Source organism: Oncorhynchus masou, unplaced genomic scaffold, assembly GCF_036934945.1.
Source record: "Oncorhynchus masou masou isolate Uvic2021 unplaced genomic scaffold, UVic_Omas_1.1 unplaced_scaffold_2575, whole genome shotgun sequence".
NCBI classification, from domain to species: domain Eukaryota; kingdom Metazoa; phylum Chordata; class Actinopteri; order Salmoniformes; family Salmonidae; genus Oncorhynchus; species Oncorhynchus masou.
In genome coordinates, this window is record NW_027009017.1 from 1 (window position 1) to 59,482 (window position 59,482).

General features: G+C 42.6%; 1 pseudogene; it reads left to right on the plus strand.

The window, feature by feature from the left end:
- Positions 1–36,220: 36,220 nt before the first annotated feature.
- Positions 36,221–57,589, plus strand: LOC135533677 (bifunctional heparan sulfate N-deacetylase/N-sulfotransferase 4-like; annotated as a pseudogene).
- Positions 57,590–59,482: the final 1,893 nt, after the last annotated feature.

Here is a 59,482-nt window from a genome sequence, read left to right on the forward strand (position 1 = left end):
TCTCACTGACCAGGTTATTATTATTATGGGGAAGGGAGACCTGTCTCACTGACCAGGTTAATATTATTATTATTATGGGGGGGGAAGGGCCCCTTTCAGACCTGCCTCTCACTGACCAGGTTAATATTATTATTATTATGGGGAAGGGAGACCTCCTCACTGACCAGGTTAATATTATTACTGATTATGGGGGAAGGGAGGTCACTGAATATTATTATTATTATGGGGAAGGGAGACCTGTCTCACTGACCAGGTTAATATTATTATTATTATGGGGAAGGGAGACCTGTCTCACTGACCAGGTTAATATTATTATTATTATGGGGAAGGGAGACCTGCCTCCTCTCACTGACCAGGTTAATATTATTATTATTATGGGGAAGGGAGACCTGTCTCACTGACCAGGTTAATATTATTATTATTATGGGGAAGGGAGACCTGCTCTCCTCACTGACCAGGTTAATATTATTATTATTATGGGGAAGGGAGACCTGTCTCACTGACCAGGTTAATATTATTATTATTATGGGGAAGGGAGACCTGTCTCACTGACCAGGTTAATATTATTATTATTATGGGGAAGGAGACCTGCCTCCTCTCACTGACCAGGTTAATATTATTATTATTATGGGGGAAGGGAGACCTGCCTCCTCTCACTGACCAGGTTAATATTATTATTATTATGGGGAAGGGAGACCTGTCTCACTGACCAGGTTAATATTATTATTATTATGGGGAAGGGAGACCTGCCTCCTCTCACTGACCAGGTTAATATTATTATTATTATGGGGAAGGGAGACCTGTCCTCTCACTGACCAGGTTAATATTATTATTATTATGGGGAAGGGAGACCTGTCTCCTCTCACTGACCAGGTTAATATTATTATTATTATTGGGGAAGGGAGACCTGTCTCACTGACCAGGTTAATATTATTATTATTATGGGGGGAAGGGAGACCTGCCTCCTCTCACTGACCAGGTTAATATTATTATTATTATGGGGAAGGGAGACCTGCCTCCTCTCACTGACCAGGTTAATATTATTATTATTATGGGGAAGGGAGACCTGCCTCACTGACCAGGTTAATATTATTATTATTATGGGGAAGGGAGACCTGTCTCCTCTCACTGACCAGGTTAATATTATTATTATTATGGGGGAAGGGAGACCTGTCTCACTGACCAGGTTAATATTATTATTATTATGGGGAAGGGAGACCTGCACTGACCTCCTCTCACTGACCAGGTTAATATTATTATTATTATGGGGAAGGGAGACCTGCCTCCTCTCACTGACCAGGTTATTATATTATTATTATGGGAAGGGAGACCTGTCTCCTCTCACTGACCAGGTTAATATTATTATTATTATGGGGAAGGGAGACCTGTCTCACTGACCAGGTTAATATTATTATTATTATGGGGAAGGGAGACCTGCCTCCTCTCACTGACCAGGTTAATATTATTATTATTATGGGGAAGGGAGACCTGTCTCCTCTCACTGACCAGGTTAATATTATTATTATTATGGGGAAGGAGACCTGACCAGGTTAATATTATTATTATTATGGGGGGAAGGGAGACCTCTCACTGACCAGGTTAATATTATTATTATTATGGGGAAGGGAGACCTGCCTCCTCTCACTGACCAGGTTAATATTATTATTATTATGGGGAAGGGAGACCTGTCTCCTCTCACTGACCAGGTTAATATTATTATTATTATGGGGAAGGGAGACCTGTCTCACTGACCAGGTTAATATTATTATTATTATGGGGAAGGGAGACCTGTCTCCTCTCACTGACCAGGTTAATATTATTATTATTATGGGGAAGGGAGACCTGCCTCCCTCTCACTGACCAGGTTAATATTATTATTATTATGGGGAAGGGAGACCTGTCTCACTGACCAGGTTAATATTATTATTATTATGGGGAAGGGAGACCTGTCTCACTGACCAGGTTAATATTATTATTATTATGGGGAAGGGAGACCTGTCTCCTCTCACTGACCAGGTTAATATTATTATTATTATGGGGAAGGGAGACCTGTCTCCTCTCACTGACCAGGTTAATATTATTATTATTATGGGGAAGGGAGACCTGTCTCCTCTCACTGACCAGGTTAATATTATTATTATTATGGGGAAGGAGACCTGCCTCACTGACCAGGTTAATATTATTATTATTATGGGGAAGGGAGACCTGCCTCACTGACCAGGTTAATATTATTATTATTATGGGGAAGGGAGACCTGTCTCACTGACCAGGTTAATATTATTATTATTATGGGGAAGGGAGACCTGTCTCCTCTCACTGACCAGGTTAATATTATTATTATTATGGGGAAGGGAGACCTGTCTCCTCTCACTGACCAGGTTATATTATTATTATTATGGGGAAGGGAGACCTGTCTCCTCACTGACCAGGTTAATATTATTATTATTATGGGAAGGGAGACCTGTCTCACTGACCAGGTTAATATTATTATTATTATGGGAAGGGAGACCTGTCTCTCACTGACCAGGTTAATATTATTATTATTATGGGGGAAGGGAGACCTGTCTCACTGACCAGGTTAATATTATTATTATTATGGGGAAGGGAGACCTGTCTCCTCTCACTGACCAGGTTAATATTATTATTATTATGGGGAAGGGAGACCTGTCTCACTGACCAGGTTAATATTATTATTATTATGGGGAAGGGAGACCTGTCTCCTCTCACTGACCAGGTTAATATTATTATTATTATGGGGAAGGGAGACCTGTCTCCTCTCACTGACCAGGTTAATATTATTATTATTATGGGGAAGGGAGACCTGTCTCACTGACCAGGTTAATATTATTATTATTATGGGGAAGGGAGACCTGCCTCCTCACTGACCAGGTTAATATTATTATTATTATGGGGGAAGGGAGACCTGTCTCACTGACCAGGTTAATATTATTATTATGGGGAAGGGAGACCTGCCTCCTCTCACTGACCAGGTTAATATTATTATTATTATGGGGAAGGGAGACCTGTCTCACTGACCAGGTTAATATTATTATTATTATGGGGAAGGGAGACCTGTCTCACTGACCAGGTTAATATTATTATTATTATGGGGAAGGGAGACCTGTCTCCTCTCACTGACCAGGTTAATATTATTATTATTATGGGGAAGGGAGACCTGTCTCACTGACCAGGTTAATATTATTATTATTATGGGGAAGGGAGACCTGTCTCCTCTCACTGACCAGGTTAATATTATTATTATTATGGGGAAGGGAGACCTGTCTCACTGACCAGGTTAATATTATTATTATTATGGGGAAGGGAGACCTGTCTCCTCTCACTGACCAGGTTAATATTATTATTATTATGGGGAAGGGAGACCTGTCTCACTGACCAGGTTAATATTATTATTATTATGGGGAAGGGAGACCTGTCTCACTGACCAGGTTAATATTATTATTATTATGGGGAAGGGAGACCTGCCTCCTCTCACTGACCAGGTTAATATTATTATTATTATGGGGAAGGGAGACCTGTCTCCTCTCACTGACCAGGTTAATATTATTATTATTATGGGGAAGGGAGACCTGTCTCCTCTCACTGACCAGGTTAATATTATTATTATTATGGGGAAGGGAGACCTGTCTCTCACTGACCAGGTTAATATTATTATTATTATGGGGAAGGGAGACCTGTCTCACTGACCAGGTTAATATTATTATTATTATGGGTTAATATTATTATTATTATGGGGAAGGGAGACCTGTCTCCTCTCACTGACCAGGTTAATATTATTATTATTATGGGGGAAGGGAGACCTGTCTCACTGACCAGGTTAATATTATTATTATTATGGGAAGGGAGACCTGTCTCCTCTCACTGACCAGGTTAATATTATTATTATTATGGGGAAGGGAGACCTGTCTCCTCTCACTGACCAGGTTAATATTATTATTATTATGGGGAAGGGAGACCTGTCTCCTCACTGACCAGGTTAATATTATTATTATTATGGGGAAGGGAGACCTGTCTCACTGACCAGGTTAATATTATTATTATTATGGGGAAGGGAGACCTGTCTCCTCTCACTGACCAGGTTAATATTATTATTATTATGGGGAAGGGAGACCTGTCTCACTGACCAGGTTAATATTATTATTATTATGGGGGGAAGGGAGACCTGTCTCACTGACCAGGTTAATATTATTATTATTATGGGGAAGGGAGACCTGTCTCCTCTCACTGACCAGGTTAATATTATTATTATTATGGGGAAGGGAGACCTGTCTCCTCTCACTGACCAGGTTAATATTATTATTATTATGGGGAAGGGAGACCTGTCTCTCTGACCAGGTTAATATTATTATTATTATGGGGAAGGGAGACCTGTCTCACTGACCAGGTTAATATTATTATTATTATGGGGAAGGGAGACCTGTCTCCTCTCACTGACCAGGTTAATATTATTATTATTATGGGGAAGGGAGACCTGTCTCCTCTCACTGACCAGGTTAATATTATTATTATTATGGGGAAGGGAGACCTGCTCCCTCACTGACCAGGTTAATATTATTATTATTATGGGGAAGGGAGACCTGCCTCCTCTCACTGACCAGGTTAATATTATTATTATTATGGGGAAGGGAGACCTGTCTCACTGACCAGGTTAATATTATTATTATTATGGGGAAGGGAGACCTGTCTCACTGACCAGGTTAATATTATTATTATTATGGGGAAGGGAGACCTGCCTCCTCTCACTGACCAGGTTAATATTATTATTATTATGGGGAAGGGAGACCTGCACTGACCCCTCTCACTGACCAGGTTAATATTATTATTATTATGGGGAAGGGAGACCTGTCTCCTCACTGACCAGGTTAATATTATTATTATTATGGGGAAGGGAGACCTGTCTCCTCTCACTGACCAGGTTAATATTATTATTATTATGGGGAAGGGAGACCTGTCTCACTGACCAGGTTAATATTATTATTATTATGGGGAAGGGAGACCTGTCTCCTCTCACTGACCAGGTTAATATTATTATTATTATGGGGAAGGGAGACCTGCCTCACTGACCAGGTTAATATTATTATTATTATGGGGAAGGAGACCTGTCTCCTCTCACTGACCAGGTTAATATTATTATTATTATGGGGAAGGGAGACCTCCTCTCACTGACCAGGTTAATATTATTATTATTATGGGGAAGGGAGACCTGTCTCACTGACCAGGTTAATATTATTATTATTATGGGGAAGGGAGACCTGTCTCCACTGACCAGGTTAATATTATTATTATTATGGGGAAGGGAGACCTGTCTCACTGACCAGGTTAATATTATTATTATTATGGGGAAGGGAGACCTGTCTCCTCTCACTGACCAGGTTAATATTATTATTATTATGGGGAAGGGAGACCTGTCTCACTGACCAGGTTAATATTATTATTATTATGGGGAAGGGAGACCTGTCTCACTGACCAGGTTAATATTATTATTATTATGGGGAAGGGAGACCTGCCTCCTCTCACTGACCAGGTTAATATTATTATTATTATGGGGAAGGGAGACCTGTCTCCTCTCACTGACCAGGTTAATATTATTATTATTATGGGGAAGGGAGACCTACCTCCTCTCACTGACCAGGTTAATATTATTATTATTATGGGGAAGGGAGACCTGTCTCACTGACCAGGTTAATATTATTATTATTATGGGGAAGGGAGACCTGCCTCACTGACCAGGTTAATATTATTATTATTATGGGGAAGGGAGACCTGCCTCCTCTCACTGACCAGGTTATATTATTATTATTATGGGGAAGGGAGACCTGTCTCTCACTGACCAGGTTAATATTATTATTATTATGGGGAAGGGAGACCTGTCTCCTCTCACTGACCAGGTTAATATTATTATTATTATGGGGAAGGGAGACCTGTCTCACTGACCAGGTTAATATTATTATTATTATGGGGAAGGGAGACCTGTCTCCTCTCACTGACCAGGTTAATATTATTATTATTATGGGGAAGGGAGACCTGTCTCACTGACCAGGTTAATATTATTATTATTATGGGGAAGGGAGACCTGTCTCTCACTGACCAGGTTAATATTATTATTATTATGGGGAAGGGAGACCTGTCTCCTCTCACTGACCAGGTTAATATTATTATTATTATGGGGAAGGGAGACCTGCCAGGTTAATATTATTATTATTATGGGGAAGGGAGACCTCTCACTGACCAGGTTAATATTATTATTATTATGGGGAAGGGAGACCTGCCTCCTCTCACTGACCAGGTTAATATTATTATTATTATGGGGAAGGGAGACCTGTCTCACTGACCAGGTTAATATTATTATTATTATGGGGAAGGAGACCTGTCTCACTGACCAGGTTAATATTATTATTATTATGGGGAAGGGAGACCTGTCTCCTCTCACTGACCAGGTTAATATTATTATTATTATGGGGAAGGGAGACCTGCCTCCTCTCACTGACCAGGTTAATATTATTATTATTATGGGGAAGGAGACCTGTCTCACTGACCAGGTTAATATTATTATTATTATGGGGAAGGGAGACCTGTCTCCTCTCACTGACCAGGTTAATATTATTATTATTATGGGGAAGGGAGACCTGTCTCACTGACCAGGTTAATATTATTATTATTATGGGGAAGGGAGACCTGTCTCACTGACCAGGTTAATATTATTATTATTATGGGGAAGGGAGACCTGTCTCCTCTCACTGACCAGGTTAATATTATTATTATTATGGGGAAGGGAGACCTGTCTCCTCTCACTGACCAGGTTAATATTATTATTATTATGGGGAAGGGAGACCTGTCTCCTCTCACTGACCAGGTTAATATTATTATTATTATGGGGAAGGGAGACCTGTCTGACCCCTCTCACTGACCAGGTTAATATTATTATTATTATGGGGGAAGGGAGACCTGTCTCCTCTCACTGACCAGGTTAATATTATTATTATTATGGGGAAGGGAGACCTGTCTCCTCTCACTGACCAGGTTAATATTATTATTATTATGGGGAAGGGAGACCTGTCTCACTGACCAGGTTAATATTATTATTATTATGGGGAAGGGAGACCTGTCTCCTCTCACTGACCAGGTTAATATTATTATTATTATGGGGAAGGGAGACCTGTCTCTCACTGACCAGGTTAATATTATTATTATTATGGGGAAGGGAGACCTGTCTCACTGACCAGGTTAATATTATTATTATTATGGGGAAGGGAGACCTGCCTCCTCTCACTGACCAGGTTAATATTATTATTATTATGGGGAAGGGAGACCTGCCTCACTGACCAGGTTAATATTATTATTATTATGGGGAAGGGAGACCTGCCTCCTCTCACTGACCAGGTTAATATTATTATTATTATGGGGAAGGGAGACCTGTCTCCTCTCACTGACCAGGTTAATATTATTATTATTATGGGGAAGGGAGACCTGTCTCACTGACCAGGTTAATATTATTATTATTATGGGGAAGGGAGACCTGTCTCCTCTCACTGACCAGGTTAATATTATTATTATTATGGGAAGGGAGACCTGCCTCCTCTCACTGACCAGGTTAATATTATTATTATTATGGGGAAGGGAGACCTGTCTCCTCTCACTGACCAGGTTAATATTATTATTATTATGGGGAAGGGAGACCTGTCTCACTGACCAGGTTAATATTATTATTATTATGGGGAAGGGAGACCTGTCTCTCTCACTGACCAGGTTAATATTATTATTATTATGGGGAAGGGAGACCTGTCTCCTCTCACTGACCAGGTTAATATTATTATTATTATCCGTCTCACTGACCAGGTTAATATTATTATTATTATGGGGAAGGGAGACCTGTCTCCTCTCACTGACCAGGTTAATATTATTATTATTATGGGGAAGGGAGACCAGGTTAATATTATTATTATTATGGGGGAGGGAGACCTCCTCTCACTGACCAGGTTAATATTATTATTATTATGGGGAAGGGAGACCTGTCTCACTGACCAGGTTAATATTATTATTATTATGGGGAAGGGAGACCTGTCTCCTCTCACTGACCAGGTTAATATTATTATTATTATGGGGAAGGGAGACCTGTCTCCTCTCACTGACCAGGTTAATATTATTATTATTATGGGGAAGGGAGACCTGTCTCACTGACCAGGTTAATATTATTATTATTATGGGGAAGGGAGACCTGTCTCCTCTCACTGACCAGGTTAATATTATTATTATTATGGGGAAGGGAGACCTGTCTCCTCTCACTGACCATATTATTATTATTATGGGGAAGGGAGACCTGTCTCACTGACCAGGTTAATATTATTATTATTATGGGGAAGGGAGACCTGTCTCCTCTCACTGACCAGGTTAATATTATTATTATTATGGGGAAGGGAGACCTGTCTCACTGACCAGGTTAATATTATTATTATTATGGGGAAGGGAGACCTGTCTCCTCTCACTGACCAGGTTAATATTATTATTATTATGGGGAAGGAGACCTGTCTCACTGACCAGGTTAATATTATTATTATTATGGGGAAGGGAGACCTGTCTCCTCTCACTGACCAGGTTAATATTATTATTATTATGGGGAAGGGAGACCTGTCTCACTGACCAGGTTAATATTATTATTATTATGGGGAAGGGAGACCTGTCTCACTGACCAGGTTAATATTATTATTATTATGGGGAAGGGAGACCTGTCTCCTCTCACTGACCAGGTTAATATTATTATTATTATGGGGAAGGGAGATCTCACTGACCAGGTTAATATTATTATTATTATGGGGAAGGGAGACCTGTCTCCTCTCACTGACCAGGTTAATATTATTATTATTATGGGGAAGGGAGACCTGTCTCCTCTCACTGACCAGGTTAATATTATTATTATTATGGGGAAGGGAGACCTGCCTCCTCTCACTGACCAGGTTAATATTATTATTATTATGGGGAAGGGAGACCTGTCTCACTGACCAGGTTAATATTATTATTATTATGGGGAAGGGAGACCTGTCTCCTCTCACTGACCAGGTTAATATTATTATTATTATGGGGAAGGGAGACCTGTCTCACTGACCAGGTTAATATTATTATTATTATGGGGAAGGAGACCTCTCACTGACCAGGTTAATATTATTATTATTATGGGGAAGGAGACCTGTCTCCTCTCACTGACCAGGTTAATATTATTATTATTATGGGGAAGGGAGACCTGTCTCCTCTCACTGACCAGGTTAATATTATTATTATTATGGGGAAGGGAGACCTGTCTCACTGACCAGGTTAATATTATTATTATTATGGGGAAGGGAGACCTGTCTCCTCTCACTGACCAGGTTAATATTATTATTATTATGGGGAAGGGAGACCTGTCTCCTCACTGACCAGGTTAATATTATTATTATTATGGGGAAGGGAGACCTGTCTCCTCTCACTGACCAGGTTAATATTATTATTATTATGGGGAAGGGAGACCTGTCTCACTGACCAGGTTAATATTATTATTATTATGGGGAAGGGAGACCTGCCCTCTCACTGACCAGGTTAATATTATTATTATTATGTTAATTATTATTATTATGGGGAAGGGAGACCTGTCTCCTCTCACTGACCAGGTTAATATTATTATTATTATGGGGAAGGGAGACCTGTCTCACTGACCAGGTTAATATTATTATTATTATGGGGAAGGGAGACCTGTCTCACTGACCAGGTTAATATTATTATTATTATGGGGAAGGGAGACCTGCCTCACTGACCAGGTTAATATTATTATTATTATGGGGAAGGAGACCTGTCTCACTGACCAGGTTAATATTATTATTATTATGGGGAAGGGAGACCTCCTCTCACTGACCAGGTTAATATTATTATTATTATGGGGAAGGGAGACCTGTCTCCTCTCACTGACCAGGTTAATATTATTATTATTATGGGGGAAGGGAGACCTGCCTCACTGACCAGGTTAATATTATTATTATTATGGGGAAGGGAGACCTGTCTCACTGACCAGGTTAATATTATTATTATTATGGGGAAGGGAGACCTGTCTCACTGACCAGGTTAATATTATTATTATTATGGGGAAGGGAGACCTGCCTCCTCTCACTGACCAGGTTAATATTATTATTATTATGGGGAAGGGAGACCTGTCTCACTGACCAGGTTAATATTATTATTATTATGGGGAAGGGAGACCTGTCTCACTGACCAGGTTAATATTATTATTATTATGGGGAAGGGAGACCTGCCTCCTCTCACTGACCAGGTTAATATTATTATTATTATGGGGAAGGGAGACCTGCCTCCTCTCACTGACCAGGTTAATATTATTATTATTATGGGGAAGGGAGACCTGTCTCCTCTCACTGACCAGGTTAATATTATTATTATTATGGGGAAGGGAGACCTGTCTCCTCTCACTGACCAGGTTAATATTATTATTATTATGGGGAAGGGAGACCTGTCTCCTCTCACTGACCAGGTTAATATTATTATTATTATGGGGAAGGGAGACCTGTCTCACTGACCAGGTTAATATTATTATTATTATGGGGAAGGGAGACCTGCCTCACTGACCAGGTTAATATTATTATTATTATGGGGAAGGGAGACCTGTCTCCTCTCACTGACCAGGTTAATATTATTATTATTATGGGGAAGGGAGACCTGTCTCTCACTGACCAGGTTAATATTATTATTATTATGGGGAAGGGAGACCTGTCTCCTCTCACTGACCAGGTTAATATTATTATTATTATGGGGAAGGGAGACCTGTCTCCTCTCACTGACCAGGTTAATATTATTATTATTATGGGGAAGGGAGACCTGTCTCACTGACCAGGTTAATATTATTATTATTATGGGAAGGGAGACCTGTCTCCTCTCACTGACCAGGTTAATATTATTATTATTATGGGGAAGGGAGACCTGTCTCCTCTCACTGACCAGGTTAATATTATTATTATTATGGGGAAGGGAGACCTGTCTCCTCTCACTGACCAGGTTAATATTATTATTATTATGGGGAAGGGAGACCTGTCTCCTCTCACTGACCAGGTTAATATTATTATTATTATGGGGAAGGGAGACCTGTCTCCTCTCACTGACCAGGTTAATATTATTATTATTATGGGGAAGGGAGACCTGTCTCCTCTCACTGACCAGGTTAATATTATTATTATTATGGGGAAGGGAGACCTGTCTCACTGACCAGGTTAATATTATTATTATTATGGGGAAGGGAGACCTGTCTCACTGACCAGGTTAATATTATTATTATTATGGGGAAGGGAGACCTGTCTCACTGACCAGGTTAATATTATTATTATTATGGGGAAGGGAGACTGTCTGTCTCACTGACCTCCTCTCACTGACCAGGTTAATATTATTATTATTATGGGGAAGGGAGACCTGTCTCACTGACCAGGTTAATATTATTATTATTATGGGGAAGGGAGACCTGTCTCCTCTCACTGACCAGGTTAATATTATTATTATTATGGGGAAGGGAGACCTGTCTCCTCTCACTGACCAGGTTAATATTATTATTATTATGGGGAAGGGAGACCTGACCTCCTCTCACTGACCAGGTTAATATTATTATTATTATTATGGGGAAGGGAGACCTCTCACTGACCAGGTTAATATTATTATTATTATGGGGAAGGGAGACCTGCCTCTCACTGACCAGGTTAATATTATTATTATTATGGGGAAGGGAGACCTGTCTCACTGACCAGGTTAATATTATTATTATTATGGGGAAGGGAGACCTCTCACTGACCAGGTTAATATTATTATTATTATGGGGAAGGGAGACCTGTCTCACTGACCAGGTTAATATTATTATTATTATGGGGAAGGGAGACCTGTCTCCTCTCACTGACCAGGTTAATATTATTATTATTATGGGGAAGGGAGACCTGTCTCCTCTCACTGACCAGGTTAATATTATTATTATTATGGGGAAGGGAGACCTGTCTCCTCTCACTGACCAGGTTAATATTATTATTATTATGGGGAAGGGAGACCTGTCTCACTGACCAGGTTAATATTATTATTATTATGGGGAAGGGAGACCTGTCTCCTCTCACTGACCAGGTTATTATTATTATTATGGGGAAGGGAGACCTATTACTGACCAGGTTAATATTATTATTATTATGGGGAAGGGAGACCTGTCTCACTGACCAGGTTAATATTATTATTATTATGGGGAAGGGAGACCTGTCTCCTCTCACTGACCAGGTTAATATTATTATTATTATGGGGAAGGGAGACCTGTCTCCTCTCACTGACCAGGTTAATATTATTATTATTATGGGGAAGGGAGACCTGTCTCACTGACCAGGTTAATATTATTATTATTATGGGGAAGGGAGACCTGTCTCACTGACCAGGTTAATATTATTATTATTATGGGGAAGGGAGACCTGTCTCCTCTCACTGACCAGGTTAATATTATTATTATTATGGGGAAGGGAGACCTGTCTCACTGACCAGGTTATATTATTATTATTATGGGGAAGGGAGACCTGCCTCCTCTCACTGACCAGGTTAATATTATTATTATTATGGGGAAGGGAGACCTGTCTCACTGACCAGGTTAATATTATTATTATTATGGGGAAGGGAGACCTGTCTCACTGACCAGGTTAATATTATTATTATTATGGGGAAGGGAGACCTGCCTCCTCTCACTGACCAGGTTAATATTATTATTATTATGGGGAAGGGAGACCTGTCTCCTCTCACTGACCAGGTTAATATTATTATTATTATGGGGAAGGGGAGACCCTCTCACTGACCAGGTTAATATTATTATTATTATGGGGAAGGAGACCTGTCTCCTCTCACTGACCAGGTTAATATTATTATTATTATGGGGAAGGGAGACCTGACCTGTCTCCTCTCACTGACCAGGTTAATATTATTATTATTATGGGGAAGGGAGACCTGACCTGCCCCTCTCACTGACCAGGTTAATATTATTATTATTATGGGGAAGGGAGACCTGTCTCACTGACCAGGTTAATATTATTATTATTATGGGGAAGGGAGACCTGCCTCCTCTCACTGACCAGGTTAATATTATTATTATTATGGGGGAAGGGAGACCTGTCTCACTGACCAGGTTAATATTATTATTATTATGGGGAAGGGAGACCTGCCTCTCTCACTGACCAGGTTAATATTATTATTATTATGGGGAAGGGAGACCTGTCTCACTGACCAGGTTAATATTATTATTATTATGGGGAAGGGAGACCTGTCTCACTGACCAGGTTAATATTATTATTATTATGGGGAAGGGAGACCTGTCTCCTCTCACTGACCAGGTTAATATTATTATTATTATGGGGAAGGGAGACCTGTCTCCTCTCACTGACCAGGTTAATATTATTATTATTATGGGGAAGGGAGACCTGTCTCCTCTCACTGACCAGGTTAATATTATTATTATTATGGGGAAGGGAGACCTGCCTCACTGACCAGGTTAATATTATTATTATTATGGGGAAGGGAGACCTGTCTCACTGACCAGGTTAATATTATTATTATTATGGGGAAGGGAGACCTGCCTCCTCTCACTGACCAGGTTAATATTATTATTATTATGGGGAAGGGAGACCTGTCTCCTCTCACTGACCAGGTTAATATTATTATTATTATGGGGAAGGGAGACCTGTCTCACTGACCTGGGGAAGGGAGACCTCTCACTGACCAGGTTAATATTATTATTATTATGGGGAAGGGAGACCTGTCTCCTCTCACTGACCAGGTTAATATTATTATTATTATGGGGAAGGGAGACCTGCCTCCTCTCACTGACCAGGTTAATATTATTATTATTACTGACCAGGGGGAAGGAGACCTGTCTCACTGACCAGGTTAATATTATTATTATTATGGGGAAGGGAGACCTGTCTCCTCTCACTGACCAGGTTAATATTATTATTATTATGGGGAAGGAGACCTGTCTCACTGACCAGGTTAATATTATTATTATTATGGGGAAGGGAGACCCTCTCACTGACCAGGTTAATATTATTATTATTATGGGGAAGGGAGACCTGTCTCACTGACCAGGTTAATATTATTATTATTATGGGGAAGGGAGACCTGTCTCACTGACCAGGTTAATATTATTATTATTATGGGGAAGGGAGACCTCCTCTCACTGACCAGGTTAATATTATTATTATTATGGGGAAGGGAGACCTGTCTCCTCTCACTGACCAGGTTAATATTATTATTATTATGGGGAAGGGAGACCTGTCTCCTCTCACTGACCAGGTTAATATTATTATTATTATGGGGAAGGGAGACCTGCCTCACTGACCAGGTTAATATTATTATTATTATGGGGAAGGGAGACCTGCCTCCCTCACTGACCAGGTTAATATTATTATTATTATGGGGAAGGGAGACCTGCCTCCTCTCACTGACCAGGTTAATATTATTATTATTATGGGGGGAAGGGAGACCTGCCTCACTGACCAGGTTAATATTATTATTATTATGGGGAAGGGAGACCTGCCTCCTCTCACTGACCAGGTTAATATTATTATTATTATGGGGAAGGGAGACCTGTCTCACTGACCAGGTTAATATTATTATTATTATGGGGAAGGGAGACCTGTCTCACTGACCAGGTTAATATTATTATTATTATGGGGAAGGGAGACCTGTCTCACTGACCAGGTTAATATTATTATTATTATGGGGAAGGAGACCTGTCTCCTCTCACTGACCAGGTTAATATTATTATTATTATGGGGAAGGGAGACCTGTCTCCTCTCACTGACCAGGTTAATATTATTATTATTATGGGGAAGGGAGACCTGCCTCCTCTCACTGACCAGGTTAATATTATTATTATTATGGGGAAGGGAGACCTGTCTCACTCACTGACCAGGTTAATATTATTATTATTATGGGGAAGGGAGACCTGCCTCCTCTCACTGACCAGGTTAATATTATTATTATTATGGGGAAGGGAGACCTGTCTCACTGACCAGGTTAATATTATTATTATTATGGGGAAGGGAGACCTCCCTCTCACTGACCAGGTTAATATTATTATTATTATGGGGAAGGGAGACCTGTCTCCTCTCACTGACCAGGTTAATATTATTATTATTATGGGGAAGGGAGACCTGTCCTCACTGACCAGGTTAATATTATTATTATTATGGGGAAGGGAGACCTGTCTCACTGACCAGGTTAATATTATTATTATTATGGGGAAGGGAGACCTGTCTCCTCTCACTGACCAGGTTAATATTATTATTATTATGGGGAAGGGAGACCTGTCTCCTCTCACTGACCAGGTTAATATTATTATTATTATGGGGAAGGGAGACCTGTCTCCTCTCACTGACCAGGTTACCAGGTTAATATTATTATTATTATGGGGAAGGGAGACCTGTCTCACTGACCAGGTTAATATTATTATTATTATGGGGAAGGGAGACCTGCCTCCTCTCACTGACCAGGTTAATATTATTATTATTATGGGGAAGGGAGACCTGCCTCCTCTCACTGACCAGGTTAATATTATTATTATTATGGGGAAGGGAGACCTGCCTCCTCTCACTGACCAGGTTAATATTATTATTATTATGGGGAAGGGGACCTGTCTCACTGACCAGGTTAATATTATTATTATTATGGGGAAGGGAGACCTGTCTCACTGACCAGGTTAATATTATTATTATTATGGGGAAGGGAGACCTGTCTCCTCTCACTGACCAGGTTAATATTATTATTATTATGGGGAAGGGAGACCTGCCTCCTCTCACTGACCAGGTTAATATTATTATTATTATGGGGAAGGAGACCTGTCTCCTCTCACTGACCAGGTTAATATTATTATTATTATGGGGAAGGGAACCTGTCTCACTGACCAGGTTAATATTATTATTATTATGGGGAAGGGAGACCTGCCTCCTCTCACTGACCAGGTTAATATTATTATTATTATGGGGAAGGGAGACCTGTCTCACTGACCAGGTTAATATTATTATTATTATGGGGAAGGGAGACCTGTCTCCTCTCACTGACCAGGTTAATATTATTATTATTATGGGGAAGGGAGACCTGTCTCCTCTCACTGACCAGGTTAATATTATTATTATTATGGGGAAGGGAGACCTGTCTCCTCTCACTGACCAGGTTAATATTATTATTATTATGGGGGAAGGGAGACCTGTCTCCTCTCACTGACCAGGTTAATATTATTATTATTATGGGGAAGGGAGACCTGCCTCCTCTCACTGACCAGGTTAATATTATTATTATTATGGGGAAGGGAGACCTGTCTCCTCTCACTGACCAGGTTAATATTATTATTATTATGGGGAAGGGAGACCTGTCTCACTGACCAGGTTAATATTATTATTATTATGGGGAAGGGAGACCTGTCTCACTGACCAGGTTATATTATTATTATTATGGGGAAGGGAGACCTGTCTCCTCTCACTGACCAGGTTAATATTATTATTATTATGGGGAAGGGAGACCTGTCTCCTCTCACTGACCAGGTTAATATTATTATTATTATGGGGAAGGGAGACCTGTCTCACTGACCAGGTTAATATTATTATTATGGGGAAGGGAGACCTGTCTCACTGACCAGGTTAATATTATTATTATTATGGGGAAGGGAGACCTGTCTCCTCTCACTGACCAGGTTAATATTATTATTATTATGGGGAAGGGAGACCTGTCTCCTCTCACTGACCAGGTTAATATTATTATTATTATGGGGAAGGGAGACCTGTCTCTCACTGACCAGGTTAATATTATTATTATTATGGGGAAGGAGACCTGTCTCCTCTCACTGACCAGGTTAATATTATTATTATTATGGGGAAGGGAGACCTGCCTCCCTCTCACTGACCAGGTTAATATTATTATTATTATGGGGAAGGGAGACCTGTCTCACTGACCAGGTTAATATTATTATTATTATGGGGGAAGGGAGACCTGTCTCACTGACCAGGTTAATATTATTATTATTTGGGGAAGGGAGACCTGCCTCACTGACCAGGTTAATATTATTATTATTATGGGGAAGGGAGACCTGTCTCACTGACCAGGTTAATATTATTATTATTATGGGGAAGGGAGACCTGTCTCCTCTCACTGACCAGGTTAATATTATTATTATTATGGGGAAGGGAGACCTGTCTCCTCTCACTGACCAGGTTAATATTATTATTATTATGGGGGGAAGGGAGACCTGCCTCACTGACCAGGTTAATATTATTATTATTATGGGGAAGGGAGACCTGTCTCACTGACCAGGTTAATATTATTATTATTATGGGGAAGGGGAGACCTGTCTCCTCTCACTGACCAGGTTAATATTATTATTATTATGGGGAAGGGAGACCTGTCTCCTCTCACTGACCAGGTTAATATTATTATTATTATGGGGAAGGGAGACCTGTCTCACTGACCAGGTTAATATTATTATTATTATGGGGAAGGAGACCTGTCTCACTGACCAGGTTAATATTATTATTATTATGGGGAAGGGAGACCTGTCTCCTCTCACTGACCAGGTTAATATTATTATTATTATGGGGAAGGGAGACCTGTCTCCTCTCACTGACCAGGTTAATATTATTATTATTATGGGGAAGGGAGACCTGTCTCCTCTCACTGACCAGGTTAATATTATTATTATTATGGGGAAGGGAGACCTGTCTCACTGACCAGGTTAATATTATTATTATTATGGGGAAGGGAGACCTGTCTCACTGACCAGGTTAATATTATTATTATTATGGGGAAGGGAGACCTGTCTCACTGACCAGGTTAATATTATTATTATTATGGGGAAGGGAGACCTGTCTCACTGACCAGGTTAATATTATTATTATTATGGGGAAGGGAGACCTGTCTCCTCTCACTGACCAGGTTAATATTATTATTATTATGGGGAAGGGAGACCTGCCTCACTGACCAGGTTAATATTATTATTATTATGGGGAAGGGAGACCTGTCTCCTCTCACTGACCAGGTTAATATTATTATTATGGGGAAGGGAGACCTGTCTCACTGACCAGGTTAATATTATTATTATTATGGGGAAGGGAGACCTGTCTCCTCTCACTGACCAGGTTAATATTATTATTATTATGGGGAAGGGAGACCTGTCTCACTGACCAGGTTAATATTATTATTATTATGGGGAAGGGAGACCTGTCTCACTGACCAGGTTAATATTATTATTATTATGGGGAAGGGAGACCTGTCTCACTGACCAGGTTAATATTATTATTATTATGGGGAAGGGAGACCTGTCTCCTCTCACTGACCAGGTTAATATTATTATTATTATGGGGAAGGAGGGAGACCTGTCTCACTGACCAGGTTAATATTATTATTATTATGGGGAAGGGAGACCTGTCTCCTCTCACTGACCAGGTTAATATTATTATTATTATGGGGAAGGGAGACCTGTCTCACTGACCAGGTTAATATTATTATTATTATGGGGAAGGAGACCTGCCTCCTCTCACTGACCAGGTTAATATTATTATTATTATGGGGAAGGGAGACCTGTCTCACTGACCAGGTTAATATTATTATTATTATGGGGAAGGAGACCTGTCTCACTGACCAGGTTAATATTATTATTATCTCACTGACCAGGTTAATATTATTATTATTTGGGGAAGGGAGACCTGCCTCCTCTCACTGACCAGGTTAATATTATTATTATTATGGGGAAGGGGAGACCTGCCTCACTGACCAGGTTAATATTATTATTATTATGGGGAAGGGAGACCTGCCTCCTCTCACTGACCAGGTTAATATTATTATTATTATGGGGAAGGGAGACCTGCCTCCTCTCACTGACCAGGTTAATATTATTATTATTATGGGGAAGGGAGACCTGTCTCACTGACCAGGTTAATATTATTATTATTATGGGGAAGGGAGACCTGTCTCACTGACCAGGTTAATATTATTATTATTATGGGGAAGGGAGACCTGTCTCACTGACCAGGTTAATATTATTATTATTATGGGGAAGGGAGACCTGTCTCCTCTCACTGACCAGGTTAATATTATTATTATTATGGGGAAGGGAGACCTGTCTCCTCTCACTGACCAGGTTAATATTATTATTATTATGGGGAAGGGAGACCTGTCTCACTGACCAGGTTGGGGAAGGGAGACCTGCCTCACTGACCAGGTTAATATTATTATTATTATGGGGAAGGGAGACCTGTCTCCTCTCACTGACCAGGTTAATATTATTATTATTATGGGGAAGGGAGACCTGTCTCACTGACCAGGTTAATATTATTATTATTATGGGGAAGGGAGACCTGTCTCACTGACCAGGTTAATATTATTATTATTATGGGGAAGGGAGACCTGCCTCACTGACCAGGTTAATATTATTATTATTATGGGGAAGGGAGACCTCTCACTGACCAGGTTAATATTATTATTATTATGGGGAAGGGAGACCTGTCTCCTCTCACTGACCAGGTTAATATTATTATTATTATGGGGAAGGGAGACCTGCCTCCTCTCACTGACCAGGTTAATATTATTATTATTATGGGGAAGGGAGACCTGCCTCACTGACCAGGTTAATATTATTATTATGGGGAAGGGAGACCTGTCTCCTCTCACTGACCAGGTTAATATTATTATTATTATGGGGAAGGGAGACCTGTCTCACTGACCAGGTTAATATTATTATTATTATGGGGAAGGGAGACCTGTCTCACTGACCAGGTTAATATTATTATTATTATGGGGAAGGGAGACCTGTCTCACTGACCAGGTTAATATTATTATTATTATGGGGAAGGGAGACCTGTCTCACTGACCAGGTTAATATTATTATTATTATGGGGAAGGGAGACCTGTCTCCTCTCACTGACCAGGTTAATATTATTATTATTATGGGGGAAGGGAGACCTGTCTCATGACCAGGTTAATATTATTATTATTATGGGGAAGGGAGACCTGCCTCCTCTCACTGACCAGGTTAATATTATTATTATTATGGGGGAAGGAGACCTGTCTCCTCTCACTGACCAGGTTAATATTATTATTATTATGGGGAAGGGAGACCTGTCCTCTCACTGACCAGGTTAATATTATTATTATTATGGGGAAGGGAGACCTGCCTCCTCTCACTGACCAGGTTAATATTATTATTATTATGGGGAAGGGAGACCTGTCTCACTGACCAGGTTAATATTATTATTATTATGGGGAAGGGAGACCTGCCTCCTCTCACTGACCAGGTTAATATTATTATTATTATGGGGAAGGAGACCTGTCTCACTGACCAGGTTAATATTATTATTATTATGGGGAAGGGAGACCTGTCTCCTCTCACTGACCAGGTTAATATTATTATTATTATGGGGAAGGGAGACCTGCCTCCTCTCACTGACCAGGTTAATATTATTATTATTATGGGGAAGGGAGACCTGTCTCACTGACCAGGTTAATATTATTATTATTATGGGGAAGGGAGACCTGTCTCCTCTCACTGACCAGGTTAATATTATTATTATTATGGGGAAGGGAGACCTGTCTCCTCTCACTGACCAGGTTAATATTATTATTATTATGGGGAAGGGAGACCTGCCTCCTCTCACTGACCAGGTTAATATTATTATTATTATGGGGAAGGGAGACCTGCCTCACTGACCAGGTTAATATTATTATTATTATGGGGAAGGGAGACCTGCCTCACTGACCAGGTTAATATTATTATTATTATGGGGAAGGGAGACCTGTCTCCTCTCACTGACCAGGTTAATATTATTATTATTATGGGGAAGGGAGACCTGTCTCCTCTCACTGACCAGGTTAATATTATTATTATTATGGGGAAGGGAGACCTGTCTCACTGACCAGGTTAATATTATTATTATTATGGGGAAGGGAGACCTGTCTCCTCTCACTGACCAGGTTAATATTATTATTATTATGGGGAAGGGAGACCTGTCTCTCACTGACCAGGTTAATATTATTATTATTATGGGGAAGGGAGACCTGTCTCACTGACCAGGTTAATATTATTATTATTATGGGGAAGGGAGACCTGTCTCACTGACCAGGTTAATATTATTATTATTATGGGGAAGGGAGACCTGTCTCACTGACCAGGTTAATATTATTATTATTATGGGGAAGGGAGACCTGTCTCACTGACCAGGTTAATATTATTATTATTATGGGGAAGGGAGACCTGTCTCACTGACCAGGTTAATATTATTATTATTATCTCTCCTCTCACTGACCAGGTTAATATTATTATTATTATGGGGGAAGGGAGACCTGTCTCCCTCACTGACCAGGTTAATATTATTATTATTATGGGGAAGGGAGACCTGTCTCACTGACCAGGTTAATATTATTATTATTATGGGGAAGGGAGGAGACCTGACCTCCTCTCACTGACCAGGTTAATATTATTATTATTATGGGGAAGGGAGACCTGTCTCCTCTCACTGACCAGGTTAATATTATTATTATTATGGGGAAGGGAGACCTGTCTCCTCTCACTGACCAGGTTAATATTATTATTATTATGGGGAAGGGAGACCTGCCTCCTCTCACTGACCAGGTTAATATTATTATTATTATGGGGAAGGGAGACCTGTCTCACTGACCAGGTTAATATTATTATTATTATGGGGAAGGGAGACCTGTCTCACTGACCAGGTTAATATTATTATTATTATGGGGAAGGGAGACCTGTCTCCTCTCACTGACCAGGTTAATATTATTATTATTATGGGGAAGGGAGACCTGTCTCCTCTCACTGACCAGGTTAATATTATTATTATTATGGGGAAGGGAGACCTGTCTCACTGACCAGGTTAATATTATTATTATTATGGGGAAGGGAGACCTGTCTCACTGACCAGGTTAATATTATTATTATTATGGGGAAGGGAGACCTGTCTCCTCTCACTGACCAGGTTAATATTATTATTATTATGGGGAAGGGAGACCTGTCTCACTGACCAGGTTAATATTATTATTATTATGGGGAAGGGAGACCTGCCTCCTCTCACTGACCAGGTTAATATTATTATTATTATGGGGAAGGGAGACCTGTCTCACTGACCAGGTTAATATTATTATTATTATGGGGAAGGGAGACCTGCCTCACTGACCATGTTAATATTATTATTATTATGGGGAAGGGAGACCTGTCTCACTGACCAGGTTAATATTATTATTATTATGGGGAAGGGAGACCTGTCTCCTCTCACTGACCAGGTTAATATTATTATTATTATGGGGAAGGGAGACCTGTCTCACTGACCAGGTTAATATTATTATTATTATGGGGAAGGGAGACCTGTCTCACTGACCAGGTTAATATTATTATTATTATGGGGAAGGGAGACCTGTCTCCTCTCACTGACCAGGTTAATATTATTATTATTATGGGGAAGGGAGACCTGTCTCCTCTCACTGACCAGGTTAATATTATTATTATTATGGGGAAGGGAGACCTGCCTCCTCTCACTGACCAGGTTAATATTATTATTATTATGGGGAAGGGAGACCTGTCTCACTGACCAGGTTAATATTATTATTATTATGGGGAAGGGAGACCTGCCTGGGGAAGGAGACCTCTCACTGACCAGGTTAATATTATTATTATTATGGGGAAGGGAGACCTGTCTCACTGACCAGGTTAATATTATTATTATTATGGGGAAGGGAGACCTGTCTCCTCTCACTGACCAGGTTAATATTATTATTATTATGGGGAAGGGAGACCTGTCTCCTCTCACTGACCAGGTTAATATTATTATTATTATGGGGAAGGGAGACCTGTCTCCTCTCACTGACCAGGTTAATATTATTATTATTATGGGGAAGGGAGACCTGTCTCCTCTCACTGACCAGGTTAATATTATTATTATTATGGGGAAGGGAGACCTGTCTCCTCTCACTGACCAGGTTAATATTATTATTATTATGGGGAAGGGAGACCTGTCTCCTCTCACTGACCAGGTTAATATTATTATTATTATGGGGAAGGGAGACCTGTCTCACTGACCAGGTTAATATTATTATTATTATGGGGAAGGAGACCTGTCTCACTGACCAGGTTAATATTATTATTATTATGGGGAAGGAGACCTGTCTCCTCTCACTGACCAGGTTAATATTATTATTATTATGGGGAAGGGAGACCTGTCTCCTCTCACTGACCAGGTTAATATTATTATTATTATGGGAAGGGAGACCTGTCTCACTGACCAGGTTATATATTATTATTATGGGGAAGGGAGATCTCACTGACCAGGTTAATATTATTATTATTATGGGGAAGGGAGACCTGTCTCCTCTCACTGACCAGGTTAATATTATTATTATTATGGGGAAGGGAGACCTGTCTCCTCTCACTGACCAGGTTAATAATATTATTATGGGGAAGGGAGACCTGTCTCACTGACCAGGTTAATATTATTATTATTATGGGGAAGGGAGACCTGCCTCCTCTCCTGCCTCCTCTCACTGACCAGGTTAATATTATTATTATTATGGGGAAGGGAGACCTGTCTCACTGACCAGGTTAATATTATTATTATTATGGGAAGGGAGACCTCCTCTCACTGACCAGGTTAATATTATTATTATTATGGGGAAGGGAGACCTGTCTCCTCTCACTGACCAGGTTAATATTATTATTATTATGGGGAAGGGAGACCTGTCTCACTGACCAGGTTAATATTATTATTATTATGGGGAAGGGGACCTGTCTCCTCTCACTGACCAGGTTAATATTATTATTATTATGGGGAAGGGAGACCTGTCTCCTCTCACTGACCAGGTTAATATTATTATTATTATGGGGAAGGGAGACCTGCCTCCTCTCACTGACCAGGTTAATATTATTATTATTATGGGGAAGGGAGACCTGTCTCCTCTCACTGACCAGGTTAATATTATTATTATTATGGGGAAGGGAGACCTGTCTCCTCTCACTGACCAGGTTAATATTATTATTATTATGGGGAAGGGAGACCTGCCTCCTCTCACTGACCAGGTTAATATTATTATTATTATGGGGAAGGGAGACCTGTCTCACTGACCAGGTTAATATTATTATTATTATGGGGAAGGGAGACCTGCCTCCTCTCACTGACCAGGTTAATATTATTATTATTATGGGGAAGGGAGACCTGTCTCCTCTCACTGACCAGGTTGGGGAAGGGAGACCTGTCTCACTGACCAGGTTAATATTATTATTATGGGGAAGGGAGACCTGTCTCACTGACCAGGTTAATATTATTATTATTATGGGGAAGGGAGACCTGTCTCACTGACCAGGTTAATATTATTATTATTATGGGGAAGGAGACCTGTCTCACTGACCAGGTTAATATTATTATTATTATGGGGGAAGGGAGACCTGTCTCCTCTCACTGACCAGGTTAATTATTATTATTATGGGGAAGGGAGACCTGTCTCCTCTCACTGACCAGGTTAATATTATTATTATTATGGGGAAGGAGACCTGTCTCACTGACCAGGTTAATATTATTATTATTATGGGGAAGGGAGACCTGTCTCACTGACCAGGTTAATATTATTATTATTATGGGGAAGGGAGACCTGTCTCCTGACCAGGTTAATATTATTATTATTATGGGGAAGGGAGACCTGTCTGCTCACTGACCAGGTTAATTATTATTATTATGGGGAAGGGAGACCTGTCTCACTGACCAGGTTAATATTATTATTATTATGGGGGAGACCTGTCTCCTCTCACTGACCAGGTTAATATTATTATTATTATGGGGAAGGGAGACCTGTCTCCTCTCACTGACCAGGTTAATATTATTATTATTATGGGGAAGGGAGACCTGCCTCCTCTCACTGACCAGGTTAATATTATTATTATTATGGGGAAGGGAGACCTGTCTCACTGACCAGGTTAATATTATTATTATTATGGGGAAGGGAGACCTGTCTCACTGACCAGGTTAATATTATTATTGTTATGGGGAAGGGAGACCTGTCTCCTCTCACTGACCAGGTTAATATTATTATTATTATGGGGAAGGGAGACCTGTCTCCTCTCACTGACCAGGTTAATATTATTATTATTATGGGGAAGGGAGACCTGTCTCACTGACCAGGTTAATATTATTATTATTATGGGAAGGGAGACCTGCCTCACTGACCAGGTTAATATTATTATTATTATGGGGAAGGGAGACCTGTCTCACTGACCAGGTTAATATTATTATTATTATGGGGAAGGGAGTGCCTCCTCTCACTGACCAGGTTAATATTATTATTATTATGGGGAAGGGAGACCTGTCTCACTGACCAGGTTAATATTATTATTATTATGGGGAAGGGAGACCTGTCTCTCACTGACCAGGTTAATATTATTATTATTATGGGGAAGGGAGACCTGTCTCACTGACCAGGTTAATATTATTATTATTATGGGGAAGGGAGACCTGTCCTCTCACTGACCAGGTTAATATTATTATTATTATGGGGGAAGGGAGATCTCACTGACCAGGTTAATATTATTATTATTATGGGGAAGGGAGACCTGTCTCACTGACCAGGTTAATATTATTATTATTATGGGGAAGGGAGACCTGTCTCCTCTCACTGACCAGGTTAATATTATTATTATTATGGGGAAGGGAGACCTGTCTCACTGACCAGGTTAATATTATTATTATTATGGGGAAGGGAGACCTGTCTCCTCTCACTGACCAGGTTAATATTATTATTATTATGGGGAAGGGAGACCTGTCTCACTGACCAGGTTATATTATTATTATTATTATGGGGAAGGGAGATCACTGACCAGGTTAATATTATTATTATTATGGGGAAGGGAGACCTGTCTCCTCTCACTGACCAGGTTAATATTATTATTATTATGGGGAAGGGAGACCTGTCTCACTGACCAGGTTAATATTATTATTATTATGGGGAAGGAGACCTGCCTCCTCTCACTGACCAGGTTAATATTATTATTATTATGGGGAAGGGAGACCTGTCTCACTGACCAGGTTAATATTATTATTATTATGGGGAAGGGAGACCTGTCTCACTGACCAGGTTAATATTATTATTATTATGGGGAAGGGAGACCTGTCTCACTGACCAGGTTAATATTATTATTATTATGGGGAAGGGAGACCTGTCTCCTCTCACTGACCAGGTTAATATTATTATTATTATGGGGAAGGGAGACCTGTCTCACTGACCAGGTTAATATTATTATTATTATGGGGAAGGGAGACCTGTCTCACTGACCAGGTTAATATTATTATTATTATGGGGAAGGGAGACCTGTCTCCTCTCACTGACCAGGTTAATATTATTATTATTATGGGGAAGGGAGACCTGTCTCACTGACCAGGTTAATATTATTATTATTATGGGGAAGGGAGACCTGTCTCACTGACCAGGTTAATATTATTATTATTATGGGGAAGGGAGACCTGTCTCCCTCTCACTGACCAGGTTAATATTATTATTATTATGGGGAAGGGAGACCTGTCTCCTCTCACTGACCAGGTTAATATTATTATTATTATGGGGAAGGGAGACCTGTCTCCTCTCACTGACCAGGTTAATATTATTATTATTATGGGGAAGGGAGACCTGTCTCACTGACCAGGTTAATATTATTATTATTATGGGGAAGGGAGACCTGCCTCCTCTCACTGACCAGGTTAATATTATTATTATTATGGGGAAGGGAGACCTGTCTCACTGACCAGGTTAATATTATTATTATTATGGGGAAGGGAGACCTGTCTCACTGACCAGGTTAATATTATTATTATTATGGGGAAGGGAGACCTGTCTCCTCTCACTGACCAGGTTAATATTATTATTATTATGGGGAAGGGAGACCTGTCTCACTGACCAGGTTAATATTATTATTATTATGGGGAAGGGAGACCTGTCTCACTGACCAGGTTAATATTATTATTATTATGGGGAAGGGAGACCTGCCTCCTCTCACTGACCAGGTTAATATTATTATTATTATGGGGAAGGGAGACCTGTCTCCTCTCACTGACCAGGTTAATATTATTATTATTATGGGGAAGGGAGACCTGTCTCACTGACCAGGTTAATATTATTATTATTATGGGGAAGGGAGACCTGTCTCTCACTGACCAGGTTAATATTATTATTATTATGGGGAAGGGAGACCTGTCTCACTGACCAGGTTAATATTATTATTATTATGGGGAAGGGAGACCTGTCTCACTGACCAGGTTAATATTATTATTATTATGGGGAAGGGAGACCTGCCTCCTCTCACTGACCAGGTTAATATTATTATTATTATGGGGAAGGGAGACCTGTCTCACTGACCAGGTTAATATTATTATTATTATGGGGAAGGGAGACCTGTCTCACTGACCAGGTTATTATTATTAATATTATTATTATTATGGGGAAGGGAGACCTGTCTCCTCTCACTGACCAGGTTAATATTATTATTATTATGGGGAAGGGAGACCTGTCTCCTCTCACTGACCAGGTTAATATTATTATTATTATGGGGAAGGGAGACCTGTCTCCTCTCACTGACCAGGTTAATATTATTATTATTATGGGGAAGGGAGACCTGTCTCACTGACCAGGTTAATATTATTATTATTATGGGGAAGGAGACCTGCCTCCTCTCACTGACCAGGTTAATATTATTATTATTATGGGGAAGGGAGACCTGTCTCCTCTCACTGACCAGGTTAATATTATTATTATTATGGGGAAGGGAGACCTGTCTCACTGACCAGGTTAATATTATTATTATTATGGGGAAGGGAGACCTGTCTCACTGACCAGGTTAATATTATTATTATTATGGGGAAGGGAGACCTGTCTCCTCTCACTGACCAGGTTAATATTATTATTATTATGGGGAAGGGAGACCTGTCTCACTGACCAGGTTAATATTATTATTATTATGGGGAAGGGAGACCTGTCTCACTGACCAGGTTAATATTATTATTATTATGGGGAAGGGAGACCTGCCTCCTCTCACTGACCAGGTTAATATTATTATTATTATGGGGAAGGGAGACCTGCACCTCCTCTCACTGACCAGGTTTATATTATTATTATTATGGGGAAGGGAGACCTGTCTCACTGACCAGGTTAATATTATTATTATTATGGGGAAGGGAGACCTGTCACCTCTCACTGACCAGGTTAATATTATTATTATTATGGGGAAGGGAGACCTGTCTCACTGACCAGGTTAATATTATTATTATTATGGGGAAGGGAGACCTGTCTCACTGACCAGGTTAATATTATTATTATTATGGGGAAGGGAGACCTGTCTCCTCTCACTGACCAGGTTAATATTATTATTATTATGGGGAAGGGAGACCTGTCTCCTCTCACTGACCAGGTTAATATTATTATTATTATGGGGAAGGACTGACCAGGTTAATATTATTATTATTATGGGGAAGGGAGACCTGTCTCCTCTCACTGACCAGGTTAATATTATTATTATTATGGGGAAGGGAGACCTGTCTCCTCTCACTGACCAGGTTAATATTATTATTATTATGGGGAAGGGAGACCTGTCTCCTCTCACTGACCAGGTTAATATTATTATTATTAGATGGGGAAGGAGACCTGTCTCCTCTCACTGACCAGGTTAATATTATTATTATTATGGGGAAGGGAGACCTGTCTCCTCTCACTGACCAGGTTAATATTATTATTATTATGGGGAAGGGAGACCTGTCTCACTGACCAGGTTAATATTATTATTATTATGGGGAAGGGAGACCTGTCTCACTGACCAGGTTAATATTATTATTATTATGGGGAAGGGAGACCTGTCTCACTGACCAGGTTAATATTATTATTATTATGGGGAAGGGAGACCTGTCTCACTGACCAGGTTAATATTATTATTATTATGGGGAAGGGAGACCTGTCTCACTGACCAGGTTAATATTATTATTATTATGGGAAGGGAGACCTGTCTCCTCTCACTGACCAGGTTAATATTATTATTATTATGGGGAAGGGAGACCTGCCTCCTCTCACTGACCAGGTTAATATTATTATTATTATGGGGAAGGGAGACCTGTCTCCTCTCACTGACCAGGTTAATATTATTATTATTATGGGGAAGGGAGACCTGTCTCACTGACCAGGTTAATATTATTATTATTATGGGGAAGGGAGACCTCTCCTCTCACTGACCAGGTTAATATTATTATTATTATGGGGAAGGGAGACCTGTCTCACTGACCAGGTTAATATTATTATTATTATGGGGAAGGGAGACCTGTCTCCTCTCACTGACCAGGTTAATATTATTATTATTATGGGGAAGGGAGACCTGTCTCCTCTCACTGACCAGGTTAATATTATTATTATTATGGGGAAGGGAGACCTGTCTCACTGACCAGGTTAATATTATTATTATTATGGGGAAGGAGACCTGCCTCACTGACCAGGTTAATATTATTATTATTATGGGGAAGGGAGACCTGTCACCTCTCACTGACCAGGTTAATATTATTATTATTATGGGGAAGGGAGACCTGCCTCCTCTCACTGACCAGGTTAATATTATTATTATTATGGGGAAGGGAGACCTGTCTCACTGACCAGGTTAATATTATTATTATTATGGGGAAGGGAGACCTGTCTCACTGACCAGGTTAATATTATTATTATTATGGGGAAGGGAGACCTGTCTCCTCTCACTGACCAGGTTAATATTATTATTATTATGGGGAAGGGAGACCTGTGACCTCCTCTCACTGACCAGGTTAATATTATTATTATTATGGGGAAGGGAGACCTGTCTCACTGACCAGGTTAATATTATTATTATTATGGGGAAGGGAGACCTGTCTCCTCTCACTGACCAGGTTAATATTATTATTATTATGGGGAAGGGAGACCTGTCTCACTGACCAGGTTAATATTATTATTATTATGGGGAAGGGAGACCTGTCTCACTGACCAGGTTAATATTATTATTATTATGGGGAAGGAGACCTGTCTCCTCTCACTGACCAGGTTAATATTATTATTATTATGGGGAAGGGAGACCTGTCTCCTCTCACTGACCAGGTTAATATTATTATTATTATGGGGAAGGGAGACCTGTCTCACTGACCAGGTTAATATTATTATTATTATGGGGAAGGGAGACCTCCTCTCACTGACCAGGTTAATATTATTATTATTATGGGGAAGGGAGGTCTCACTGACCAGGTTAATATTATTATTATTATTATGGGGAAGGGAGACCTGCCTCCTCTCACTGACCAGGTTAATATTATTATTATTATGGGGAAGGGAGACCTGTCTCCTCTCACTGACCAGGTTAATATTATTATTATTATGGGGAAGGGAGACCTGCCTCCTCTCACTGACCAGGTTAATATTATTATTATTATGGGGAAGGGAGACCTGTCTCACTGACCAGGTTAATATTATTATTATTATGGGGAAGGGAGACCTGTCTCCTCTCACTGACCAGGTTAATATTATTATTATTATGGGGAAGGGAGACCTGCCTCCTCTCACTGACCAGGTTAATATTATTATTATTATGGGGAAGGGAGACCTGTCTCACTGACCAGGTTAATATTATTATTATTATGGGGAAGGAGACCTGTCTCACTGACCAGGTTAATATTATTATTATTATGGGGAAGGGAGACCCTCTCACTGACCAGGTTAATATTATTATTATTATGGGGAAGGGAGACCTGCCTCCTCTCACTGACCAGGTTAATATTATTATTATTATGGGGAAGGGAGACCTGTCTCCTCTCACTGACCAGGTTAATATTATTATTATTATGGGGAAGGGAGACCTGTCTCACTGACCAGGTTATATTATTATTATTATGGGGAAGGGAGACCTGCCTCACTGACCAGGTTAATATTATTATTATTATGAGGAAGGGAGACCTGCCTCCTCTCACTGACCAGGTTAATATTATTATTATTATGGGGAAGGAGACCTGTCTCACTGACCAGGTTAATATTATTATTATTATGGGGAAGGGAGACCTGTCTCCTGACCAGGTTAATATTATTATTATTATGGGGAAGGGAGACCTGTCTCCTCTCACTGACCAGGTTAATATTATTATTATTATGGGGAAGGGAGACCTGTCTCACTGACCAGGTTAATATTATTATTATTATGGGGAAGGGAGACCTGTCTCCTCTCACTGACCAGGTTAATATTATTATTATTATGGGGAAGGGAGACCTGTCTCACTGACCAGGTTAATATTATTATTATTATGGGGAAGGGAGACCTGTCTCACTGACCAGGTTAATATTATTATTATTATGGGGAAGGGAGACCTGTCTCACTGACCAGGTTAATATTATTATTATTATGGGGAAGGGAGACCTGTCTCACTGACCAGGTTAATATTATTATTATTATGGGGAAGGGAGACCTGTCTCACTGACCAGGTTAATATTATTATTATTATGGGGAAGGGAGACCTGTCTCACTGACCAGGTTAATATTATTATTATTATGGGGAAGGGAGACCTGTCTCACTGACCAGGTTAATATTATTATTATTATGGGGAAGGGAGACCTGTCTCACTGACCAGGTTAATATTATTATTATTATGTCTCACTGACCAGGTTAATATTATTATTATTATGGGGAAGGGAGACCTGCCTCACTGACCAGGTTAATATTATTATTATTATGGGGAAGGGAGACCTGTCTCCTCTCACTGACCAGGTTAATATTATTATTATTATGGGGATGGGAGACCTGTCTCCTCTCACTGACCAGGTTAATATTATTATTATTATGGGGAAGGGAGACCTGTCTCCTCTCACTGACCAGGTTAATATTATTATTATTATGGGGAAGGGAGACCTGTCTCCTCTCACTGACCAGGTTAATATTATTATTATTATGGGGAAGGGAGACCTGTCTCCTCTCACTGACCAGGTTAATATTATTATTATTATGGGGGAAGGGAGACCTGTCTCACTGACCAGGTTAATATTATTATTATTATGGGGAAGGGAGACCTGCCTCACTGACCAGGTTAATATTATTATTATTATGGGGAAGGGAGACCTGTCTCCCTGACCAGGTTAATATTATTATTATTATGAGGAAGGGAGACCTGTCTCACTGACCAGGTTAATATTATTATTATTATGGGGAAGGGAGACCTGCCTCACTGACCAGGTTAATATTATTATTATTATGGGGAAGGGAGACCTGTCTCACTGACCAGGTTAATATTATTATTATTATGGGGAAGGGAGACCTGTCTCCTCTCACTGACCAGGTTAATATTATTATTATTATGGGGAAGGGAGACCTGTCTCCTCTCACTGACCAGGTTAATATTATTATTATTATGGGGAAGGGAGACCTGTCTCACTGACCAGGTTAATATTATTATTATTATGGGGAAGGGGAGACCTGCCTCACTGACCAGGATAATATTATTATTATTATGGGGAAGGGAGACCTGTCTCCCTGACCAGGTTATATTATTATTATTATGGGGAAGGGAGACCTGTCTCACTGACCAGGTTAATATTATTATTATTATGGGAAGGGAGACCTGCCTCACTGACCAGGTTAATATTATTATTATTATGGGGAAGGGAGACCTGTCTCACTGACCAGGTTAATATTATTATTATTATGGGGAAGGGAGACCTGTCTCCTCTCACTGACCAGGTTAATATTATTATTATTATGGGAAGGGAGACCTGTCTCCTCTCACTGACCAGGTTAATATTATTATTATTATGGGGGAAGGGAGACCTGTCTCACTGACCAGGTTAATATTATTATTATTATGGGGAAGGGGAGACCTGCCTCACTGACCAGGATAATATTATTATTATTATGGGGAAGGGAGACCTGTCTCACTGACCAGGTTAATATTATTATTATTATGGGAAGGGAGACCTGTCTCACTGACCAGGTTAATATTATTATTATTATGGGGAAGGAGACCTGCCTCACTGACCAGGTTAATATTATTATTATTATGGGGAAGGGAGACCTGTCTCACTGACCAGGTTAATATTATTATTATTATGGGGAAGGGAGACCTGTCTCCTCTCACTGACCAGGTTAATATTATTATTATTATGGGGAAGGGAGACCTGTCTCCTCTCACTGACCAGGTTAATATTATTATTATTATGGGGAAGGGAGACCTGTCTCACTGACCAGGTTAATATTATTATTATTATGGGGAAGGGGAGACCTGCCTCCTCTCACTGACCAGGTTAATATTATTATTATTATGGGGAAGGGAGACCTGCCTCACTGACCAGGTTAATATTATTATTATTATGGGGAAGGGAGACCTGTCTCCTCTCACTGACCAGGTTAATATTATTATTATTATGGGGAAGGGAGACCTGTCTCCTCTCACTGACCAGGTTAATATTATTATTATTATGGGGAAGGGAGACCTGTCTCACTGACCAGGTTAATATTATTATTATTATGGGGAAGGGAGACCTGTCTCACTGACCAGGTTAATATTATTATTATTATGGGGAAGGGAGACCTGTCTCACTGACCAGGTTAATATTATTATTATTATGGGGAAGGGAGACCTGTCTCCTCTCACTGACCAGGTTAATATTATTATTATTATGGGGAAGGGAGACCTGCCTCCTCTCACTGACCAGGTTAATATTATTATTATTATGGGGAAGGGAGACCTGTCTCCTCTCACTGACCAGGTTAATATTATTATTATTATGGGGAAGGGAGACCTGTCTCACTGACCAGGTTAATATTATTATTATTATGGGGAAGGGAGACCTGTCTCCTCTCACTGACCAGGTTAAATATTATTATTATGGGGAAGGGAGACCTGCCTCACTGACCAGGTTAATATTATTATTATTATGGGGAAGGGAGACCTGCCTCACTGACCAGGTTAATATTATTATTATTATGGGGAAGGGAGACCTGTCTCCTCTCACTGACCAGGTTAATATTATTATTATTATGGGGAAGGGAGACCTGTCTCACTGACCAGGTTAATATTATTATTATTATGGGGAAGGGAGACATGTCTCACTGACCAGGTTAATATTATTATTATTATGGGGAAGGGAGACCTGTCTCCTCTCACTGACCAGGTTAATATTATTATTATTATGGGGAAGGGAGACCTGTCTCACTGACCAGGTTAATATTATTATTATTATGGGGAAGGAGACCTGCCTCCTCTCACTGACCAGGTTAATATTATTATTATTATGGGGAAGGGAGACCTGTCTCACTGACCAGGTTAATATTATTATTATTATGGGGAAGGGAGACCTGTCTCCTCTCACTGACCAGGTTAATATTATTATTATTATGGGGAAGGGAGACCTGCCTCCTCTCACTGACCAGGTTAATATTATTATTATTATGGGGAAGGGAGACCTGCCTCACTGACCAGGTTAATATTATTATTATTATGGGGAAGGGAGACCTGTCTCACTGACCAGGTTAATATTATTATTATTATGGGGAAGGGAGACCTGTCTCACTGACCAGGTTAATATTATTATTATTATGGGGAAGGGAGACCTGTCTCCTCTCACTGACCAGGTTAATATTATTATTATTATGGGGAAGGGAGACCTGCCTCACTGACCAGGTTAATATTATTATTATTATGGGGAAGGGAGACCTGTCTCACTGACCAGGTTAATATTATTATTATGGGGAAGGGAGACCTGTCTCACTGACCAGGTTAATATTATTATTATTATGGGGAAGGGAGACCTGTCTCCTCTCACTGACCAGGTTAATATTATTATTATTATGGGGGAAGGGAGACCTGTCTCACTGACCAGGTTAATATTATTATTATTATGGGGAAGGGAGACCTGTCTCACTGACCAGGTTAATATTATTATTATTATGGGGAAGGGAGACCTGTCTCCTCTCACTGACCAGGTTAATATTATTATTATTATGGGGAAGGGAGACCTGTCTCACTGACCAGGTTAATATTATTATTATTATGGGGAAGGGAGACCTGCCTCCCCTCACTGACCAGGTTAATATTATTATTATTATGGGGAAGGGAGACCTGTCTCACTGACCAGGTTAATATTATTATTATTATGGGGAAGGGAGACCTGCCTCCTCTCACTGACCAGGTTAATATTATTATTATTATGGGAAGGGAGACCTGTCTCCTCTCACTGACCAGGTTAATATTATTATTATTATGGGGAAGGGAGACCTGTCTCACTGACCAGGTTAATATTATTATTATTATGGGGAAGGGAGACCTGCCTCCTCTCACTGACCAGGTTAATATTATTATTATTATGGGGAAGGGAGACCTGTCTCACTGACCAGGTTAATATTATTATTATTATGGGGAAGGGAGACCTGTCTCACTGACCAGGTTAATATTATTATTATTATGGGGAAGGGAGACCTGCCTCTCACTGACCAGGTTAATATTATTATTATTATGGGGAAGGGAGACCTGTCTCACTGACCAGGTTAATATTATTATTATTATGGGGAAGGGAGACCTGTCTCACTGACCAGGTTAATATTATTATTATTATGGGGAAGGGAGACCTGTCTCACTGACCAGGTTAATATTATTATTATTATGGGGAAGGGAGACCTGTCTCCTCTCACTGACCAGGTTAATATTATTATTATTATGGGGAAGGGAGACCTGTCTCACTGACCAGGTTAATATTATTATTATTATGGGGAAGGGAGACCTGTCTCCTCTCACTGACCAGGTTAATATTATTATTATTATGGGGAAGGGAGACCTGTCTCACTGACCAGGTTTATTATTATTATTATGGGGAAGGGAGACCTGTCTCACTGACCAGGTTAATATTATTATTATTATGGGGAAGGGAGACCTGTCTCACTGACCAGGTTAATATTATTATTATTATGGGGAAGGGAGACCTGCCTCACTGACCAGGTTAATATTATTATTATTATGGGGAAGGGAGACCTGTCTCACTGACCAGGTTAATATTATTATTATTATGGGGAAGGGAGACCTGTCTCCTCTCACTGACCAGGTTAATATTATTATTATTATGGGGAAGGAGACCTGTCTCACTGACCAGGTTAATATTATTATTATTATGGGGAAGGGAGACCTGCCTCCTCTCACTGACCAGGTTAATATTATTATTATTATGGGGAAGGGAGACCTGTCTCCTCTCACTGACCAGGTTAATATTATTATTATTATGGGGAAGGGAGACCTGTCTCACTGACCAGGTTAATATTATTATTATTATGGGGAAGGGAGACCTGCCTCCTCTCACTGACCAGGTTAATATTATTATTACGGGGAAGGGAGACCTGCCTCACTGACCAGGTTAATATTATTATTATTATGGGGAAGGGAGACCTGCTGACCTCCTCTCACTGACCAGGTTAATATTATTATTATTATGGGGAAGGGAGACCTGTCTCACTGACCAGGTTAATATTATTATTATTATGGGGAAGGGAGACCTGTCTCACTGACCAGGTTTATTATTATTATTATGGGGAAGGGAGACCTGTCTCCTCTCACTGACCAGGTTAATATTATTATTATTATGGGGAAGGGAGACCTGTCTCCTCTCACTGACCAGGTTAATATTATTATTATTATGGGGAAGGGAGACCTGTCTCACTGACCAGGTTAATATTATTATTATTATGGGGAAGGGAGACCTGCTTCCTCTCACTGACCAGGTTAATATTATTATTATTATGGGGAAGGGAGACCTGTCTCACTGACCAGGTTAATATTATTATTATTATGGGGAAGGGAGACCTGTCTCACTGACCAGGTTAATATTATTATTATTATGGGGAAGGGAGACCTGTCTCCTCTCACTGACCAGGTTAATATTATTATTATGGGGAAGGGAGACCTGCTTCCTCTCACTGACCAGGTTAATATTGCTATAATTTTATGATTCATTTGAATATTTAACCTTTTCATGGAGATCTGCTTACGTTGCGAAATTTCAGTAACTTTCCAAAATTGTTCCAAAAACTGTCTGTTTGAGGATTCTCGTAATCAGCAGGGAACAAGCAGGAAGTCAGTAGTCCTGGAACTTAGGTTTAGAAAACCATGGATTTCAAGACAATTTCCTGGAATGTTGCAACCTAAAGTCCAAAAGACTGCTGACCAGCTTCTATCCCCAATACAGTAGACTGCTGACCAGCTTCTATCCCCAACAAGGTAGACTGTTGAACAGCTTCTACCCCTGAAACAGTAGACTGTTGAACAGCTTCTACCCCAAAACAGTAGACTGCTGACCAGCTTCTACCCCAAAACAGTAGACTGCTGACCAGCTTCTACCCCCAAAACAGTAGACTGCTGAACAGCTTCTACCCCCAACACAGTAGACTGTTGAACAGCTTCTACCCTGAAACAGTAGACTGCTGAACAGCTTCTACCCCCAAAACAGTAGACTGCTGAACAGCTTCTACCCCCAAAACAGTAGACTGCTGAACAGCTTCTACCCCTGAAACAGTAGACTGCTGAACAGCTTCTACCCCAACACAGTAGACTGCTGAACAGCTTCTACCCCCAAAACAGTAGACTGCTGAACAGCTTCTACCCCTGAAACAGTAGACTGCTGACCAGCTTCTACCCCCAACACAGTAGACTGTTGAACAGCTTCTACCCCTGAAACAGTAGACTGCTGACCAGCTTCTACCCCCAACACAGTAGACTGCTGAACAGCTTCTACCCCCAATACAGTAGACTGCTGAACAGCTTCTACCCCTGAAACAGTAGACTGCTGAACAGCTTCTACCCCCAAAACAGTAGACTGCTGACCAGCTTCTACCCCCAACACAGTAGACTGCTGAACAGCTTCTACCCCTGAAACAGTAGACTGCTGACCAGCTTCTACCCCCAACACAGTAGACTGTTGAACAGCTTCTACCCCTGAAACAGTAGACTGCTGACCAGCTTCTACCCCCAACACAGTAGACTGCTGAACAGCTTCTACCCCCAATACAGTAGACTGCTGAACAGCTTCTACCCCTGAAACAGTAGACTGCTGACCAGCTTCTACCCCCAACACAGTAGACTGCTGAACAGCTTCTACCCCTGAAACAGTAGACTGCTGACCAGCTTCTACCCCCAACACAGTAGACTGCTGAACAGCTTCTACCCCCAATACAGTAGACTGCTGAACAGCTTCTACCCCTGAAACAGTAGACTGCTGAACAGCTTCTACCCCCAAAACAGTAGACTGCTGAACAGCTTCTACCCCCAACACAGTAGACTGCTGAACAGCTTCTACCCCCAATACAGTAGACTGCTGAACAGCTTCTACCCCTGAAACAGTAGACTGCTGAACAGCTTCTACCCCCAAAACAGTAGACTGCTGAACAGCTTCTACCCTGAAACAGTAGACTGCTGACCAGCTTCTACCCCCAACACAGTAGACTGTTGAACAGCTTCTACCCCTGAAACAGTAGACTGCTGACCAGCTTCTACCCCCAACACAGTAGACTGCTGAACAGCTTCTACCCCAATACAGTAGACTGCTGAACAGCTTCTACCCCTGAAACAGTAGACTGCTGACCAGCTTCTACCCCAACACAGTAGACTGCTGAACAGCTTCTACCCCCAATACAGTAGACTGCTGAACAGCTTCTACCCCTGAAACAGTAGACTGTTGAACAGCTTCTACCCCTGAAACAGTAGACTGCTGAACAGCTTCTACCCCAAAACAGTAGACTGCTGAACAGCTTCTACCCCAAAACAGTAGACTGCTGAACAGCTTCTACCCCTGAAACAGTAGACTGCTGAACAGCTTCTACCCCCAAAACAGTAGACTGCTGAACAGCTTCTACCCCAAAACAGTAGACTGCTGAACAGCTTCTACCCCAAAACAGTAGACTGCTGAACAGCTTCTACCCCCAAAACAGTAGACTGCTGACCAGCTTCTGCCCCCAAAACAGTAGACTGCTGAACAGCTTCTACCCCCAAAACAGTAGACTGCTGAACAGCTTCTACCCCTGAAACAGTAGACTGCTGAACAGCTTCTACCATCAAAACAGTAGACTGCTGAACAGCTTCTACCCCCAAAACAGTAGACTGCTGAACAGCTTCTACCCCCAACACAGTAGACTGCTGAACAGCTTCTACCCCCAAAACAGTAGACTGCTGAACAGCTTCTACCCCTGAAACATTAGACTGTTGAACAGCTTCTACCCCTGAAACAGTAGACTGCTGAACAGCTTCTACCCCCAAAACAGTAGACTGCTGAACAGCTTCTACCCCTGAAACAGTAGACTGTTGAACAGCTTCTACCCCTGAAACAGTAGACTGCTGAACAGCTTCTATCCCCAAAACAGAAGACTTCTGAACAGCTTCTACCCCAAAACAGAAGACTGCTGAACAGCTTCTACCCCAAAACAGTAGACTGTTGAACAGCTTCTACCCCCAAAACAGTAGACTGCTGAACAGCTTCTACCCCTGAAACAGTAGACTGTTGAACAGCTTCTACCCCTGAAACAGTAGACTGCTGAACAGCTTCTACCCCCAAAACAGTAGACTGCTGAACAGCTTCTACCCCTGAAACAGTAGACTGTTGAACAGCTTCTACCCCCAAAACAGTAGACTGCTGAACAGCTTCTACCCCTGAAACAGTAGACTGTTGAACAGCTTCTACCCCTGAAACAGTAGACTGCTGAACAGCTTCTACCCCCAAAACAGTAGACTGCTGAACAGCTTCTACCCCTGAAACAGTAGACTGCTGAACAGCTTCTACCCTGAAACAGTAGACTGTTGAACAGCTTCTACCCCCAAAACAGTAGACTGCTGAACAGCTTCTACCCCTGAAACAGTAGACTGCTGAATAGCTTCTACCCCTGAAACAGTAGACTGTTGAACAGCTTCTACCCCTGAAACAGTAGACTGCTGAACAGCTTCTACCCCAAAACAGTAGACTGCTGAACAGCTTCTACCCCCAAAACAGTAGACTGCTGACCAGCTTCTACCCCTGAAACAGTAGACTGTTGAACAGCTTCTACCCCTGAAACAGTAGACTGTTGAACAGCTTCTACCCCTGAAACAGTAGACTGCTGAACAGCTTCTACCCCCAACACAGTAGACTGTTGAACAGCTTCTACCCCCAACACAGTAGACTGTTGAACAGCTTCTACCCCCAAAACAGTAGACTGTTGAACAGCTTCTACCCCTGAAACATTAGACTGTTGAACAGCTTCTACCCCTGAAACAGTAGACTGCTGACCAGCTTCTACCCCTGAAACAGTAGACTGCTGAACAGCTTCTACCCCTGAAACAGTAGACTGTTGAACAGCTTCTACCCCTGAAACAGTAGACTGCTGAACAGCTTCTACCCCTGAAACAGTAGACTGCTGACCAGCTTCTACCCCTGAAACAGTAGACTGCTGAACAGCTTCTACCCCTGAAACAGTAGACTGCTGAACAGCTTCTACCCCTGAAACAGTAGACTGCTGAACAGCTTCTACCCCTGAAACAGTAGACTGCTGAACAGCTTCTACCCCCAACACAGTAGACTGCTGAACAGCTTCTACCCCCAACACAGTAGACTGCTGAACAGCTTCTATCCCTGAAACCGTAGACTGCTGAACAGCTTCTACCCCCAACACAGTAGACTGCTGAACAGCTTCTACCCCAAAACAGTAGACTGCTGAACAGCTTCTACCCCCAAAACAGTAGACTGCTGAACAGCTTCTACCCCCAAAACAGTAGACTGCTGAACAGCTTCTACCCCAACACAGTAGACTGCTGAACAGCTTCTACCCCTGAAACAGTAGACTGCTGAACAGCTTCTACCCCCAAAACAGTAGACTGCTGAACAGCTTCTACCCCCAACACAGTAGACTGTTGAACAGCTTCTACCCCTGAAACAGTAGACTGCTGAACAGCTTCTACCCCCAAAACAGTAGACTGTTGAACAGCTTCTACCCCTGAAACAGTAGACTGTTGAACAGCTTCTACCCCTGAAACAGTAGACTGTTGAACAGCTTCTACCCTGAAACAGTAGACTGTTGAACAGCTTCTACCCCCAAAACAGTAGACTGTTGAACAGCTTCTACCCCCAACACAGTAGACTGCTGAACAGCTTCTACCCCTGAAACAGTAGACTGTTGAACAGCTTCTATCCCTGAAACAGTAGACTGCTGAACAGCTTCTACCCCTGAAACAGTAGACTGCTGAACAGCTTCTACCCCTGAAACAGTAGACTGTTGAACAGCTTCTACCCCCAACACAGTAGACTGTTGAACAGCTTCTACCCCCAACACAGTAGACTGCTGAACAGCTTCTACCCCTGAAACAGTAGACTGCTGAACAGCTTCTACCCCTGAAACAGTAGACTGCTGAACAGCTTCTACCCTGAAACAGTAGACTGTTGAACAGCTTCTACCCCCAAAACAGTAGACTGCTGAACAGCTTCTACCCCTGAAACAGTAGACTGCTGAACAGCTTCTACCCCTGAAACAGTAGACTGCTGAACAGCTTCTACCCTGAAACAGTAGACTGCTGAACAGCTTCTACCCCTGAAACAGTAGACTGTTGAACAGCTTCTACCCCCAAAACAGTAGACTGCTGAACAGCTTTACCCCTGAAACAGTAGACTGTTGAACAGCTTCTACCCCAAAACAGTAGACTGCTGAACAGCTTCTACCCCCAAAACAGTAGACTGTTGAACAGCTTCTACCCCCAAAACAGTAGACTGTTGAACAGCTTCTACCCCCAACACGGTAGACTGCTGACCAGCTTCTACCCCCAACACAGTAGACTGCTGACCAGCTTCTACCCCAAAACAGAAGCTACCGCACGTTGCCGTGGTTACGTCACAACAGAAGTGTAATGAGCTGTTTTACGTTGTTCTCTTTATTTCAAAGGGGCGTGGTCGCTACATCCTGGTCATCTACGAGAGTCTGTTGAAGTACGCCCACACTGACCCCGGGAACAGACAGCTGCTACACCAGGTACAGACACACTGACCCCTGGAACAGACACACTGACCCCTGGAACAGACACACTGACCCCTGGAACAGACACACTGACCCTGGAACAGACACACTGACCCCGGGAACAGACACACTGACCCCGGGAACAGACACACTGACCCCGGGAACAGACACACTGACCCCTGGAACAGACACACTGACCCTGGAACAGACACACTGACCCCTGGAACAGACACACTGACCCCTGGAACAGACACTCTGACCCCTGGAACAGACACTCTGACCCCTGGAACAGACACACTGACCCCTGGAACAGACACACTGACCCCTGGAACAGACACACTGACCCCTGGAACAGACACACTGACCCCTGGAACAGACACTCTGACCCCTGGAACAGACACACTGACCCCCGGGAACAGACACACTGACACACTGACCCCTGGAACAGACACACTGACCCCTGGCAAAGACAGCTGTTGAACGATCACTAACATTCACTAACGTTCGTCTGGTTGTCAGCTAACATTCACTAACGTTCGTCTGGTTGTCAGCTAACATTAACTAACGTTCGTCTGGTTGTCAACTAACATTAACTAACGTTCGTCTGGTTGTCAGCTAACATTAACTAACGCTTCGTCTGGTTGTCAACTAACATTAACTAACGTTCATCTGGTTGTCAGCTAACATTAACTAACATTCACTAACATTTGTCTGGTTGTCAGCTAACATTAACTAACATTCACTAACGCGTTCGCCTGGTTGTCAGCTAACATTAACTAACGTTCGTCTGGTTGTCAACTAACATTAACTAACGTTCGTCTGGTTGTCAGCTAACATTAACTAACATTCACTAACGTTTGTCTGGTTGTCAGCTAACATTAACTAACGCTCGTCTGGTTGTCAACTAACATTAACTAACGTTCGCCTGGTTGTCAGCTAACATTAACTAACGTTAAGTCTGGTTGTCAACTAACATTAACTAACGCTCGTCTGGTTGTCAGCTAACATTAACTAACATTCACTAACGCTTGTCTGGTTGTCAGCTAACATTAACTAACGTTCGTCTGGTTGTCAACTAACATTAACTAACGCTCGTCTGGTTGTCAGCTAACATTAACTAACATTCACTAACGTTTGTCTGTTTGTCAGCTAACATTAACTAACGCTCGTCTAAGGTTGTCAGCTAACATTAACTAACATTCACTAATTCGTCTGGTTGTCAGCTAAAATTAACTAACATTCACTAACGCGTCGCCTGGTTGTCAACTAACATTAACTAACGCTCGTCTGGTTGTCAGCTAACATTAACTAACGTTCATCTGGTTGTCAGCTAACATTAACTAACGTTCGTCTGGTTGTCAGCTAACGTTCACTAACGTTCATCTGGTTGTCAGCTAACATTCACTAACGTTCGTCTGGTTGTCAACTAACATTCACTAACGTCCGTCTGGTTGTCAGCTAACATTAACTAACGTTCGTCTGGTTGTCAGCTAACATTAACTAACGTTCGTCTGGTTGTCAGCTAACATTAACTAACGTTCGTCTGGTTGTCAGCTAACATTAACTAACATTCACTAACGTTCGTCTGGTTGTCAGCTAACATTAACTAACGTTCACTAACGTTCGTCTGGTTGTCAACTAACATTAACTAACGTTCGTCTGGTTGTCAGCTAACGTTCGTCTGGTTGTCAGCTAACATTCACTGACGTTCGTCTGGTTGTCAGCTAACATTCACTAACGTTCGTCTGGTTGTCAACTAACATTAACTAACGTTCGTCTGGTTGTCAGCTAACATTCACTAACGTTCGTCTGGTTGTCAGCTAACATTCACTAACGTTCGTCTGGTTGTCAGCTAACATTCACTAACGTTCGTCTGGTTGTCAGCTAACATTCACTAACGTTCGTCTGGTTGTCAGCTAACATTAACTAACGTTTGTCTGGTTGTCAGCTAACATTAACTAACGTTCGTCTGGTTGTCAGCTAACATTAACTAACGTTCGTCTGGTTGTCAGCTAACGTTCGTCTGGTTGTCAACTAACATTAACTAACGTTCGTCTGGTTGTCAACTAACATTCGTCTGGTTGTCAACTAACGTTCGTCTGGTTGTCAACTAACATTCACTAACGTTTGTCTGGTTGTCAGCTAACATTAACTAACATTCGTCTTGTTGTCAGCTAACATTAACTAACGTTCGTCTGGTTGTCAGCTAACATTAACTAACGTTCGTCTGGTTGTCAACTAACAGTAACTAACGTTCGTCTGGTTGTCAGCTAACGTTCACTAACGTTCGTCTGGTTGTCAGCTAACGTTCACTAACGTTCGTCTGGTTGTCAACTAACATTAACTAACGTTCGTCTGGTTGTCAGCTAACATTAACTAACATTCACTAACGTTCGTCTGGTTGTCAACTAACATTAACTAACGTTCGTCTGGTTGTCAGCTAACATTAACTAACATTCACTAACGTTCGTCTGGTTGTCAGCTAACATTAACTAACGTTCACTAACGTTCGTCTGGTTGTCAGCTGCCTCTTGCCAAATGTTGTCCCTTGTTGTCCCCCAGTACTGTCTCCGTTATCGAGTCGGCATCATCACCTTCCACAGAGCCAATCAGAACTCTCCGCCCCTGCTGAATCTCCGGGGTCTTCCCCTGCTGCTACGGACCAATCAGGCGCTCCGAGACGCCTCTGTGATGTCACGTTCGCCCCTCCTCCACCTGACGCGGGCTGAGACGGACCGTGGACCACTCCCTGGTGATGACTGGACCACATTCTCCTCCAACCACTCCTCCTACCAGGCTGTTGTCCAGGCACGGCCCAGGGAGGGAGGCCCCCGGAGTGGGCAGCGGAGATAATCCAGTCCCTGGTTTCAGTCGGGGCCTACGGGCTACGGTGGTGTTGGATGCGGGGCTTTTTGACGGTGTTCAAAGGGTCATCTTCGGACACGGCCTGGGCTACTGGCTACACAGGCTCCTATTGGTGGACGCTATCACTTACCTCACGGACAGGAAGTTGTCGTTGGGGTTAGAGCGTCACATCCTGGTGGATATAGACGACATCTTTGTTGGGAAGGAAGGAACACGCATGAACACCAAGGATGTTAAGGTAGGAGGAAACGGGGGGGGCTCCATGAACACCAAGGATGTTAAGGTTGGAGGGAGGTGGGGGCTCCATGAACACCAAGGATGTTAAGGTAGGAGGAAACGGTGGGGTGGGGGGCTCCATGAACACCAAGGATGTTAAGGTAGGAGGGAGGGGGGCTCCATGAACACCAAGGATGTTAAGGTAGGAGGAAACGGTGGGGTGGGGGGCTCCATGAACACCAAGGATGTTAAGGTGGGGGGGCTCCATGAACACCAAGGATGTTAAGATGGGGGGCTCCATGAACACCAAGGATGTTAAGGTAGGAGGAAACGGTGGGGGGGTCTCCATGAACACCAAGGATGTTAAGGTAGGAGGAAATGGGGGGGGGCTCCATGAACACCAAGGATGTTAAGGTAGGAGGAAACGGTGGGGTGGGGGGCTCCATGAACACCAAGGATGTTAAGGTGGGGGGTGGGCTCCATGAACACCAAGGATGTTAAGGTAGGAGGAAATGGGGGGGGGGCTCCATGAACACCAAGGATGTTAAGGTAGGAGGAAACGGTGGGGTGGGGGCTCCATGAACACCAAGGATGTTAAGGTGGGGGGGGCTCCATGAACACCAAGGATGTTAAGTTGGGGGGCTCCATGAACACCAAGGATGTTAAGGTAGGAGGAAACGGTGGGGGGGGGAGGCTCCATGAACAACAAGGAAGTTAAGGTAGGAGGAAACGGGGAGGGGTCTCCGTGAACACCAAGGAAGTTAAGGTAGGAGGAAAGGGGGGGGGGGGCTCCATGAACACCAAGGAAGTTAAGGTAGGAGGAAATGGTGGGGGTCTCCGTGAACACCAAGGAAGTTAAGGTAGGAGGAAACGGGGGGGGGGGGGCTCCATGAACACCAAGGATGTTAAGTTGGGGGGGCTCCATGAACACCAAGGATGTTAAGGTAGGGGGAAATGGGGGGGGGGGCTCAAGCGGTGCAGTGTGTATTAGTGTGTGTGACAGGGGAGAGGTGTGTGTGTGACAGGGGAGAGGTGTGTGTGTGACAGGGGAGAGGTGTGTTGCTCTGCAGTGTGTCTGAGATTAGACCAGGGCCTTTTGCTTGGCTCACTGCAGTGTGTATTAGTGTGTGTGACAGGGGAGAGGTGTGTGTGTGTGACAGGGGAGAGGTGTGTTGCTCTGCAGTGTGTCTGAGATTAGACCAGGGCCTTTTGCTTGGCTCACTGCAGTGTGTATTAGTGTGTGTGACAGGGGAGAGGTGTGTGTGTGACAGGGGAGAGGTGTGTGTGTGACAGGGGAGAGGTGTGTTGCTCTGCAGTGTGTCTGAGATTAGACCAGGGCCTTTTGCTTGGCTCACTGCAGTGTGTATTAGTGTGTGTGACAGGGGAGAGGTGTGTGTGTGTGACAGGGGAGAGGTGTGTTGCTCTGCAGTGTGTCTGAGATTAGACCAGGGCCTTTTGCTTGGCTCACTGCATCGATCCTGACACCACACAGCCTGCACTCTGGGGAGAAAGGTGTGTGTGTGTGTGTGTGTGTGTGTGTGTGTGTGTGTGTGTGTGTGTGTGTGTGTGTGTGTGTGTGTGTGTGTGTGTGTGTGTGTGTGTGTGTGTGTGTGTGTGTGTGTGTGTGTGTGTGTGTGTGTGTGTGTGTTTGCGTAGCTCTGTAGATTAGAATGTCACTACCTGTCAGTGTTTGACATTTTTCCTATAATGCATCAGAAATACGACCTGAACATCTAGGACCTTGGAGAGGGGGGGGGGGGGAGAGAGAGAAGGAGGTGAGGGAGGGAGGGGAAACAGACACAGAGAGAGGAGGTGAGAGAGAGAGAGAGTGGGGGGAGGGGGACAGACACAGAGAGAGAAGGAGAGATTATACTAGCCTGCCCAACACCTCAGACAGAGGGAGAAGGAGAGAAGGTAGAGAGAGATATAGGGGACAGGAAAGAAGGGAGATGAAGGTAGAGAGAGATAGAGAAGGTAGAGAGAGATAGAGGGGACAGGACAGAAGGGAGATGAAGGTAGAGAGAGATAGAGAAGGTAGAGAGAGATAGAGGGGACAGGACAGAAGGGAGATGAAGGTAGAGAGAGATAGAGAAGGTAGAGAGAGATAGAGAAGGTAGAGAGAGATAGAGGGGACAGGACAGAAGGGAGATGAAGGTAGAGAGAGATAGAGAAGGTAGAGAGAGATAGAGGGGACAGGACAGAAGGGAGATGAAGGAAGAGAGAGATAGAGAAGGTAGAGAGAGATAGAGAAGGTAGAGAGAGATAGAGGGGACAGGACAGAAGGGAGATGAAGGTAGAGAGAGATAGAGAAGGTAGAGAGAGATAGAGAAGGTAGAGAGAGATAGAGGGGACAGGACAGAAGGGAGATGAAGGTAGAGAGAGATAGAGAAGGTAGAGAGAGATAGAGAAGGTAGAGAGAGATAGAGGGGACAGGACAGAAGGGAGATGAAGGTAGAGAGAGATAGAGAAGGTAGAGAGAGATAGAGAAGGTAGAGAGAGATAGAGAAGGTAGAGAGAGGTAGAGAAGGTAGAGAGAGATAGAGAAGGTAGAGAGAGATAGAGGGGACAGGACAGAAGGGAGGTGAAGGTAGAGAGAGATAGAGAAGGTAGAGAGAGATAGAGGGGACAGGACAGAAGGGAGATGAAGGTAGAGAGAGATAGAGAAGGTAGAGAGAGATAGAGAAGGTAGAGAGAGATAGAGAAGGTAGAGAGAGATAGAGAAGGTAGAGAGAGATAGAGAAGGTAGAGAGAGATAGAGAAGGTAGAGAGAGATAGAGAAGGTAGAGAGAGATAGAGAAGGTAGAGAGAGATAGAGAAGGTAGAGAGAGATAGAGAAGGTAGAGAGAGATAGAGAAGGTAGAGAGAGATAGAGAAGGTAGAGAGAGATAGAGGGGACAGGACAGAAGGAAAGGGGGAATGTCTGAAAAGGGTAGAGATTGAAAGAGAGAAAGAGAGAGAGATGAGGACAGACAGAGAGAGGAGAGAGACAGACTGAGAGAAAGAGAGAGAGATGAGGACAGACGGAGAGAGGAGAGAGAGACAGACTGAGAGAAAGAGAGAGAGATGAGGACAGACAGAGAGGAGAGAGACAGACTGAGAGAAAGAGAGAGAGATGAGACAGACAGAGAGAGGAGAGAGACAGACTGAGAGAAAGAGAGAGAGATGAGGACAGACAGAGAGGGGGAAGACAGACTGAGAGAAAGAGAGATGAGGACAGACGGAGAGGGAGAGAGACAGACTGAGAGAAAAGAGAGAGATGAGGACAGACGGAGAGAGGAGAGAGACAGACTGAGAGAAAGAGAGAGATGAGGACAGACGGAGAGAGGAGAGAGACAGACTGAGAGAAAGAGAGAGAGATGAGGACAGACGGAGAGAGGAGAGAGACAGACTGAGAGAAAGAGAGAGAGATGAGGACAGACGGAGAGAGGAGAGAGACAGACTGAGAGAAAGAGAGAGATGAGGACAGACGGAGAGAGGAGAGAGACAGACTGAGAGAAAGAGAGAGAGATGAGGACAGACGGAGAGAGGAGAGAGACAGACTGAGACAGACTGAGAGAGAGATGAGGACAGACAGAGAGAGGAGAGAGACAGACTGAGAGAAAGAAGAGAGATGAGGACAGACGGAGAGAGAGGAGAGACAGACTGAGAGAAAAGAGAGAGATGAGGACAGACGGAGAGAGAGGAGAGAGACAGACTGAGAGAGAGAGAGAGAGATGAGGACAGACGGAGAGAGGAGAGAGACAGACTGAGAGAAAGAGAGAGAGACGGGGATAGATGGAGAGAGGAGAGAGACAGACTGAGAGAAAGAGAGAGAGACGGGGATAGATGGAGAGAGGAGAGAGAAAGAGAGAGAGACGAGAAGAGAGAGAGAGACGGGGATAGATGGAGAGAAAGGGGAGGGAGAGAGAGAGACGGGGGGATAGATTGAGAGAGGAGAGACAGACTGAGAGAAAGAGAGAGAGATGGGGATAGATGGAGAGAGGAGAGACAGACTGAGAGAAAGAGAGAGAGACGGGGATAGATGGAGAGTAGAGACAGACTGAGAGAAAGAGAGAGAGACGGGGATAGATGGAGAGAGGAGAGACAGACTGAGAAAAGAGAGAGAGACGGGGATAGATGGAGAGAGGAGAGACAGACTGAGAGAAAGTGTGAGAGACAGGATAGATGGAGAGAGGAGAGACAGACTGAGAGAAAGAGAGAGAGAGGGATAGATGGAGAGAGGAGAGACAGACTGAGAGAAAGAGAGAGACGGGGATAGATGGAGAGAGGAGAGACAGACTGAGAGAAAGAGAGAAGAGACGGGGATAGATGGAGAGAGGAGAGACAGACTGAGAGAAAGAGACAAGAGAATGATACAGCCATTCATTCCTCCTGTATCAGCCTTCCTGTAAAATAAAACAGTTGTCTTCAGAGAATTTGACATTTTCACAGAGAGATTGAGAGAAGTATGGAAGTAGAGGGGAGGAGAAATATGGGGGAGAGGGAAATGGAATGAGAGGGGAGGAGAATGAGAGAGAATGAGGAAGAGAGAAGAGAGAGGGGAGAGAAGAGATGGGGGAGGAGGGAAGGGGAGAGAGAGAGGAGAAAGGGGAAGAGAGAGAGGATAAGAAAGGGGGAGAGAGAGAAGAGAGGAGGGAAGGGGAAAGAGGAGAGAAAGGAGGAGAGAAAGGGGAGGAGAGAGAGGGAAGGGAAGAGAAGAGAGGGAAGAGGAGGGAAGGGGGAAGAGGAGAGGAATGGGAGAGAAGAGAAGAGAGGGAAGAGGAGGGAAGGGAAAGAGAGGAGAGAAAGGGAAGGGGAGAGAAGAGAAGAGTTAGGGAAAGAGAGAAAGGGGAATGAGAGTGAGAGAAAGGGAAGGGGGAGAGAAGAGAAGAGAGGGAAGAGGAGGGAAGGGGAAATAAGAGAAGAGAGGGAAGAGTAAGGAAGGGGAAGAGAGGAGAGACAGGGAAGGAGAGAGGGGGAAGGGGAAAGAGAGGAGAGAAAGGGAAGGAGAGAGGGGGAAGGGGAAAGAGATGAGAGAAAGGGAATGGGAGAGAAGAGAAGAGAGGGAAGAGGAGGGAAGGGGAAAGAGGAGAGGAAGGGGAGAGAAGAGAAGAGAGGGAAGAGGAGGGAAGGGGAAAAGGGAGAGGAAGGGGAGAGAAGAGAAGAGAGGGAAGAGGAGGGAAGGGGAAAGAGAGGAGAGAAAGGGAAGGAGAGAGGGGGAAGGGGAAAGAGAGGAGAGAAAGGGAAGGAGAGAGGGGGAAAGGGAAGAGAGGAGAGAAAGGGAATGGGAGAGAAGAGAAGAGTTAGGGAAAGAGAGAAAGGGGAATGAGAGTGAGAGAAAGGGAAGGGGAGAGAAGAGAAGAGAGGGAAGAGGAGGGAAGGGGAAAGAGAGGAGAAAAAGGGAAGGGGAGAGAAGAGAAGAGGGGGAAAGAGAAAAAGGGGAATGAGAGAGATGAGAAAGAGGAGAGAGAGGAGAAGGGAGAGGAGGGAAGGGGAAAGAGAGAGGAGAGAAAGGAGAGAGGAGAGAGATGAGAGAGAGGAGGGAAGGGGAAAGAGAGAGGAGAGAGAGGAGAGAGAGGGGGGAGGAAAATGACACCCAAATCTACCTGCCTGATATTATTTTTTATTATTTCAAATGTAACCTTTATTTAACTATGCATAATATTGGTATCATTTGAAAGAAAACACTTTGAAGTTTGTGGAAATGTAAAATGAATGTAGGAGAATGTAACACATGAGATCTAACACACAGACATATCGAACACTCAGACATTTAGAACACCCGGACATTTAGAACACCCGGACATTTAGAACACCCGGACATTTAGAACACTCAGACATTTAGAACACTCAGACATTTAGAACACTCAGACATTTAGAACACCCGGACATTTAGAACACCCGGACATTTAGAACACCCGGACATTTAGAACACTCAGACATTTAGAACACCCGGACATTTAGAACACCCAGACATTTAGAACACCCAGACATTTAAAACACTCAGTCATTTAGAACACCCGGACATTTAGAACACACGGACATTTAGAATACCCAGACATTTAGAACACCCAGATATTTAAAACACTCAGACATTTAGAACACCCAGACATTTAAAACACTCAGACATATCGAACACTCAGACATTTAGAACACCCGGACATTTAGAACACCCAGACATTTAGAACACCCGGACATTTAGAACACCCGGACATTTAGAACACCCGGACATTTAGAACACCCAGACATTTAGAACACCCAGACATTTAAAACACTCAGACATATCGAACACTCAGACATTTAGAACACCCGGACATTTAGAACACCCAGACATTTAGAACACCCGGACATTTAGAACACCCAGACATTTAAAACACTCAGACATTTAGAACACCCAGACATTTAAAACACTCGGACATTTAGAACACTCGGACATTTAGAACACTCAGACATTTAGCACACTCAGAACATTTGGAACACTGAGAACATTTGGAACACTGAGAACATTTAGAACACTCCACATTTAGAACACTCCGGCATTTAGAACACTGAGAACATTTAGAACACTCCACATTTAGAACACTCCACATTTAGAACACTCCACATTTAGAACACTCAGGCATTTAGAACACTCCGGCATTTAGCACACTCAGAACATTTGGAACACTGAGAACATTTAGAACACTCCACATTTAGAACACTCAGGCATTTAGAACCTCCGGCATTTAGAACACTGAGAACATTTAGAACACTACACATTTAGAACACTCCACATTTAGAACACTCAGGCATTTAGAACACTCCGGCATTTAGAACACTCAGAACATTTAGAACACTCTGAACATTTAGAACACTCTGAACATTTAGAACACTCAGGCATTTAGAACACTCAGAACATTTAGAACACTCAGAGCATTTAGAACATTTAGAACACTCCACATTTAGAACACTCGGGCATTTAGAACAATCAGAACATTTAGAACACCCAGGCATTTTGAACACTCACAACATTTATAACACTTAGACATTTAGATCACTCAGAACATTTAGAACACTCAGACCATTTAGAACACTCAGAACATTTAAAACACTCAGAGCATTTAGAACACTCAGGCATTTACAACATTTAGAACACTCAGAACATTTAGAACACTCCACATTTAGAACACTCAGGCATTTAGAACAATCAGAACATTCAGAACACCCAGGCATTTTGAACACTCACAACATTTATAACACTCAGACATTTAGAAGAGATCATATAACAAATCTTACACAACTCTCTCTCTTTCTCCAGGCCCTCCTGGACACTCAGAACCAGCTGAGATCTCGAATCACCAACTTCACCTTTAATCTGGGCTTCTCTGGAAAGTTCTACCATACAGGTACAGTACAATGTTACAATGTTCTATCATATTAAGGACAGTAATTATATAGAGACAGTAACCAGTCATATAACTACTGTCAGAACCAGTCAGAACCAGTCATATAACTACTGACAGAACCAGTCAGAACCAGTCATATAACTACTGACAGAACCAGTCAGAACCACTCATATAACTACTGACAGAACCAGTCAGAACCAGTCATATAACTACTGACAGAACCAGTCAGAACCAGTCATATAACTACTGTCAGAACCAGTCAGAACCAGTCATATAACTACTGACAGAACCAGTCAGAACCAGTCATATAACTACTGTCAGAACCAGACATATAACTGACAGAACCAGTCAGAACTACTGTGTGTGTGTGTGTGTGTGTGTGTGTGTGTGTGTGTGTGTGTGTGTGTGTGTGTGTGTGTGTGTGTGTGTGTGTGTGTGTGTGTGTGTGTGTGTGTGTGTCTGAGTGGTTTCAGGTACAGATGAAGAGGATGAGGGGGGATGATGTTGCTACTCGGTTCTGTATCAGAGTTCTGGTGGTTCCCTCACATGTACAGCCACATGCAGCCACACCTCTTCAACAACCTCACCTCTGCTGGAGCAGATGGTCCTTAACAAGGACTTCGCTCTGGTGAGACACACACACACACACACACACACACACACAAACACACACACCCTGGTGTAAATTATTAGTGGTAATCAGACTTTAACAGCTTTTTATTGTCATTTTCAAACAGAATAAAATCCACGGTGATGTGATTCTCCCTCTCTCTCTCTTCTGTCTCTCTCTCTCTCTCTCTGTCTCTCTCTCTCTCTCTTTCTCTCTCTCTCTGTCTCTCTCTCTCTCTGTCTCTCTCTCTCTGTCTCTCTCGCTATGTCTCTCTCTCTCTATGTCTCTCTCTCTCTATGTCTCTCTCTGTCTCTCTCTTTGTCTCTCTCTTTGTCTCTCTCTCTGTCTCTCTCTCTCTCTGTCTCTCTCTCTGTCTCTCTCTCTCTATGTCTCTCTCTCTATGTCTCTCTCTCTCTCTCTCTCTCTCTCTCTCTCTCTCTCTCTCTGTCTCTCTCTCCCTCTCTCTCTCTCTCTCTCTCTCTCCCTCTCTCTCTCTCTCCCCTGTAGCATCATGGTATTCCAATAGACCAGGGTTATGCTGTTGCACCCCACCATTCAGGAGTCTACCCTGTTCATCTCCAGCTGTATGAGACGTGGAGGAAGGTGTGGAACATCAGGGTTACATCTACTGAGGAATACCCTCACCTCAAACCTGCTAGATACCGTAAAGGATTCATACACAATGATATTATGGTGAGGAAACACAATGGTACACTGCCGTCAGAAAGAATTCACATCCCTTGACTTTTTCCACATTGTTGCGTTACAGCCTTATTCTATACAGAATTTTAAATGGATTCAACTGAGAGATTTTGTCACTGACCTACACACAATACCCCATAATCTCAAAGTGTACATTTTTCTAAATTAATAAAAAATGAAACAGGTGGAACAGTTTGAATCAATAATTATTCAACCCCTTTGTTATGAACGCTCAAACCATTTAGAACACTCGGACCATTTAGAACACTCGGAGCATTTAGAACACTCGGAACATTTAGAACACTCGGAACATCTAGAACACTCTGAACATTTAGAACATTCTGAACATTTAGAACACTCTGAACATTTAGAACATTCTGAACATTTAGAACACTCTGAACATTTAGAATGCTCAGAACATTTAGAACACTCAGACATTTAGAACACTGAACATTTAGAATGCTCAGAACATTTAGAACACTCAGACATTTAGAACACTCAGACTCAATAAGTTCATGAGTGAAGATATGCTTAAAAAGTCACATTATAAGTGTCATGGACTCAATCTGTGTGCAATTATAGTGTTTAACATTATATTTGAATTACTACCTCATCTCTGTACCCCCTCACATACAATTATCTGTAAGGTCCCTCAGTCGAAGAGTGAATTACAAACACAGTTTAAACCACAAAGACCAGGGAGGTTTTCCAATACCTTGCAGAGGGACACCGATTGGTAGATGGGTAAAAAAGAAAAAAGCTCGGTGAAGTTATTAATTACACTTTGGATGGTGTATCAATACACCCAGTCACTACAAAGATACAGGCGTCCTTCCTAACTCAGTTGCCGGAGAGGAAGGAAACTGCTCAGAGATTTAACCATGAGGCCAATGGTGACTTTAAAACAGTTACAGAGTTTAATGGCTGTGATAGAACTGAGGATGGATCAACAACATTGTAGTTACTCCACAATACTGACCTAAATAACAGAGTGAAAAGGAGGAAGCCTGTACAGAATAAAAATATTCCAAAACATGCATCCTGTTTGCAACAAGGCACTTAAGTAAAACTGAAGAAAAAAAAATCACAAAGAAATTAACTTTTTGTCATGAATACAAAGCGTTATGTTTGGGGCAAAAGCAACACAACACTGAGTACCACTCTTCATATTTCCAAGCATGGTGGTGGCTGCATCATGTTAAGGGTCTGCTTGTCATCGGCAAAGACTAGGGAGTTTTTAGGATAAAAATAAATGGAATACATCTAAGCACAGGCAAAATCCTTGAGGAAAATCTGGTTCAGTCTGCTTTCCACCAGACACTGGGGGATGAATTCACCTTTCAGCAGGACAATAGCCTAAAACACAAGGGCAGAGGGAATAAGTGTAGGGGTATGAATACTGTCTGAAGCCACTGGGTATTTCAGTGTCAGCTATATCAGTGTAGGCAGTTGGTTTGGTCAAATAGTTCTGTGTGTATCTCTTCACTTAACCTCTCATCTCCCTCCCATCTCAAATCCAATGTATTTATAAAGCCCCTTCTTTAGATCAGCTGATATCTCAAAGTGCTGTACAGAAACTCAGCCCTAAAACCCCAAACAGCAAGCAATGCAGGTGTAGAAGCACAGTGGCTAGGAACAATTCCCCAGAAAGGCCAGAGAGGAACCAGGCTATGTGGGGTAGCCAGTCCTCTTCTGGCTGTGCCGGGTGGAGATTATAAACCTAGAGAGGAACCAGGCTGTGAGGGGTGGCCAGTCCTCTTCTGGCTGTGCCGGGTGGAGATTATAAACCTAGAGAGGAACCAGGCTGTGAGGGGTGGCCAGTCCTCTTCTGGCTGTGCCGGGTGGAGATTATAAACCTAGAGAGGAACCAGGCTGTGAGGGGGTGGCCAGTCCTCTTCTGGCTGTGCCGGGTGGGGATTATAAACCTAGAGAGGAACCAGGTTATGAGGGGGGCCAGTCCTCTTCTGGCTGTGCCGGGTGGAGATTATAAACCTAGAGAGGAACCAGGCTATGAGGGATGGCCAGTCCTCTTCTGGCTGTGCCGGTGGAGATTATAATAGAACATGACCAAGATGTTCAAATGTTCATAAATGACCAGCATGGTCAAATAATAATAATCACAGTAGTTGTCGAGGGTGCAGCAGGTCAGCACCTCAGGAGTAAATGTCAGTTGGCTTTTCATAGCCGATCATTCAGAGTATCTCTACCACTCCTGCTGTCTATAGAGAGTTGAAAACAGCAGAACAGTTGAAACTGGGGCAGCAGCACGGCCAGGTGGACTGGGGACAGCAAGGAGTCATCATGCCAGGTAGTCCTGAGAAATGGTCCTCAGGCTCAGGTCCTCCGAGAGAGAAAAAGAAAGAGAGAAAGAGAGAATTACAGAAGGCACACTTAAATTCACACAGGACACCGGATAGGACAGAAGTACTCCAGATATAACAAACTGACCCTTGCCCCCTGACACATAAACTACTGCAGCATAAATACTGGAGGCTGAGACAGGAGGGGTCAGGAGACACTGTGGCCCCATCCGATGATACCCCCGGACAGGGCCAAACAGGTAGGATATAACCCCACCCACTTTGCCAAAGCACAGCCCCCACACCACTAGAGGGATATCTTCAACCACCAACTTACCATCCTGAGACAAGGACGAGTATAGCCCACAAAGATCTCCGCAACGGCACAACCCAAGGGGGGTGCGCCAACCCAGACAGGAAGATCACGTCAGTGACTCTACCCACTCAAGTGATGCGCCCCTCCTAGGGATGGTTTTGAAGAGCACCACTAAGCCAGTGACTCAGCCCTGTAATAGGGTTAGAGGCAGAGAATCCCAGTGGAAAGAGGGGAACCGACCAGGCAGAGACAGCAAGGGTGGTTCGTTGCTCCAGAGCCTTTCCGTTCACCTTCACACTCCTGGGCCAGACACTCAATCATATGACCCACTGAAGAGATGAGTCTTCAGTAAAGGTTGAGACCGAGTTTTGCGTCTCTGACATGGGTAGGCAGACCGTTCCAAAAAAATGGAGCTCTATAGGGAAAGCCCTGCCTCCAGCTATTTGCTTAGAAATTCTAGGGACAATTAGGAGGCCTGTGTCTTGTGACCGTAGCGTACGTGTAGGTATGTACAGCAGGACCAAATCAGAGAGATAGGTAGGAGCAAGCCCATGCCAATGCTTTGTAGGTTATCAATAAAACCTTGAAATCAGCCCTTGCTTTGACAGGAAGCCAGTGTAGGGAGGCTAGCACTGGAGTAATATGATCAAATGTTTTGGTTCTAGTCAGGATTCTAGCAGCCGTATTCAGCACTAACTGAAGTTAGTCTATCTGCCCTCTCCTCTCCTTTCCTAATTTACAATTATGTGTGTTTTTTGTGCTGTGCGTCAGACGTGTGGGTTGTTCACACACACCATTTACTATAAGGACTATCCTGGAGGACCTAAAGAACTGGACAACAGCATCATGGGAGGGTGCTGTTCCTGACTACTGACCCAGTGAGTTAATTAACCCCACACCATTTAACTATCCTTACTGTCCTGTCAGTGAGTTAACCCCTTACTGTCCTGGACAGTGAGTTAACTTACTGCTATGAACCCAGTGAGTTAACTCCTGACTGTCCTATGAACCCAGTGAGTTAATTAACTCCTTACTGTCCTACTGAACCCAGTGAGTTAACCCCTTACTGTCCTACTGATCCCAGTGAGTTAACCCCTTACTGTCCTACTGAACCCAGTGAGTTAACTCTGACTGTCCTACTGAACCCAGTGAGTTAATTAACTCCTTACTGTCCTACTGAACCCAGTGAGTTAACCCTTACTGTCCTACTGATCCCAGTGAGTTAACCCCTTACTGTCCTACTGAACCCAGTGAGTTAACTCCTTACTGTCCTACTGAACCCAGTGAGTTAACTCCTTACTGTCCTACTGAACCCAGTGAGTTAATTAACTCCTTACTGTCCTACTGAACCCAGTGAGTTAACCCTTACTGTCCTACTGATCCCAGTGAGTTAACCCCTTACTGTCCTACTGAACCCAGTGAGTTAACTCCTTACTGTCCTACTGAACCCAGTGAGTTAACTCCTTACTGTCCTACTGAACCCAGTGAGTTAATTAACTCCTTACTGTCCTACTGAACCCAGTGAGTTAACCCATACTGTCCTACTGAACCCAGTGAGTTAACTCCTTACTGTCCTACTGAACCCAGTGAGTTAATTAACTCCTTACTGTCCTACTGAACCCAGTGAGTTAATTAACTCCTTACTGTCATACTGAACCCAGTGAGTTATCTCCTGACTGTCCTACTGAACCCAGTGAGTTAATTAACCCCTTACTGTCCTACTGAACCCAGTGAGTTAATTAACTCCTTACTGTCCTACTGAACCCAGTGAGTTAACTCCTTACTGTCCTACTGAACCCATTGAGTTAATTAACTCCTTACTGTCCTACTGAACCCAGTGAGAGTTAACTCCTTACTGTCCTACTGAACCCAGTGAGTTAACTCCTTACTGTCCTACTGAACCCAGTGAGTTAATTAACTACTTACTGTCCTACTGAGCCCAGTGAGTTAATTAACTCCTTACTGTCCTACTGAACCCAGTGAGTTAACTCCTGACTGTCCTACTGAACCCAGTGAGTTAATTAACTCCTTACTGTCCTGCTGAACCCAGTGAGTTAACTCCTTACTGTCCTACTGATCCCAGTGAGTTAACTCCTTACTGTCCTACTGAACCCAGTGAGTTAATTAACTCCTTACTGTCCTACTGAACCCAGTGAGTTAATTAACTCCTTACTGTCCTACTGAACCCATTGAGTTAATTAACTCCTGACTGTCCTACTGAACCCAGTGAGTTAATTAACTCCTTACTGTCCTACTGAACCCAGTGAGTTAACTCCTTACTGTCCTACTGAGCCCAGTGAGTTATCTCCTTACTGTCCTGCTGAACCCAGTGAGTTAATTAACTCCTTACTGTCCTGCTGAACCCAGTGAGTTAATTAACTCCTTACTGTCCTGCTGAACCCAGTGAGTTAATTAACTACCTACTGAACTGTCCTACTGAACCCAGTGAGTTAATTAACTCCTTACTGTCCTACTGAACCCAGTGAGTTAATTAACTCCTTACTGTCCTACTGAACCCAGTGAGTTAACTCCTTACTGTCCTACTGAACCCAGTGAGTTAACTCCTTACTGTCCTACTGAACCCAGTGAGTTAATTAACTCCTTACTGTCCTACTGAACCCAGTGAGTTAACTCCTTACTGTCCTACTGAACCCAGTGAGTTAACTCCTTACTGTCCTACTGAACCCAGTGAGTTAACTCCTTACTGTCCTACTGAACCCAGTGAGTTAATTAACTCCTTACTGTCCTACTGAACCCAGTGAGTTAATTAACTCCTTACTGTCCTACTGAACCCAGTGAGTTAACTCCTTACTGTCCTACTGAACCCAGTGAGTTAATTAACTCCTTACTGTCCTACTGAACCCAGTGAGTTAACTCCTTACTGTCCTACTGAACCCAGTGAGTTAACTCCTGACTGTCCTACTGAACCCAGTGAGTTAACTCCTGACTGTCCTGCTGAACCCAGTGAGTTAATTAACTCCTTACTGTCCTACTGAACTCCAGTGAGTTAATTAACTCCTTACTGTCCTACTGAACCCAGTGAGTTAACT